General features: G+C 56.7%; 1 protein-coding gene across 1 annotated transcript; it reads right to left on the bottom strand.

Moving 5' to 3' along the window:
* Positions 1-624: 624 nt before the first annotated feature.
* ERICH6 (glutamate rich 6) lies at positions 625-35351 on the bottom strand (the record flags this gene model as incomplete). Its single annotated transcript, XM_079100454.1, has 16 exons — positions 625-1047; positions 2928-3156; positions 4905-5060; positions 8371-8456; positions 12323-12468; positions 13103-13176; positions 13669-13826; positions 16153-16266; positions 18506-18622; positions 18717-18772; positions 18979-19041; positions 22769-22860; positions 30814-30871; positions 31626-32280; positions 33074-33167; positions 35335-35351. The coding sequence occupies 16 exons, from the start codon at positions 35349-35351 to the stop codon at positions 784-786; spliced, it is 2379 nt and encodes a 792-aa protein (XP_078956580.1). The 3' UTR covers positions 625-783.
* Between the last annotated feature and the right edge of the window lie 19563 nt (positions 35352-54914).

Raw genomic sequence — 54914 nt, 5'->3', positions numbered from 1 at the left:
CCTGGGGAGCAAGCTAACCAAAGGCGTTGTCAGAGGAGAAGCTGTTTCCAACAGGGTAGGCTTAACCCCTCACGTTGCACATTAATGCCAAGTTAGGAATTGAGGATGTGCCCCAGAATGCATTGCTCCCTCCCTCGCAGGACAGAGCACTGAGCCGGGGAGTCCAGGCGCTGTGGGTCCAGGTGCCCCGCAGGCCGCTGGGGTCCCCCGCCGGCTGGGCTCTGCTTTCTGTGCTTCAGGACCCTGACGCAGCTGAGGGCACTGCCGACTGCCACCGCGGAGTCTGCAAGGCCCGCTCCCTCCCCAGAGCACAGGAAATGGCGAACACGGGATCCGCACGACCTGGCCCGGCGCCGTGACTGCCCGCCGGGGCCGCAGCCGGAGTTTGCAGCCGCCGCTGCGTGTCAGGCAGATGGCCGCTCCTGCCCTCCCTGGGCCGCTGGGCGTCCTGAGCCCCTCACGCAGGTGCTGCGGGCAGCCGCGATCCGAGGCGGCGGTCAGCTCTGGACTTGGTGGAGCGGGCAGGGCTGTCCCCTCCCCGCCCCTCCAGGGCAGCTCTGAGCGTCCGCCCGCCCCCTGCCCTCTGCTCCTGCAGCCCCGCCCGGGACTCGTACAGCGGCGTATTTCGTGGCGCGTCCGAGTCACGTGGCACACTTATTTTGAGATTTCCCAATCGCGCCCCCAAAAACCCTTAGCAAAACAATGGTACGGAAAACAGAAAAGAAATAAATGCAAAGTCAACATTTGAAAATAGCAAAAATCAAGCACAGCGCCACACTCCAGTTAAATGTGCTCCTTTATTCTGTCTCTGATTGCGGTCATTATGTCCTTCTTGGCACCCGAATTGTGACAGAGGGCAATTAGTTTTAGAGAGAGAGAAGAAAGGTAGGACGGAGGCTTTAGTTTTCCCCACACCTGGCTGGAGGGGAAGTTCGCGCCGCCCTCCAGCTTGTGGAACAGCCTGCGGATCTTTATCAAGCTGGCCAGCAGCAGAAGGTCCTCTGCGCTCACGTGCCACAGCGCCGGGATCTCCTCGGGGCGGGGCACCTTCGGGACACAAGAAAGACCCGGGTCAGCGAGGGGGTGGCGCTGCGGCCGCGAGTCAGGCTCGCGCGGGACCCGGGTGTTACTGGGGCGAACTGGGGCGGCCGGAAGGCCGGGGAGGCCCGAGACCCGCTGCACCTCGACCAGGCCGCGCGGGAGGCCGCCCAGGCGGCCGGTGCACTCCTTCCGGGAAGGTGCCCCTGGGGGCTGTGCCCGCGCTGGGCGGAGGGCCGAGGAGAAGGCGGAACTGGGCGCGCAGACCCGCTTCCTTCCCTCGGTGCGTCCCGCCTCTGGAGGCCGGGCCAATGCACCTCCCCAGGGGCCGAGGAGCCACATCCCTGCAGCACGCGCAGGTGCCCGGAGCATCTGCCCGCGCCTCCCGTGCCCCACAGGAAGGCAGGCAGGAGGGAGGAGAGCATGCGCGGACAGGGTGAGGGTCTTCAACCTCCCGTCCACCTTCGGACCGCCACCGAGGCCACTCAGATCACGACAAGGAGCGCTCTGGTTAAGATCTCCGCAGGGGTGATTGTAAGAAGTACTGGAAATGGAGAAGCAGCTGAGGCTCTGTCTGTGCGGACTCGTGGCCATGAACCCACTGATCCCAAACCCGCTCGCTCCAAGCTCGAGCCAGCAGGCATGAGAAGCGGGAGGGACCTTTCTCTGCCCTCGGCAGCAGGTGGAGGGACATGCAGGACAACGAGAATGAGCGACCTGCCTGTCAAGAAACCAGGGCTCCCGAGGAGGGTGGGTAGGAGAGGCAGCGGTCACCCGGCTATGCACCTGAGGGGGACGCCCGCAGGCAGCAGCTTCCCTCCGCTCAGGTACATACAGGTGCTACTTGTGTATCAAATGTGTATTTCCTGAGGGATTTGAGAGAATATTATTGTCAAGGAAAGAAACAATTAGGGGACTTAAAAGACCATAAAAATAGAATGTCTTAAAAGGCATCTGCAGGGTGAAGGAAAGGACAGAGTCCAGCCACACACTATTTGCAAGAGACACACGTGGCTCAAAACTGCGTACTAGGGTTGAGAATCAAAGGATGAAAAAGCAATCGAGGGAAAGCCACCGGGAGGGGAGCCGCTGGACACGGAGGCCTTGAGCACCTTCCAGGGGCGGCAAGTTGGGGGCACTGTCCAGTGACCGTATTGCTGCTTCACGGTCAGCAGAGACAGAACTGCCGATGCAGGCCTGGCCTGGGCACGCTGCGGAGCAAGGAAGCGGCTGGGGGGACAGTCCACACGGACTCCAGCCCCAGAGCCTCAAAGTGCAGGGCAACTCCCTCAGAAAAATGGGAGAATTCAGTCATTTGCAGAGACTTCCATTCATTTCTTAGAAATAAAGCAGTGATACAAGAAGGGGAGCATGGTGAGAGGAATCAGGAGGTCCATCCTTGGGGAGCTCACCCTCCAGGAGGAAAAGCAGCAGGGTCAAGTAAGCCAGCCTGGGTCGGCCAGGCTGGGACAGAGCAAGTCCACGGGAAGCCCGGAGAAGGAAGTGGTCAGTGTGTGCGAAGGCCAAGGAGCTCGGGGTGTCTCCAGGGAGGTGGGCTGATGTGGTCTTGATCACAACCAGAGCCCAGGTCTCTGGCCAAGCCCAGGGCTTCCACCACAGCAGGGAGAGAAACAGACACATCCTAACCCCGATCTCCAGCAGCACTACTTAGTCACAGACACGCTGCGAGTGTTACTCGGATCCAAGTCTGGGCCAGCGGGAGTTTCAGGAGAGAAGAAGCAATTAACAAGGCTGCTCCCGTTCCCAAGAGATGCCCACTGTGGGTTCACTGGACTCCACGGTCCTGTGGGGACGGTGGATCATGCACGAGTGTGATCTATCACTCTTGTAGGTCGGAACGCTGAGACCATCTTCAGAGACATGCCTACCTTCACTCTGGTTCCCATGCTGATTCTTGCCTGTTGTCCCATTGCTAGAAAAGTGATGGCAATCTTGTCTTGTTCTAAGATTCGAATTCCAATGTGATGATTCAAAGCCAGAAAGACAGGCTTGAATGAAACCAAGGGCGAGGCCGTGCGGGAACTTGACCAAGTCCAGACTCTTGTCCTGTTGCCAGCTTGATCTGAATACTGACCTCCCAAAAGGTTGATGAACACCCTGGGAGGAAACAAAAAACCATCGCTGGTCACACTAGAGTCAGGGCTGGAATTGGCCCTGCCCCTTGCCAACCATGCCGTGCACTCTGCTCGCGGGTGGTGCGGCGGTGGGAGCAGCCACACTGGAACGGATGCCTCCACGGATGACCAGTGCTAGTCTGATGAGGGTCCCAAGGGGCGAGGGGTGGATATGGAGCCGGGAGGATGGTCTAGGGAGCGGGTGCAGGAGAGGAGGCGCTTCCTGAAGGGCACAGCAAATGAAGACCAGAGGAAGGTCTGTTCAGTGTGAGAAAGCTGGTTTCTCACAGTGCCCACCAACTAAGAGCCAGGTGTCCCTCTGGGGATGTCTGGTCAGGCTCAGGGAATGCCCAGAGATCTCTGCAGTGCCAAAAAGCAGAGGTGGGCTTCACCTCTCCAGTCTCTGAGTGCTGGGCCTCTCTGCCCTCTGCCATCAGCAGTGCCCACGTCTGACCACATGATATGCAAATTCCACGTGCAGTCTCAGATCTGGTGGCACTTATTACCATGCCATTCTACTCAGTCACTTATTTTTTTTGAAACTCTTATGAATTGCCCATGAGGACTCCAAAGGAGCAAGGCAACTAACCTGTCATTCCCACAGCACTTACTGGGGTAATCTAGTGCCTAGCACATGTTAAAAATGGAGGCAATTCCCTTTTTTGATCTGGAAAGGGGGAGATTTAGTTTTATCTTGAAATGGGAGTGAAAATAATATCCAGCTGGTAATATCTGGATAAATCAGTCCTTTTATTTCTTAGCAAACATTCTTTGAGTCTGTACTCTGAATAGATATGTATAATGGCAAAGATTCAGGATGTGCCTTGGAGGAACTTCAGGCAGGCAGGCCAAGTGCACAGAGGACCAGGCCTCACACAAGGGAGCCAGTTCGCGGGCTGGGGCTCCGCGCACCCGCAGGGCCAGCTAACGTGGTGCGATTACTAGAGCGCTCCACCAAAGGTCACAGACTGTGGGTCGGAGCCTCGGGTGAGCAGACGTTTCCCAGCAGGCCTGGTGGGCATGGACGGGCTGCTTCTGCGCACCGGAGACACACGGCTCCTCCCGCTCAAACCTCCCCAAGAACCGGCAGCGTCTGTGCTTTGCCAGTGACAGGCAGAGCTTCCCAGAGGAGATTGTCATGCCTCTGAATGATTTAAGGGGAATATTTCTCTCTGAAAAGCTCAGGCTGTTTCAGTCGTATCTGAAGTTAGAACCCGGATTTCACCTTGTCAGCTAAACGAAGCGCCCTGGTGTCAGGAACTGTGCTCAGCAGGTCAGAGTGGGGTCAGGGTCCCGGCCCTTCAGGGAACCGCCCGCATGTCCCTCTGGGTGGCTGTGCTGTAAGAAGCACCCGGTGAGCAGCGGCAGTGCCTGCAGCGACTGTCCGCTGACCAGCCGCTTCCACAGATGAGCAGCACGCCACCCTCAAGCACGGCGCCTGAGATGGATGCCAGGTTCCCTCCCCAGTCCCTAGAGTGACCACACCGGGTAGTTCCTATGTTCATGTGTTGGTAGAAAGAACATGACGACCTTGGTTTCGGATAGTTGGTGGGATTTTCCTAAGAAGCATATGGAATGGCATAAACCAAAAAAAGGTCTGTGCTGAACACTGTCATTGAAAGACCACTAACTGAGATCACTAAAGCCATGCCTGTCACTGTAAAAAGTCACAGAATCAACCAAGCAACCGCACAGATCCAAAACGATGACAGAAGGAACCTAGAGGCCTACCAGACATTTCCATTGGGGTGGTAGCAGGAGCTTCTGCCCGAGGAATCCAGCAGGGCCAGGATGGCAGGGTTCGTGGGCACGTCTTCTTGGATGATACAAGTGGAACCATTGGTCTTGTTAGGTACTTGGATGATGGCTAGATTTCCAGATGGATAGCTGAGCTCAGATAAGGTCATGTGAGTTGTTCTGATGGTCTGTGGCCACTCTGGGAATAAGTTCAGTTTATGAGAGAGCTGTTTAAAATGATAACACATTCTGACATGGGAGTTACTGTTAGTACCAAAGGATTTTATGCCTTTTATGTGGATCAAGAGAGTTACGTGATGTAGAATTCCTCAACAAAACCCTAGCCAACAGAATATATATATGTAAATTTATGCACCATGGTGAAATGGCGCTTAATCCAGGAATGCAAGGTTGGTTTAACATCTGAATAGTCAATTAATGTAATATACATTAATAGAAAAAGAGCAAAACACACACAAGCGTCTCACTAGGCACAGGAAAATAGATTCGATGAACTTCAACACATTTTCGTGATAACAAGACTCAACCGTCTTCAAACAGAAGGGAACATCTTCCACCTGATAAAGGCATCTACAGAACACTCCAGCTGAAGTCGTGCTTAATCGTGAAGTGCTGCATGCTTTCCCTAAGACCAGAATCAACACGGACTCTGCTCTCGCTTCTCCACTCAGTGTTGCACCAGAAGGTCTGGTCATGGAAAGTTCGGAAGGGAAAAGAAACGAAAGGCATCCAGATTAGAAAGGGAAGTAAACTGCATTTGCAGATGACATACCCTCGTATACAGAAAACCCTAAAAGTATTAGCAGTAATAAAGGAGTTCAGAAGGATCATAGGCTGCCAGATCAATATCGGAAAATAGCTGCATTTCTGCACATGAGCAGTGAACATTCTGAAAGTGGAATAAACCATTCCATCTACAATGGCATCAAAGGATGAGACATGCTGAGGACAGTTCACTAAGTGTTAATGCTGGGTCCACTGCAGGCCAATCAGAAGTCCAGAGATGAAGAGAACACAAGATTGATGCTGAATCGTTCTGGAAATCAGCCTCAGTCCTCAAGAGAGTTGAGAAGAATTAAAATCAGGGCATTAAATAACAATAATAAGTATCGGGTAAGTTGTTTAAAATGTAATGGTATAATTAAATAAAACCTACTCTCATAGGACCTACGGGACTAAGACTTCATTATGATGGAATCATTTTTATGCTATGAAAGTAATTTTTCTGGTTTATCATTGGGATTTGGCTAAACATTTGGGAAACTATGACTAAAAATGATCATCTTTTATAAAGGAAGACTCCTTACTTCATGAAAAAGTCCTCATTAAAAAGAAAACTTTCCTAGAGATAACAAGCGGCTTTTATGTCAAAATAACCAGTGGCCGGGCCATCAGGCTGGCAGGCCAAGTGATCAATAGCTTGGTGTTTCATGGAACAGACACTGGATCTGGATGCTAAAAAATAACATGAGGGGCTGGGGAGATAGCTCAGTCGGTAGAGTGCTTGCCTTGCAAGCACAAGGCCCTGGGTTCGATCCCCAGCACCAAAAAAACAAAACAAAACAAAACATGAACTCACAGGTGTGTCACCAGCACACGTGTTCTGGGCAGCAGGACCGATCCAGGCTCTAAGTAAGAGGCTGAGATTTGGAGGGCATTTCATTTACCCCGAGGAGTAAATTCAAAGGAGTGAGTGGCAGGTGTGTGCCACAGTTGACCCCGTAGCGTTGGTGCACGACACCAAGGTGGTGACCCGCCTCTGCCAGGCAGCAGGAGGTGGGCACGCTGACACACAGTGGGCACGCACAGTGAAGTGCTGCCTGGTCCTGGAAAGGGCCTCAGGTCTCGACCTTTCTTGCATATTATATATTCATGACGTTATTTATGGCAGTTTCAATAGGTAAAGGTGCCAGTTATGAAATGCAATAATTGAATGACTTATTTTAAAGAACTACATACATGTATATAAGCAGAATAAAAGTATAGAAAGATGTCTCTAATGTCGCCAGTTTTTTCTGTGTTGTGGATATGGGGGGTAATGCTTTCTCTATACTTTTCAGTGTTTATCTTTCTTTTTTTGAAAATGAAATAGAAATCACTTGTTGATGCTCTAAGATTTCATCTCACTCTAATTAGAATGGCAGTTATCAAGAATACAAGCAATAATAAGTGTTAGTGAGTTTGTGGGGAAATTTTTCACTCATACATTGGCTGGTGGGACTGCAGATGGTGCAGCTACTCTGGAAAGCAGTGTGGAGATTCCTCAGAAAACTTGGAACAGAACCACCATTTGACCCAGCTATCCCATGCCTCAGTTTATACCCAAAGGACTTAAAATCAGCATACTACAGTGACATAGCCACGCCAATGTTTATAGAAGCTCGATTCACAATAGTGAAACTATGGAACCAATCTAGATACCCTTCAACAGATGAATGGATAAAGAAACTGTGGTACATACACACAATGGAATATTACTCAGCCTTAAAGAAGAATGAAATGATAGCATTTGCAGGTAAATGAATGGAACTGGAGAATACCATGCTAAGTGGTGTAAGCCAATCTCAAAAACCCAAAAGCTGAATGTGCTCTGATAAGCAGATGCTGATCCATAGTGGGGGGTGGGTGAAGCAGTTAAAATTTAAGTGCCCATAATTAAAGCACAGAATCTGTAGTCTAGCAAATGAACTTAGGAAAAGAAACAAAGAGGGACAGGCCTGAGGCCTGATCATACCTAAACAAGCCTAAAATAAGACTGCCAAAGCATCAAAATCTAACTGGCCATGGAGGATAAACAATCTCCACAAGGCCGTGGACCATCTGGTGTCACCCACTTTCCCCCTTCTTCCCTTTTCTTTAAGGTTAACTTGACCCCTGCTAACCAAAATAAACTGCCCTACCACATTGCTGGAATGTCAATTTGCACGTACTACTTGCTGATGTAATCAAAGTAGTCATGTGCCCCTTATGTTTGAATCAGCCAATTATGTGTACCCGTGCCAAACTCCCTAACTTTTCCTATATAAACCCCTGATTTCTGAGCCTCGGGGTCAACTTCTCTATCTCCTGCGTGAGATACGTGTTGGCCCGGAGCTCCGTTATTAAAGTGCCTCGTGCTTTTGCATCAAGCCGGTCTCTCGTGTTTCCTGGAGTGCGCCATCCTGAGACTCGAGTAAGGGTCTTCCTTTTTGGGGGTCCTACATTGGCAGGGAAGAATGAAGGAATTTTGGCTTGTACAGAGGGGAATGAAGGGACGGGTGAGGTGGGTGGGGAGGGGAAGGATGTTAGATTGTGAAACAGACATTATTACCTTATAAACATGTATGAAAAGAATTCAAAGAATTCTTTAAAAAAATCACTGTCAAAGTTAATGAAAATGAATGAATGAATGAATGAATGAATGAATGAAATAGCAATGGCTTGTGGAAGGAAAGGATACAATATCTGTGTGCTTCCGTCTGGAAACGAAGTCAGGAACTTGCCCCCATGTTTGTAGTGCTTCTCCAGGAGCTCGTCACTCACCACCTGCACCCCAGGAGAGAAGGGAGGCCCGTGGTCAGTGGCTCAGACAGAAACGGCCTCAGCTAGGGCAGGTGCGGAGGCGTCCCAGCCCTTATTATTATTATTATTCATTCATTTATTTTGAGACAGGGTCTCGCTAAATTACTCCCTAAGTTGCTGAGGCTGACTTTGAGCTTGTGATCCTCCTGCCTCAGCCTCCTGAGCGGTGGGACTGCAGGCGTGTGCCCCGTGCCCCGCGCTGTGCATGTGTTCTGGTGTCCGCACGGACTCCGCACCAGTCAGTCTTCCCCCTCCCTGGAGAGTGCCAGGGTGATCTCCCCGTTCCTCCCGAGGCTCAGAGGCTGGTACTGTCAGGCTTCACTTTTGCCAGTATGGTTTTATGTGCTGGCCCCTAACTGTGCTTTCAGTTTCCATTTCTTAGTCGAGAATGAGGCTGAGCACCTTTTCATATGCTAATTGGTGTTTTCTCCTTTCAGAAGGGTTCAAGGTTTTTTTTTGTTTGTTTGTTTAGCCCATTTTTCTGTAAGGTTGACCTTTTTCATGTTGATTTTGACGCTCAGGACATAAGACCTTTCGTTCTCATCTGCGATTCAAATGCCCCTCTGATCGGGGCTTGTCTTCAGTGCCAGAGTGTCGGATCCTTTGGAGCCTGCTTTTGGGTCACAGAGCTCTTCTCCAGTGTTTAAAAACTCCTTGTAGCTTGCACTTCAGTGTGGGTTTGGAATCCTCCTGAAATTGGCTTTTACACGTGGGTGAGGTCGAAGTTCTGATCCATGAGTAAAACCCAGGCATCCGACGTGGCCCCAGGAAAGACGATCCTTCCTGCACCTCACTGAGCACCAGTGCGCTGCGCGAGCTGCTCTCTGCTGGTGGGTCTTGGCATAGGGTAGAGAGCGTTCTCCTCCCGTGGTCCTGAAGAGGGTCCTGGCAGCTCCAGCCTTTTCACATTTCCACACAATCTTACAATCAAGTCACCAAGACTGCCCTCCCCAATGTACACAAATCCGCCACCGTATTAGAATTCGTTTGAGATTGCGTTGTGTCACTGAGGGAAGACCTGGACCAGGAGGGCAGACTTGTTAGACGGGTCATTCAAATATTCTGTAGTGTCACTTCTGAACCGAGGACTCAGGACACTGCCCAGCCAGTCTCTGCATCCTGGGAGTCACCCAAGTACAGAATCAAAGTATTTGGGGAAAAATGTGTGCGTACTGGACAGATGCCAACCTTGTCCCTTGTTGTTCCTGCTGACTGATGTAGTGAGAACCCGTCTGCGTAGCTTTTACATTGCATTAGGCATCAGAAGCAACCTAGAGAGTCAGCGTTCACAGGAGGATGTGTGTTCTAGGCAACTGTGACTGAGCACCTCCAATCTGAAATTTGAAATCTGAAATGCTCCAAAGTTTGAAGCTTTCTGAGCACCGACGTTATGTCACCAGAGGAAAATCCCATACCTGACTTCAGGTGGTGGGTTACAGTCAAAATGCAGGCTCACTGAGAATATCATAGAAAATCACCTTTAGGCTATTGTGGAGGAAGTCTATATAAAAACACATGAATTTCATGTTTAGATGTGGGCCCGACGCCCAAGGTATCTCATTATATATATGAAAATATTCCAAAATTAAAAAAAAAAAAAAAAAACAAATCTGAAACATTTCTGGCCCAAACATTTCCGATACGGGATGTGTAACCTGCGCTATGTGGCAAAGGACTTCAGCATCCACAGAGTTTGCTCTCTGCGGGGTCCTGGGACGTGCTCCCCATGAATATTGAGAATCGCCTGTGATGGCACTGACCTTCTCCAGGTCGCTCGGCGTCTGGCCTTTTGTTCTTCAGGCCTGTGGAAGGCCCGGCGCCACCAGAGCGGCCTCACCAGCAGGCGGCGCCTCCTTGTCTACACGTCCTTTCTCTGCCGTCTCAGACTTTCTAACGGCCACAGCACAGCCTTCAGAGGGCCTTGGTGAGGGGCTGCTGGGTCTGTTTTGCCAGAAAACGTCCTTCTGGTCTCTTTATTGAGAACTACCTTAGCTGGATATTAAATTCCAGGCTGGCCGCTGTTTTCTCGCACACGCTGGCCTCGCTCCACTGTCCTCTCACTGCCATTACTGCTCCTGGGAGGTCACCTGCCAGTCTCTTCTCCCTTAACTGTAAATGGAACTTAGTTTTTTCCTCTACAGATTTTAAGATTTTCTTTACTGTAATGTGTCTGGGTTTTTATTTGTTTTATTTATTTTTTTTTTATTTTTTATTTTTTTATGCTGCTTGGGATTCACTGGGCTTCTTAAATCTGTGGATTGGTCTCTTTTTGTATCAGTTCTGAAAAATTACCATCCATCATTTCTTTAAATATTACCTCTGCATAATTATCATTTTCCTACTCTCTAAGGCATTTTGATAAATATAATTTGAACCTTTCATTTTACTTTTTGCATCATACACTCTTTTTTGTCCTTATGGTGAATTTTTTTGATTTTTTTCTTTTTACCTCTATTTTATCCATTAGTTCTTTCTTTAGTTGGGTCTACCTGTTTTTTTAATTCGTAAGCCTCCATTTCGGTCATTTTTTTTTTTTTTTCACTGATTTCTTCTGTGTCACTGCACAGTTTTCTCCTCCCTCCGCGTCTTTCATCTGATCTTTCATTGTCATGAACACGGGAAGTTGCTTGATTTCTAGATCTTTGTGGTTCTCTTATTGAATGCTGTTCCTCTTGGATTTTGAGTTGTGCTGTGAAGTTTCTTTTGTTCTTGGTTACTTTTCACTGTATACTGGTAACTGAACTTGAAAAATATCCTGTGGGAGGAATGTGAAGGTTGAAGGAATCACCTGCCTCCAGGCAGGATTCGGATGTGCTTTCCTGAGCTTATTGACACCCCTCGAGTTCCACATCATTCAAGAGAAACAAACTTGCTCTCAGTAATTTAATCTCTGAGACTTTATTCTGAGGAACTCTACTGATATACAAATACACACAAAGCTATTCAAAGCGATGTTACTTATAATAGCAAATAAAAGGTAATAACATCTATGTCTAATAACGGGATGGTTAAATTGCTGTGTGAAAAATCACAGGGTCCCAGTGGCTCAGGAGGCCAAGGCAGGAGGACTGCAAGTTCAAAGCCAGCCTCAGCAACTCAGCAAGGTCCTAAGCAACTTAGCAAGAATAAATAAAACATAAAAACAAAATATAAAGAATAAAACATAGAAAACATCTCAAAATAAGACACAATGGCTGGGATGTGGCTCAGAGGTTAATGGCCACTGAGTTCAATCTCTGGTACCAAAAAAAAGAAGAATCACTTAGCTTTGCAAATGATGTTTGTGTCACCTACATAATGGAAAAACGTTCTTACAATTAAGGTTAAAGAGATAAAGATTGAATATATGATACAATTACAATCATGTTAACAAAAACCTATGAAAGGAAAGAAAAGTCTGGCTGGCATGAAGAGGACTTTTGGCAGGAGTAAGAAGCTCTGCCCTGCCCTGCAGTGGCCGGGTCAGCCTCAGGCCTGGGGCGAGGCTGCCCTTAATCGTACTTGCGGCTATCTGGTTGGTGCATGTGGTGCAGCACAAGTCTCTGAAATATTGAAATACTGATCACCGTTTGGAGGAGTGGTCTGCAGGCCTGACGATTTTCTCCCTCTCAATAATTTTCCAAGGGTTCTAATTTTCTTTAATGTACAACCCTCACATTTTAAGATAAAAAAGCTTTATCTAAAGCATTTGGAGACATTGTTTTAAAGTCTAGCGGAAGTCAAAACACCAAACCAACAGTTAAATGTGTCATGCAGCCAAGCTTCAAAAGTGCTTTTATAATTTAGGTAAAACTAATTTTTTAAATAGAAAAAAAATACAAGATAATTACCTTTCCACATGCTTTCCTAGAATCACAACAAAGAATGGATATATTGCTGTGTGTTAGATAAAAATCAAACAGTGTCTCTTCAGTCGGCTTTGGTTTTGGAACATCCACAGAAAGTTGATAAGAAATTGTTTTTAAGCGCTTTGAATCTAAGGGGAGAAGAATCACATGAAAGTAGTTACATATTTTAAAATTTCTAAAACCATTCTTCTAAAATAAAATTCCAATCCCATTACAAGTAACATTGATTTATTAGACTTTTTTTCTTTAAAGAAGGAAAATGAGGGCCTTCATTAATTAAGTCAGCGAGGGAGCATTTTAGTTAAAAAAAAAAAGAAAGAAAGAAAGAAAAGAGTATTTCTTTGTTAAAAAAAGAAAAACATGAAGTGGAATTTTCTGGTCCTTATTTCAGTAAGAAAGAGTTGGCGATCAAGAAACTTCATACAGAATTATTCAATTACAGAAGCATAAAGAAAAGGCTTCTTCCCTGGTGCCTGTCAATGGTTCTGAGTGACAGGGAGGCTGCCGATGCCCAGGGAGGTGAGGAAGCCACCCCAGCCGGGGCCTGGAGGGGTCAGGGGTCCGGGCCGAGACGGCCGAGGGCAGCGCCCACAGGGGTCACCGAGCTACCGGCCACTGACATCGAGACGCAGACCGGGTCCCCGAGGCCGGGGCCAGACCCAGGCTCTCTGCACCCCGGACCCTCGGAGTCAGCGTCCTCGCCGTCCTCCCGGACCCAGCCTCCCGCGGCGCCCAGCAGGCCCGGACGCGCCGCCGACTCACCTTCTTCGAAGATATTCGTCTGCTCGGTTCTGGCCATTATCGCCAAGTGCCTGGCCGCCATCCGCTCCTGCTTCCTAGGAGACCAGTGTGCGGACGTGGCCGCGGCTGAGCAGCCCGCCCGCCCGGCGTCCTCCCTCCCTCGCCCATCCTCCCAGCCGTCCTCCCTGCCGGCCGTCCTCCCTCCCGGCCGTCCTCCCTCCCGGCTGTCCTCCCTCCCTCGCCTGCCCTCCCGGCGTCCTCACTCCCTCGCCCACCCTCACGGTCGTCCTCCCCGGCTGTCCTCCCTGCCGGCCGTCCTCCCTCCCTCGCCCGCCCTCCCTCGCCCGCCGGGCCCGGCGGCGGCTTCTCCAGACAGCAGCTTGCACTGCCCTCTCAGCGGGCCTCCAGTCCGACGTCGCGTCAGCCAGCTCACTGGCCTCCCGCGACACCCGCCAGGAAGGACCCGGCAGGTCTCCTCTGGCTGAGTCGGATTTCGGCGCGGGAAGCGCACCTGGGAAGCCCTGGGAAGCCCGGCGCCTGGAGGCCAGGCCAGCGCGGCTCCACCTGAGCCCAGCACGCGGCCTTACCTGCGCTGCGCCTTCTCCTTGGCCTTGAGGCGCTCGGCCTCGGGGCCGTGGGCTGCGTGCGGCTCGATCCGGATCAGCTCGGACGCGGAGCCCTTGACTTCCTGACTCTCCTCGTAGATGTAGTCGATGAGGTTTTGGAAATGGAGACAACAGGGCGTCTGGAAGGCAGGGAGGGCGCGTTCCTCTCCCCAGCCCTGGATGGCGGAGCCGGGCACCCTCCTTTTCTGCCAAGGCCCCAGCACAGCATGGCCAGTAGGGGCTGCTCGCCCACTCGCCGCACAGCTCGCCTGCCTCGCGAGCCCCAGCGCCTGGCCAGTGCAGGACCTGAAACCCACGGGCAGCAGTCACCTGCCCTCCCCAACCCTGGAGGCCTCTCCTCTGCCGCCTTCCTGGTGGTCGCTGCTCGTGTGTGGGAGCGTTCAGCCCGTGGTGCCCCGCCATCGCCATGACGTTTCAGGGCCCCTTATTCCTTTTTCTGCCCAAATAACATTCCATTGGATGGATAAGCCACACTTTGTTTTCTTTCATCAGCTGACAGACAGTTGGGTTGCTTCTTGTTTTGGACTATTAAGAATCATGCCTTCGCTGAGAAGAAGCTTTTTAGTTTGAATCCATCCCACTTATTGATTCTTGCTTTGATTTCTTGCACTATGGGAGTCCTGTTAAGGAAGTCTGGTGCTAAGCCAATGTGATGGAGATTGGGCCTACTTTTTCTTCTATGCGGTGCAGGGTCTCTGGTCTAATTCCTAGATCCTTGATCCATTTTGAGTTGAGTTTTGTGCAGGATGAGAGGGGTTTAGTTTCATTTTACTGCATATAGTTTTCCAGTTTTCCCAGCACCATTTGTTGAAGAGGCTGTCTTTTCTCCATTGTATGTTTCTGGCACCTTTGTTTAGTATGATGATCAGCAAAGGGAACCATCAATAATGTGAAAAGAGAGCCTACAGAGTGGGAGAAAATCTTTTTCCACACACACTTCAGACAGAGCACTAATCTCCAAAATTTATAAAGAACTTAAAAACCTTTATGCCAAAAATGCAAAGAACCCAATCAATAAATGGGCTAAGGAACTGGGCAGACACTTCACAGAAGAAGATCTACAGGTGATCAACAAATACATGAAAAAGTGCTCATCATCTCTAGCAATTAAAGAAGTGCAAATCAAAACTACCCTAAGAGTTCACCTCACTCCAATTAGAATGGCGATTATCAAGAATACAAGCAATAATAAGTGTTGGCGAGAATGTGGGGAAAAAGGTGCACTCATACATTGCTGGTGGGGCTGCAAATTGGTGCAGCCACTCTGGAAAGCGATATGGAGATTCCTCAGAAAACTTGGAATGGAACCCCCTTTTGACCCAGCTCTCCTACTCCTCAGTTTATACCCAAGGACTTAAAATCAGCATACTTCAGTAAAGCAGCCACATCAATGTTTATAGCTGCTCAATTCACAATAGCTAGATTATGAAACCAACCTAGATGCCCTTCAATAGAGGAACAGATAAAGAACCTATGGTATATATACACAATGGAATATTACTCAGCCATAAAGAATAAAATAAAGGCATTTGCAGGTAAATGGGTGAAGTTGGGTAATATCATGCTAAGTGAAATAAGCCAAGACCAAAAAACAAAGGGCTAAATGTTTTCTGTGGTAAGTGGATGATGATACATAAGGGGTGGGGGGAGGGGGGTGGGGAGGACAGGCAGTAAGAATGGAGGAACTTTGGATTGTGTAGAGGGAAATGGGGTGGGAGAGGGTGGGGGAAGGAGAGATAGCAGACTGAGACAGACATCATTACCCTTTGTACATGTATGATTACATGAAGGGTGTGAATCTACATCATGTACAACCACAGAAATGAAAAGTTGTACCCCACTTGTGTACAATGAATCAAAATTCAGTCTGTAAAAATAAAAAAATTAAAAATGTATAAATGTGAAAAAATAAAATAAAATGCAACATCTCAAAAAAAAAAAAAAATCATGCCAACTAGGTGCAGTGTAATCGCAGGTACTCAGGAGACTGAGTCAGGAGAATCTCAAGTTCCAGCCCAGCCTCCGCAACTTAGCAGGACTTGTCTTAAAATAAAAAACGAGGAGGCTTGGATGTGGCTCGGTGCAGAGCATTTGCCTAGGACTGTGCTCTAATGCTGGTGCACAGGTTTCAGTGTGGACTCCAGCTGTCCATTTTCTTAGGTGTGAACCTAGGAGAGGATTTGCCGGGTCCTGTGGTGACTGTAGCTCAGGTCCTCAAGGAACGGCCACCTGGTTTCTAACGGGCTGCACCATTGGCCACCGCAGTGGATGGGGTCTAACTCCCAGGCCAGCCAACGATCTTCCTGGTGAAGGGCAAGGGCGAGCCGTCGTGCTGAGATCTGGCTCCCCAACAGCTAAGGTCCCTGCACAGGGACAACGCAGAGGACAGAGACGGAAGACTAGGCACGTGACACCATCTCCCGGCCTGGCCATCCTAGGACTCACCTGTCCTTCTAGGCCCGAGTAGATGTGGTCGGAGCAAATGTCCACGTGGGAAAAAAACGAGTGGAGGTCACTTCCACAAAATTCACACTTGGGCAAGAGATCCTCCTCTTCCTCCTGCAGAGAGAGGGACCCGGGCTCAGAGTGCAGGAGCGCCCTGGGCAGGCCCAGCGGGCAGCCGGGCGCAGGAGCACTGTGTGCTCTGCACTATCCCCAGAACGCCAGCCCACCCCAGGCTCCCAGAGAGACTTGCGGGGGCACTTCCCAGGGGCTGAACACAGCCAGCGAGAGTGTTCTAAGTGTGACGTGGCTCCTGCTTAGGGGCCCCAGGACCCGGAGCCGGGCGCATCTTGAGGGTCACTGTGCAGTTCACCCCAGCAGGGCTGGCACCTCAGGAGTCGCACAGGTCCTTGGGACGCCTCCCAGAGTAAGAGAAGATTTCCAGGAATGATCGTGACCCCGGAGTCCCTCGCGGGGCCGGGAGTGCGCAGGGTCACAGGGTGTGACTGCACGCGGGAGACGCGATGCCCGTGACCCCGGAGTCCCGCAGGGCCGGGAGTGCGCAGGTGTGCGTGCACCTGCAGAGCGGCCGCGGCGCTCGGCTCTGTGGGAATGGCGTCGGGTATTCCGACAACGTGGACTTCACTGCTGGGCAAGGGAGCCCTGACCTCGCTGTGGGGCCGCTGGTCTGAGCGAGGGAGTGGACAGCAGAGGCAGCACTCGGGAGGGACGGTGGGGCTCTGGTGGCTCCACGGGTGGCGGAGGCTCTCGGGCAGGCACCTGCGCGGCCCTGAAAGCCGCCCTCCGAGACTGGCGAGAATGCGCAGGCTGGCGCTGCAGGGACGGGGTCACCGGGGTCCCCGGTGAGGTGGGGCTCTCCACCGCCCCGGGAAGCCTCCGCGTCTCCAGCTGCAGAGCACCGCCCGCACCCCGCCTGCCGAAGGTAGCGTCGGGGGTCAGGCCTGCGAGAGAGGCTGGCGAAGATCTGGGGCAGTCCACCACCCCAGCAGGCGGAGGGAGCCAGGCCAGGCGCCCCACCGCCCGCCCACAGAAGGGCTTGGCGGTGGATGTCTCGGCCCACCATCCTTCCCCCTGCCCCGGTGAGAAGCAGGGTACTGTGCTTACGGGGACCAGGATGGTCACTGGGTGGCAGCTGGGGCAGCGGTGGCTGGAGAGGAGGCTGGCCCTCAGGTAAGCTCGGGTCAAGGTCTGCCCAAGGAGCAGGCAAGGAGCCGAGGGCCCAGCCTGTCCAGGTGCCCCTGGAGGAGAGGCCACGCCGTCCTCACGTTTGGGCCCCTGGAGGGGCACCAGAGGAAGAGCTTGATCCCAGCTCACGCGACTTCTCCGGATACAAGAAAGGCTCCAGGGAAAAAGGTGGGGGTTTCAGCCCCAGGACGGCATGGGGAGCAGGGGCCTCCTAGGCACCCGCACACCTGCACCTACATGACCCCGAGGACGTGCTCAGGGATTCAGACCGGGAGCCGCCGCTCCCGCCGGCCTGGAAGCCCCTCCTCCCACCTCCCTCCTGCACTGCTTCCGGGGAGGGACCACCGTCTTGGTGGGATCGCCGGTGTCACCCGGGGACTACGGTCCTGGTGTGACCTGGGGACCACGTCCTGGTGGGATCTGGGGACCACCGTCCTGGTGGGATCGCTGGTGTGACCTGGGCTCGCTGGTCAGGTTCAGGCACGAACCAGCCACTTCACACGATCAAACAGGCAGGTGTTCGCTGCTGTTTTTGGGCCTCGCGGCCACTGCTCTGGGTGAACTCTTGGCCTCCCAAATCCCTGAAGTCCCAACCCCTGGTACCGGTGCGTGTGAACTCACCTGTCCTCCCGGAGGTGATCAAGACGAGGTTGCTGGAGCGACTGGCACAGGCCCGCAGAGAGCCCAGAGAGAGCAGGCGGCGGCTGGGCCATGCTGGACACTACCCAGAGCAGGAGCTGGCCCAGTGCCCCTACCTCTGACCCGCCCTGCACGACCTCAGGCCGCGCTTCTCTCGCTTGAAGTCATGCCCTCTGCCAGGTGCAGTGGACACCCCTGGGGTCCCAGCAGCTCTGGAGGCTGAGGCAGGAGGGTCCCGAGCTCACAGCCAGCCTCCGCAGCCCAGCAGGCCCTAAGCAACTCAGTGAGACCCTGTCTCTGCATAAAACAGAACAAGGCCTGGGTGTGGCTCGGGCTGCACTCCGCGTTCAGGCCCTACCGCAGCCCTGGAGGGCCCGGCCACATGGTGCCACGCCCAGGAAAGGGGCCCTTGCGTTCTCATTCCCAGTGTGTCCCCTGCAGGTGTGCAGGTCACTCGGGGCCTTCATGCCCCTGTTTACAGTGACAGTCCTAAAGCGGGACCTGGGATTACCTTGAAGTCAATGGCCAAGCTGGACTGCTCTTGTTTGTAGGCCAAGATGGTTGGCGGCCCCACGCTGGGCAGCGTCCTCAGTGGAGGCTGGAAGAGCTTCGTGAAGTCGTCTCCGAACTGTGGAGACAGGCAGGAGGGAGGTTGTGCCGCTGCAGCAGGTCAGGGTCAGGGTCAGGGTCAGGGCACAGGTCGGCTGGGGCCAGCCGCTCACCTCCAGCTCGCACAGCACGCCCAGGTCGGCCTCTTCCGGGTTGATGACCCACGTATCTGCGGACAGCGTGTTCAGCCTCGGGAGCTGCCCCAGACCCCAACCTCCTCAGCCACGGGCACGTGGTACACACCACACGCCTGTGCCCAGACGCCTGCACACCCGCACACACACACACACACACACACACACACAGAGTCACACACACACAGTCGCAGTCACACACACGCAGTCACACACACACAGTCACACACTCAGCCATTACCTCTAACCCTGGACGCCAGCAGCCTCGCCTCTGCTTCCTGTGCGGCCAGGTCCGTCTTTGCCCCTTGAAGGGAAGCATGTGTCAGCAGCGCCCAACAGGCAGAAACGGGCCGGTCACAGGCCAAGGCGCGCTCCTTGGAAAGTCCAGCCCCTGGGACCCCCTGTCTGGTTTCATCTTGTGTTGTGTTTTGGTCTTTTTCCAAGTAGCACTGTGTCTACGATAAGGAACAGCAGACAGACTCCTGCCTCTGCTGGCCTCGGAACCACCTCCCGGCTCTCAGGCCTGGCAGCACTCGAGCTGGCTCTGCCTTGGTGTCAGCATGCTGGGCAGGACCTGGGCTCTCTGCTTGCTTGCAGTGCCCTCTGTCACCTGAGCCTGCTCTCCTGGGGGTCTTCCAGGTGAGAGGGAGTCGGGGTGCAGGTCAACACGGGAACTGACCACCAGGTCCCTTCCCTGCGGACTCCAGAGCAGCACAGAGCAGGGAAGGGGTCACCCTGCCAGCAACTCAGCAAAGGTCCAAGCGGTTTCAAGCAGCCAGGATCAGAATGCTGAAAACCCACCTGGAGAACCTACCCAGGCGCAGAGGCGGAGCGAGGGGCACCGAGGTGCAGAGACCCCTCCAGCAGGCAGCACGGGGGGCTGCTGAGAGAGGGGCTCAGAGGGTGCTCTGCCTGGGCTGGGAGCACGGCGAGGTGTCTGGACCAATGCTAAATATGTTCTGAGGCATTTTGTCCAATAGAAATGCCAGCACAGGGTCAGATATTAATGCACAAAGATTCCCATTAAAGCATAACTTGTTACAGAGAAAAACTAGAAACAAAAAAGCCTAACAAACACACAAAGAAAACAACAAAGACCAGCCTTACTATGTCCGGCAACCTGTTGGTGCAGGGGCGTGTGCCTGTGAGCCCAGCAGCCCTGGAGGTCGAGGCAGGAGAGTCGTGAGTTTGAGGCAGTTTAGCAAGAATTTGGTCTCAAAATAAAATGCAAAGGACTGGGGATACAGCCCAGTGGTAGAGGCCCCTGGGTTCAATCCCCAGGGCTGGAAAAGAAAAATTGCAAAACAAGTCTAGCCACCAGATGACCGCACGCGTGACTGATAGCTGCGGACAAGAGGGTGCTGTGCGGTCGGCTCAGAGAATGAGCTGGGTTGCTCCTGAAGCGAGAGAGGCCTGGCACACTGCGGCCTCAGCCCGACTGGGCGGCCAGAACAGAACACCGTGGGACAGCGAGGTGTATCACAGCTCCGTGCTGGAGGCTGGGAAGGCCAAGGCCCCGTGCCGAGGGATCCGGTCCTTGAGGGCCCACTTCCTGGTTCATAGATGGGCCTTCCAGCTGCCCCGTCCTCACGTGGTGGAAGGGGAGGGAAGCTCTCTGGGCGCCCCCGGGGCTGGGGTCGAGTCCAGGGTCTCACATGTGTTGAGAAGTGCTTCCATAAGAGCCCGATTCCCACTCGGGAGAGCCAAATGACTCCCAAGTCAAGTAGCACCACCTTGAGCACAGGAAGTGGGGCGTGAGCAGCGCCAGTGCTCACCCCTCACAGACAGACACGCACTCAGCCCAGCAGCCCCAGGCTCCACTCTTCCAGCATCGACCGCAAAGCCCACGTGCGGGGTCTCATCTAAACATCACCCACACCAGAGTCCCAAGCCATGAGCCGTGCAGAGGCCAGCTGGGAAATGGAGCACGCAGGTTCCAGACACCCGTGAGGCTGCACTGGAAAGATGTCCGCATCCCAGAAGGGACAAGTGGGAAGGAATAAAGGGTGAAGTCCCCAGGAAGGCGGGTGTCCACCAGGGCGTACAGGCCGCTCTTCTCGTTGTGGACAGGCAGCCGCTCTGCGCTTTCCACCCCTGCATTCCAGGGGCCTCCCTACCCCAGCGCTCAACTCGGCCTGAGGAGCCGGGGATGGGCACAGCCAGGACGCCCCTCCAGGCTCTCCAGACAACTGCAGGAAGGAGGAGCTGGCCAGTCCTGGACAGTCGATGGGCCCTGGTGTGTTCCTGGCACGATCTGGGTGCCACCTGTGTCCTCCTAGCGGCGGCAGCCACTCGCCCTTATCCGCAGGCAGAGCTGGGGCAGCGGCCCAGGTCTAACCCTAAGCCCCCTGGAGGCTGAAGTGCCGCACAGGACCCTCCACAGAGAGAACCCCAGGAGAGGGCCCACTGCCAAGGGAAGGCCCCGGAATCTCGCCCACCCCTGCGGGCAGCCCCGCCACAGCCAAGCCCGCTCTGCCCACCCAGGGTCCACGCTGTCCCCCTTCTGCCTCAGCAGCGAGTCTCAGAGTCCTGCCACCTGAGGGAGCACACGCCCGCCCTGTGGGTGGCCCTGCCAGGTGGAGCTCCCTCCAGACCCTCGGGGGGTGGGCCTGCCCTCCAGGAAGCTCCTGGCCGAGGTCAGGAAGCCAGGGTTCCTGCAGCTCTGGCCTCTGAGGTCCAGGTGGGGAAGCCAGCCCCTGCCTCTGCTCTCTGCAAGCTGATGTCCCTGAGGACACTGCTGAGGGACACTACCTGTGCCTTCCAGAGGGGCAGCCGCCTCCACCTGCACCACCCCGCCAGGGCCACGCCTGCGCCGCTCAGGGCAGCGGGCTGTGGATGGAGGGCAGGCCTGGCTGGCTCGAAAACACCCCAGGCACTCTTCCAGGCCCCCTGCGTTGTCCAAGCCTCCCTCGTGGGCGCGACGTCCTGGCCGAGCTACCTCCATCAGACTCGGCCACCTCGTCCATCCTGAGCAGGCGAGCTCCTTTTTCAGCGTGGAGAGACCGAGTTTTCCGGATGTCAAGTTCTGCTTCCCCGTTAACGAAGCTGAGTTGGTCCTCCCTCTCACGCTCTGCGGGCCCCCAAGGAAGCCCACCGCTCCTCCGCACCGCCCAATGTCCCTGCTCGAGCTCTGCGTTCCACAGCACGCGGGGACGTGCTTACAACAAGGCGGCTTTCCTTCATGGTCCAGTGACACACCGTGACCACTTGGATATCCTCTCAGAAGAGCGAGGCTTCCCTGTGGGCTGGCTCTCGGGGCCTCCCCAGAACCAGCTGACCCCGTCCCCCGGGGCCCTCTTGCCCTCTCCCTGCAGTCACTCTGGCCTCCTCCTCCAGAAAGGTGGCTTCCACTCTTCCCTCTGCGGGGAAGTCTTCCCTCAGAGAGGCCAGGGTGCCTCACCTGCAGGAGTCTGCACGGGCGCGCTGGCCTCCCCTCTCCGCCCAGTCCTCTTCTCCCGCCCTCCCGACCCTGGTGTGCTGTCTGCATGTGTCCGTTTCATCAGTGATTCACCTCACCACCGCCTCCATCTCCCACGCTTCAGCACAAGATGGTCGGGACGGGGTCTGAGCCTCCTGCCCTGTCGTTTCCTAGAACAGAGCTCGGCCCGTGGTGGGCTCGGAAGGGGCAACTGCTCAGAGGGCCTTGGAGGAGGAGGTGACAGGGTGGAGAACCGCCCATGAAGTTGAAGGAAGAGCTCTCCACGTGACTCCTTCTAAGGACAGTCACCACTTCAGTTTTACCCTGTTGCTTCGTGGTGTGACATCTAAAAACAGGTGCATGTCACTTCTATAACAAAAGGATGAAGGCAGACATCGAAAGCCGTAATGCGGACACACGCTGCCATCTGCTGAGCGCCAAGTGCCAAGGTGCTTCAACGTTCACGGCAGCAACCCTGTGACCGTATGACTGTCATGAGAGGAGGACACAGGCTCACGAGGTCAGTGACCTGCCAACACCGCAGTGTTGGGGTTCAAGGCCAGCCGGCCGTCTCCCTGCGTCGCCTCCCACACGCCCCCGCCTGGCTCCTCACCCACGTCCTTTGCACTGGACATGTCCTGCAGCCAGCTCTCTTCCGTCTGCACCGATATCGGAACACCCGAGTACAGATCTTGGTAGATGCTTCTGAAATGAGATAGGATGTCAGGGTCGAGTCTGGCTGCGGGTCCCAGGAGGTCCACCACGTACAGCACACCAAAAATCAAATGACAGATGCAGACAAGAGCCTGACTCACTTCACCTGGGACATTTTCCTCCACTCCTAAGCTCCCCCGGTCAGGCCAGGGCCATCAGGTCCATCCCGGGGAAGGTCTTCCTCTCTCCCCCTGTGGCTTCCCTAGCGCTGCGTCCGGCGGAGCGTGCACGGTGCTGTGAGCCTGTGGACATCTCCTCCAGGTGAGGTACGCACAAGGTGTCATCTGCAACAACTTAACATCATCCAGTTCTTTGAAGGGCTGGGGCTGCCCAGGTGCCCCAGTGGAGCAGACTGTTCTTCCCAAGTCGTGGGGTCCCTAGTTGGAGCCCCATGGACAGAAGGCCCGACTGGCAACGAGGAGCAAGGTGGCTTGTTGCAAGGTTGTGATCCTGCACCTCTTTGACTGTCAGTTTCACGGAGTAACTTGCTAGATCTTTTAAAGTAACCCGACAACTTTTTTTGGACAATGTGGTCAAGTTCACCTTCCTGCCTGTCCAGGCCTCAAGTTCACTTCCGGCCTCCTTTCTGATGGCTTGCTCCTCGGCCAGTGCACCAGGAAGTGCTGGGTTGTTTGCTTCTGAGCTGACTGTGCCCTGCTCCAGGCAAAGACCTCTGCGGAGGCCACCTGCGCAGGCCTCTGGGGCGCCCTGTTTACCTGCCTCCTGAGCGACAGGCTCTGGGGACCATGAGGAGAGCCATGGTGGACAGTCCCCAGGTGCAGCGAGCGTGGCGCTGGGTCTCCTTCCAGTCAACAGTGAGCAGAAGTCAGCCCAGCGCTCATTTAGAGCCCTTTCCCTTTAGCCAAGTCCCGACACTGCTGCTGGACGCTGTGAAGAGGGAGGACGGTGACAGAGGCAGCGTCCCTGAGAGCCCAGGCCCAGCTCAGAGGGCACTTGGGAGGCAAGGAAGCCGGGGCTCGAGGCCACGAGGGCACCTCTCACCCCAGAACCCGTGATTCCCTGCAGGCCTCTGCTCGTGAGCCTCGCCCATTTCCAACGGTGACAGGTCGTGTTTCTTTAGAAATAAAACGAAAACAGCAGAACCACAAAGCGCTAGGAGCCTCGTCCAGCCCGCCAGAGGTGCCCTGGGAACACATCCTACTTCTCAGACCAGAGCCCGGCAGCCCCTTCCCCCTGCCCGACCGCCCTCCTTCCGCTGGCCTGGCCTCTTCACTTGTGTCCGGTGGCTTCCCGACACTCACACGTGCAGGTGGGATTGCCTGTGCGCTCGCCCGCACAGGACGGTGGCCTCCCATCACTGGCCTCCCATCACTGGCCTCCCGTCGGGAAGGCCCCTCCCCTTGCTTTATTTTACTCTAGCTTCTGCATGTGAGCGGAAACTGTCCACCTTTGAGTTCTGGGTGGGCTTATTTCACTTGGATGATAGTCTTTATTTCCGTCCATTCACCAGCAGTTTTTTTAAACGGCTAAGTAGAATGAATGTACATGTATGTTGGTCACGATTTCTTCATCCATTCCTCAACTGAGGGACATCTGGGTGGATTCCATGGTTCTGCTGTTGTGAATCGAGCTGCCGTGAACGCTGAGGTGGCTGTGCTATTGTAGCTGATTTCAGGTCTTCTGGGGAAAAGATAAGTAGGAGTGGGAGAGCTGGCCAAGTGGTGGTCCCATGCCCAGTCTTGTGAGAGACCTCCATACTGCTTTCCAGGTAGGCCTCACTGGTCTGCAGCCCACCAGCATACCAGTGTACCTCTCCCCCACAGCCTCACCAGCCTCTGTTACCATCTGTATTCTCCATTTTTATTTTATTTATTTATATGCTGAGGGTCGAACCCAGGGCCTCACATGTGCCAGGCAAGTGCTCTACCACTGAGCCCCAGCCCCAGCCCGTCACCTGTATTCTTAATGATCGCCATACTGACTGGAGTGAGATGGGATCTTATTATTATTGTTATTTTTGTACTGGGGACTGAACTCAGGGGCACTCGACCACTGAGCCACATCCCCAGCCCTGTTTTGTATTTTATTTAGAGACAGGATCTCAACTACTTGCTTAGTGCCTCACTTTGGCTAAGGCTGGCTTGGAACTTGCCATTCTCCTGCCTCAGATTCCTGAGCTGCTGGGATGACAGGTGTGCACCACCTCACCTGGCTCTTAGTCTAGTTTTGATCTGCATTTCCCTGATTGCTAGAGATGTGCAACCTTTTCTTCATATATTTGTTGGCCGTTTGTGTTTCTTCTCAGAAGTTTCTGTTTAGCTCTTTGGCCACTTATTGACTGGGTTGTTTGTTCCTGGGTGTTGCTTTGTGAGTTCTGCATATATGCTGCATACTGTCCTGCCAGAGCAGTAGCTGGTGGAGACCCTCTCCCGCCTGTGGGCTCTCCCTGCTCTGACCCCTTCCTTGTTGTGCAGCAGTGTCTGGCTGGACGGCCTCCCACTTACAGGTTCTTGGTCTTATTCTTGCACTTCAGGAGTCTTGTTAAGGAGGCCACGTGGGAACATACAGTCCCTACATGATGGAGTGCTGACCCTATGTTTTCTCCTGGCAGTTGCAAAATTTCTGGTCAGATTCCTGTCTTGGATCCACTTTGAGTTTTGAGCAGGGTGGGAGATAGGGGTCCAGTCTCATTTTTCTACATCCGTCTCTTCGATTTTCCCAGTTTAAAAGGCTGACTTTTCTTCACAATCCATTCTTGTCACCTTCATCAAGTTTCAGAGGCCGCAGGTTTGAGGGTCTGTTTTCCGGTCTGTGCCGTTGGTCTTCATGTCCACTTCGGTGGCACACCATGCGTCTCAGTTATCCGCTGCCTATGATTTCAGATCAGGCGTTGTGCTGCCTCCGGCTGCACGTTCCTTGCTCAGTATTCCTTTGGCTATTCTGGGTCTCTTATTCTTCCAGTTGTTTTAAGAATCATTTTTTCCAGTTCTATGAAGTATGTCATGGGCGTTTTGATGGGGATTGAACCTCACATTGCTTTTGGAAGCATGGCCGTTTTGACCACGTCGGTTCTGCCTGTCCCAAGGCAGGGTGGCCTCCCATCTTCCGAGGTCTTCACTGGAGAGCACTTTTACCTCCTGGGTTACATTAATTCCCAAGGTGTGTGTTTTTTATTTGTTTGTTTGTTTGTTTTTTCTTTAGGTTATTGTGAATGGGATGGTTTTCCTGATTGCCTCCTCAACTGAATCACTGTTGGAGTACAAGAAAGCTGTTGATTTATGGGTATTGATCTTTTATTCTGCTACTTTGCTGAATGCATTTATAAGCTCTAGATGTTGTCTGGTGGGGTTTTGGGGGTCTTCTAGATATAGAATCATGTCATGAGCAAACGGTTTGATTTCTTCTGGAAAAAAAAATATATATTTTTAAAAGCATCTTTTTAGGAATATTTATGAGGAGAAATTAAAATTCTGACCCAGGAAAGAGAGATTCACATGGACTTGAAATGACGCATAGGAATCCCAGGTCAAGATGTCTGCTGAGTACAGAGTCCTGTTCCCCCTGCCAGGATCTTACTGAAACCACCCCTGGAAAGCAAGGCATGACGGTGGATAAGTAAAGCTGAAGAAGTGCTTAGGAGGAAGGCCACACATGCCTACAGAGCCCCGGAGACCAGAGCAGAGACTCCTGCAGCACCAGGCTAGTGGAGAAAGTCTTCCGAGAGGGAGCAAAAGCCTCTCGCCCAAGCTGCAGGGCAGGCCAGAGGGGCTGCGCATAGGGAGGCCGGGAGCGCTGGCCAGGCAGCCCCTTCTCCCTCCTCCAGCAGGGCCACTGGCAGCCCTTATTTCCACAGGAACTGCAGAGCAGCTTTCTCAGCTAGTGATCCTGGGGAGGCATCAGACCCGAAGAGGAGGGCATTCAGGACGCGCTGACTTCAGCCAGAAAGGAGGGCGTCCCTGTCCAACGCCAGAAAAGGCGGGGCTCCTCAGCCTGACCGCTTTCTGCCTAGACACTCCACCCTGGATGGGACTCCAGGAGCGCCCCCAGCTGCCCAGCAGCCTCGAGACCCCGTGCAACCCAGAGAGGCAACAGAACTAACCGGCGGCAGGCGGGCCTCTCAGCCACCGCCAGTCATCCACAGGAGACCGGGGAAGACCAAGGGCCACCAGTGACTGAGGGATGAGCAATGCGCTGCCCACAGCAGCTGACCCAGAGTGAGGGGCACAGCGTTAGGTGCCCTTGATACACACACGGCAGCAGTGCCCGCGAGGAGATTCGGAAAACGATTTTGAATATCAGCAGAGAACAGCCGGTTCTCAGAAAGGAGAGATATGAGTCACAAAATGAAAACACTCTGCACAAGGGCTACATAGGAACATCAGAAAGGGGGAAGATGATGGGGCGCTGGCCACCAACTCTCTGAAAGGTCTGAGAGTCAGTGACTCTGTACTGGGAGGGAAGGGAGCAACATCCTCAGAGCGCTGTGGGAAAGGAGTTTTGAACCTCTGCTTTTCTGCTAAGGTATATCATTAATAAAGAAGGTATGAGGGCAAAGTGGAGAAACTTCCAGGCAGGAGCTCAGAAATTTGGCTCCCCATGAGACCTATGTGAAAAAGTCACCTGAGGGATTTCTCCAGCAAAGGAAATGGAATAAAAGAAAGAAAGTGGGCTGGGGATTTAGCTCAGGTGGTAGAGTGCTTGTCTCACAAGCACAAGGCCCTGGGTTCAACCCCAGCACCGCCAAAAAAAAAAAAAAAAAAAAGATGGTAATCAAGAAAAGGTGACAATTGAGCCCAACGCATAAAAAATTGAGGTTATATGACTTCATTACTTGGAGGAGCAAGCCTGGAATCCCAGCCACTCAGGAGGCTGAGGCAGGAGGATCTCAAGTTCGAGGCCAGCCTCAGCAACTTAGCAAGACCCTATCTTAAATAAAAAGATAAAAAGGGTCTGGGAATATGGCTAAGCAGTTAAGTGCCCCAGGTTTAATCCCAAGTACCCAAAAGAAAACAAGCAACAAAACAAAGATAAATGGAAAACAACTGAGTTGAAAATTCCACTTTTTAAGTTGCTATGCAGAAAAGGAAACAATTAAAGATGGGAAGACAGCCTTACAGAAAAGCAGAGATCTTTGTTAGCTACTCTTCTGACAGAGGATCGTTATCTAGCATATGTAAAGAATTCAAAAAACTCAACATAAAAAGTAACCCAATTAATAAATGGATGTATGAATCAGACAGACACTTCTCAAAATAAAAAAATACAAATGGCCAAAAAATACAAGAAAAAATGTTCACCGTCATCATCAATTAGGGAGACGCAAGTCAGAACACACTGGGATTTCATGTCACTCCAGTCGGAATGGCCGCCATCAAGAACACTGACAATAATAGATGTTCATGGGCTGGGGAGAAAGCTCAGCCAGTGGAGTGCATGCCTAGCACCACACACACACACACACACACACACACACACACAATAGATGCTGCGGAAGGAACGGAGGAAAAGGAACACTTCCACGCTAGGGCAGGACTGTAAATCAGTACAACACTGTGGAAATCAGCATGGAAGTCAGGCATGGAACCCCCGCAGGACCCGCTACAGTGCTCCCTGGAAGTTATCCTAAAGAATGGGGCTGGGGAGATGGCTCAGTCGGGAGAGTGCTTGCCTTGCAAGCACAAGGCCCTGGGTTCGATCCCCAGCACCTCCCCACAAAAAAGGTCTGTGCTACAGCGATGCTCGCCCCCCAAAAAAAGTCTGTGCTACAGCGATGCGCGCGACCTGTGTGTACGGCAGCCCAATCTCAACAGCCAGACGCTGGGCCAGCCTCGGGGTCCACCAGGGATGAATGGATAAAGAGAACGGGGTGCGTCTACACAGTGGGGTTCTCCTCAGCCGCAGAGGTAGAAGAAACCATGTCCTTTGCAGGAAAATGGATGGAACACGAGACATGACAAGCGAAAGACACCAAACTCAGATGTCAAGGGTCGTGCATGTTCTCTCATGTGGAAGCTACAGAGGAGAAAGGAAGAGAAGGGGGGGGGGGTCCAGTGAAAATCAGAGGGAAGTCAGAGGACGAGAGGAAAGGACACCCCCAGCCTGCTTTCCGGGTCACAGGAATGGAGGTGGGGAGAGCAAGGAGCGGCAGTGGCCAGATCGTATTGTCACGTTGTAGCAGCAAATCCCACCCATGTGCAACTGCAATGCACCAACGCCCAAATGTGGGGAAGAAAAAAGAAACCCCCTTCTCAGGAGGCAGATCACATTGCTTTCCTAATAGGAAATTGAGTATCGTTCATTTCTTTTTTCTTTTCATTCGTTTATGTATTTGTTTTTTGGTCCTGGGGCTGGAACCCAGAGGCACTCTGACCGTGAGCTTCATGCCAAGCCCCTTATATTTTTTGAGACTGGGTTTCATGAAATTGCTGAGCTGGGCCTCAAACTTGTGATCCTCTCCTGAGCCCCACGTCGCCGGGATTCCAGGTGTGCACGCTATGCCTAGCTCTCTATTGGTTTCCAGTCTTTGAATCAAGGTGTTCCCCAAAGCTCGAAGGTTAATTGTAACAAAGAAAAATATCCTACAAACGTAATAAAGTAATATGATTTCATATGAATCTGTATTTTACTATAATCTGTTATACTATTTAATTTGTTGTTAATTAGAAGAAATGAGGTGAGAGATGGAAGCAGAAATTCATTAATGAGCTGATTTTTTATAATACATTCGATAGATACTAAAACTGAGACTTAAAAGTCTTAAATACTTAAAAGTTCTAAGCATAGAGAGACTAAACATAATATAACTGCCGAACATGAAGAGGTAGGAAGCCGATAGTCATATCAGAAATTGATAAATCAGCTGGGCCCCACGGTGCACACCTGTAATCCCAGCGGTTCAGAGTCTGAGGCAGGAGGATCGTGAGTTCAGAACCAGCCTCAGCAAAAGCGAGGCGCTTAGTAACTCAGGGAGACCCTGTCTCCAAATAAAATACAAAATAGAGCTGGGGAGGTGACTCAGTGGCTGAGCACAATCCTCAGTACCCCCCAACCCCCAAAAAAGAAATGGATAAGTCAAGGAATAAAAATTTATTTAAAATTGTAATGGAAACAAACTTAACAGTGTGCTAACTCTGAGGAGTGGCACTGGGGCAAAAGGGTGTGGAGAGGTTCACTTTTGTTTCTTTGTGTACTTTAATTCTATTTTTTTTTTTTTTTAATGGTACCAGGGATTGAACCCAGGGTGCTTAACCATTGAGCCATATCCCTGACTCTTTTTATGCTTTGTTTTGAGGCAGGGTCTCACTAAGTTGCTTAGGGCCTCCCAGAGCTGCTGAGACTGGCCTCGAACTTGTGATCCTCCTGCCTCAGCCTCCTGAGTCACTGGGATTACAGAAGCACACCACTGTACCCGGTTTATGCTTTAATTTCTTAGCCATGTATATATTATCTTTCATTTAAAAACGGAACTAAAAGGATAAATAAAAAAACATAGTGGGACAGCACAATTCTCCTTACACTTAAGAATTTCAAAGCTGCTTAATAAAAGCAAAGTTAGGTGAGCAGTAATTGAAGATTATGGACCAGCCTTGGTGCCATAAGGATGTTCTGAAGATGTTTGTACGTCCCTATTATAGTTAAACCACTTTAAGTCTAAAAGAGAAAGAGGACGAGAGAGTTGTAAATTCCACCAGGCGTCCTTTGTACTCTTTCCTTTAACCAAGAGGGACCCGTGTGCTAAGTTCCAGGGCACTTACTCTGTACACGTGTTTACTGCGTTTACAGAGGCAAGTGAGGAGGCAGCCCTATGGCTGGAGACAGGCAGGGACTGTCAAGCGCTTTCAAAGTGTCTAGATTAAAAAAAAAAAAAAAAAAAGTTTTGAATAAGTTGTAAGTGCTCTGGGTTCTTTTACTCTACCTACCATGTTTATCCAAAAGGTAAACATTATCGACTTAAAAATATGAAGGTTGAAAACATTTTCTTACCTATCTAAATTTATTTCAGACGTGTCTTTCTTAAATGTTTCGAATATTTTAGGAAAACCTGTTGAATGAAACATTTAAAAATTTAGCCACTTTCTAAATCAGGGGTTCCTGAAAGGGCGCTTTACCCACGGGGCACTTGGCACTGTCTGGAGACACTTCTTTGTGGGCCTGGCTCGACTAGCACGCATCCTGGAATGCGCGGGACTGGCCCAGCAGAGCGCCACCCTGGCCAAAATGTCGACTTTGGGCATTCGGGACCCCCTCCTCTGAGCAACTGCTCCGCCTCTTACAAAGGAAATGGCCGGAGCACCTCTGTTACTGGAATTTGAGCCACCGAGAGCCAGTGCGGTGCCCTCTGCAGGGCTCTGGGAGTGGACGAGCCCTGCACCCTGGCCGCACCCTGGCCAAGCGACTTGTCCACACCCTGAGTCCTCACAACAGGCCTGTGGACCTGAGCCAGCTGGTTGTGCGGGTGCCGTCAGCGTTTGAAAGCAGAGGGCGAGGCGGGGGCGACCGGTGGGGAGGGGCAGGGTCAGGGGCAAGGCCAGGGGCAGTGCAGGGGCAGGGCAGGGGCAAGGGCAGGGGCAAGGCCAGGGGCAAGGCCAGGGCCAGGGCAGGGCCAGAGACAGGGGCAAGGCCAGGGGCAGGGCCAGGGGCAGGACCAGGGGCAGGACCTGGTTCAGGAGCAGCCCAGGGGCAGGAGCCAGGGGCAGTGGCAGGGCCAGGGCCGGAGTCAGGGCCAGGGGCAAGGCCAGGGGCAGCCCAGGGGCAGGGGCAGGGGCAGGCCCAGGGCAGGACGGCCCGGGCGTTACTTTTCCGGGAGGAGGTGCTGGAGAGCGGGCTCTGGCTCGGCGTGCGGCTCTCGCTGGGCGGCGTCCATGAGCCAGACGCCTGGCTCTCCGAGGCGCTCGACTGCTGGGTGAGCGTGGACGTGGAGCCCAGACTGGGGCTGACCACGCTGGCTAAGCGGGGCTGCGAGGCCAGGAAGCCTTCTTTGCTGTCAACGAGATCCACGACCTTCCAGAGGTCGTCGTCGCTGAACTCGGCGGAGGGGCCCGGCACGGCCCGCTCCTCCTCCGGCTCCTCCTGCGGCTCCTCCTCCTCGGGCGCCGAGGCCCTCTTCGACCCCGGGCCCTCCTTCCTCTTTCGCAGTCTGCGACGCGAGCGCACGTCCGCCATGGCGCGCTGGGAGCCAGCTGGGTGGCCGCCGGGGGTGGCGCCGCTGCTGTGCGCGTCGCCGGGGCAACGGCCGCGCCGCCCGCGAGCCGGCTGAGCGCGCAGGACCGCCCCGCGCTCCCGGCAGCCCGGCCTTCTTTTCTGTTCTTTTTCTCCTTTTTCTCGGGCGGCGGTGCAGGAGGCGGCGTCGGGACGCACGTGCGCAGCCTGGGTTTGAGTGGACAGGTGCGCGCGGAGCTTCAGGGGAACCCCGTTTATGAAGACAGGTGGCGGCCCGCGGGCGTCGTGGGCCTATTTGGTATTTTAAGATGTCGCCTGAACTGTGATCTTTATCGTGGGCTCTCTCGGCGTCCCTTGCATTTTGCGCGAGTCCTGATCCGGCGCACGCGTGTGCCGTCCATCCTGGAGTGGAGAAGGCCGGAGGCGCTGGGCAGCCGGGCCCCTCCTCCCACCAGGGCTCACGACCTTTTCCATTTCCTTCCTCTTTTTTTCCTTTCTTTCTGGGATGGAACCCGGGGCCTTTCACCAGCTGGGAAAGCTCTACCCCAGGCGCATCCCCGCCCGTGAACTATCTCTGTCCCCGCAGGTGCACAGGACGAGAGTGGCCCGACCGTCGGCTGACCTTACATTAGGTGACCGGTGGTCCCTGGACCTCTCGCGGCCTCAGCGTCCCGGGGTCTGTGGATATGGAGGAGCGCGGCGTGGCTGCCTCTGACTGCCAGCGCCTCTCACCCGGGGGCCCTGGGAGCCGGCGCGGGGAGCGCTTGCCTGTTGCAGCCCCGCGTCTCAGTGGAGGGGCGAGAGAGATCCTCGGAGGAGTCAGGGTTCCTGGGGTGGCGGGGGAGTGGCTGGGCAGCAGGACTGCCGGAGCAGGTGCCTCGGGACAGGTGTCCAGTGGTGGTCGCGACCTCTCCGAGCTGTTACTGCCTGGGGAGTTTCTGTGCAGCAAGAGGGCGCTTCCCGCCACCGCTTCCCACCCAGGGGACAGGGCGCCGAGAGGGCTCTGAGGGACAGGGACGTCACACTGAAGACACCAGGCACGGCCTGACCCAGGCCTCCACGTGCTGGGCACGGATGGCCTCACTGAGGGCCGGCACCTGAGCATCCGGCAGGAGTCCAGCGAGCCATCAGGCAAAGGGCAGGACGGAGCAGTGAGGGGCAGCACGCTGCCCGCACTCCTGGGGCAGAGAGGGCATCACGGCCCTTGTGAAAGGAGGAGGCTTGCAGCTGGCGGGGCAGTTGGGACCTTTGGGCTGCTTGGGAAGAGGCTGGACACGGGACGGGAGAGCCGGCTCGGGGAGGGCACGTGGGCGCTGAGCAGCCCGTCCTGCTCTGGTCGGTAACAGCCGGGGGTGGGGTGGGCCCGCCGCCTCTGCGCCGCCTCCCCAGCACCCCGATGCCGGAAGCCCTTCCACGGGAGCCGCGCCGAGCCGGCGCCGGCTCAGGAGGAGGCACGTGCTCGCTGCCTGGCTCCTCAGCCGCCGCCCGCCAGGCCCAGGAGAGAGCAGGGCAGTGCCTGGCGCCCCGCCGCGCTCGGCCCGGCGCAGCTGCCCCGCGCTCCTGGTCTCTCGGGTGCCCCTGGTTGGGAGCTTTCGGCCCTGCAGTCGCGGGGCTCTCCTTCCCTGGGCCGCAGGTCCACAAAGGGCGGTCTCTTCCCCACGGCGAGGCTCTCCTGTTGGGCCACTCAGGGACGTGCCCGGCACCGCATCCCCTGCCCGCTCCCAGGGAGCCTCGACTCCAGTACCACTGAGGTTTTAGCCTCCGCTCCTTGATCTGCAAACTGGAATACCAGCCAGCACCTTTCCGTTTACTCCACAGGGATGTTTTGAGATCAAATTTATTACTTTAATTTTCTTTTTGAGAACTGATCTTGCTTTTTTTTTTTTTTTCAGGAGCACTTAATTCCGTTTAGAAAATACTGTCAGCTTCTGTAATCTGTAAAGTAATGTCTTGTGGGGGCGCCAGACACTTCCTGAGGGAAAGGAGAGAGCTGGATTTCTTAGAGACCGTCTTGCCCCAGCATAAAGCATCCTGTGGCGGTGCTCCGCTGTGGCGCCTGCTGTTTGCTCACCACCTTCCCCTTAGGCTCTGAGGACTCACCACGCTGACAAAGCAAGAGGGTGAATTTTCGTTCAGGACAAACTTCTTATTTCATGCAGAATGTTCTGGAGGCTTTCCAGCAGGTTCCTGCAGGATGCACGGTGTACTTTTGTAAAGCCCTGCTCTGAGGCAGGGTGGGAGGCCGACAGAAGGGGACAGCGGCCTCCATGATCACTGATTGAGGACCGGCCTGGAGGTCTTTCCGAACGGCAGGTCCTGCCCTCACCAGCTCCTCACAGAGGTGCTTTCTGAAGCCCCCTGTGCCTCTGAACCAGCAGCGACAGCCGCTTGGTCTCTGTCCTTAGCCCTTTATGTGGGACTGCCTGGGAGGAAAGGTGGTCTCCTCATCTCCCCTGGAGGCTGAGGGTCTCCCCTCCCTGCTCCAGCTCCCTGGCTTCACGGCCTCTCACTCGTCCCTTTGGCCTCGTCCCTTTCCATCTCTAAGCCCAGCCCAATTCGTCACCTCTGGAGGGTCCCTGCAGGCACACAGTAGATGCCATTCATCCTGGAGGGGAGCCGCGCTGCAGGCCCAGCCCTCCCTCTCCTCCTCTGCAGACTGCCATTAGTTCCCTTTAGTACGCGGGGTTCACCTAAAGACCCTGAGCCAGTGCTGTTGGCGGCTGGGGCCACTGTACCCTGGGTCCCCGCCTCTGGGTCAGAGGGCCACCGAGAGGGCGCGGGGCGTCGGTGGAGGGTCCCGTGGAGGGTCCCGCGGAGGGCCACGAGGAAGTGGGCCTTGGCCACGCGGAGCCAGGAGAGAGCCCTTGGCACAGGAGGAGCCCGAGCGCCACCAGGAAGCAGCCATGCGTGCAGGCGGGGCTCCTCCTGAGACAGGGCCGCCGGAAAGGCTGCGACCTTCCTGCTCTCTGCTGGCTTCGCTGGCAGGAGCCCAGGGCGAGCGGCTCCGCAGTGGGCAGGAGCCGAGGCCTAGCGGTGAGGAGACCTGGCGAGGGCTCTGTGCTGGGCATGGGCTGAAGTGCAGCCCCGGGCTGTTGGGAGTCCAGAGACAGGGGAGCAGGGTGGGGAGGAAGAGGGGACAGCGCTCCCGTGAGATGTCCTGGAGCAGAGAGGGCAGAATCAGAAGACACCAGGACTTGGCCAGTCCTGCCTCACCTGGTCGCGTATTTCCAGCCCAAAGCCCGGTCACTAAAGAGTAATGCACACCCATTCCAGAAAAGTTGGAAGTGCAGGAGATAAAAATGGAAAGGAAAAAAAGGCTTCATTGTCCACTGCCCTGAGGCAAACGGTTCACGTCTCGCCATGTTCCCGCTCCTGCTTTCTCTGCACACGTTTGCCTCTTGCTTTCCACTTCATGTGATGCTCCAAAAGTGCTCATGTATTTTGTCCACCTTCATAAGTTCACCAAGGCTTTTGTTATTTTTTCATTTGGTTACAAAACTGCTGGACAAATGTTTGCTTTCAGGGGTTCAGCTGGGGAGATGGCAGGGAGTCAGGCCCCCAAGACTCTCTTCTATAGTTGGAAGGAGCTTGACAAGGGGCGAAGGTGCTGTTGGAGCCGCCGAGTTCGGCCTTGGCGTTGTCGTGTGCTAACATGGTAAAGGTTAAAGCAGCAGCAAGAGCCAGCTTATCCCACCTCAGGGCTGTGGCTCTGGCCGTCGCTCAGGCGGAGCAGCGCTGGGTCCTCCTCCGGCAGAGCCACACTCAAACGCCATCTCTTCACTGGAAGCCGCCCCCAGTTCTCCACCACATCACCCTCCTTCAGTTTTCCCCCAAACTCCTTCAGAGCCCCCAGAGGAACCAGTGTTGCTGCCAAGCTGACCTCAGCCTCAGAAGACTCAGATTGCTGACGTGGGAAGGGGAACCACCGAGGGAGTGTATTAGTTTCTGCAGGCTGCTGTAACAGAATGCCACAGCTGTATGGCTTGAAGAAGGCTGACTGCCTCTCAGTTCTGGAGGCCAGAGGTCCATGGTCAAGGGCCAGCAAATGTGGTTTCAGGTCAGGGCCCTTGTGATCCCACCAAACCTCAGTCACTTCCGTAGAAATAACACGGCCACACCAGGCGAGGGCAGGAGCCAGAAGGGGCAGGAAGGATCAGTGGTGGCAGCGCAGAGCCGAGCCCCGTGGAGAAGGCAGAAGAGAGAGGAAGGTGGAAACTGCAGTCCCAGTGCTGGTCTCCCGGAGTCTGGCACGACGGTCAGGGGAGCTTGGAGCCCGTCTCTGCCGGGAGCACCTGGTCTGCAGGCCCAGCTGCCCAGTGTCTAGGGCAGCTGTTTTGTTACTGCAACCAGAAGACCTGACCAAATGTGGTCATCATTTCCCTGGCCTTGCAGACGCTGTCACTCCATCTGAACTCCTGCAGTCAGCACTGCTGGGGGGGCACCTGGCGCAGGTCCTGGCCCCAGGACGGGCTGCCCTGCCGCGTGGTCTGGCTGAGATCCCCGCGCTCTCTGTGCCTCGGTCTCCCCTCTGTGTGAGGGGTAGAGGTTTCCTCTTCATGAGGGGAGCATGGCGGTCTTCGCTCCTGTCTCCTGGGGGCGTCTGAGGTGATGTGCATGACCACTCAGGACAGCGCCTGGCGCATGCTAAACGTTGCATTGTCGTCACAGTTGGTTGATGTCGCATTGTCATTACAGTTGGTTGATGTCACATTGTCATCACAGTTGGTTGACGTGGCGTGACCATCACAGTTGGTTGTCTGCAGTTAGAGTGCAGGAGGAGAGCTCGCAGCCCGCCCACACGGGTGCCTCGGACGCTGCTCAGGAAAGGATGGAACGGCTACAGGCAACAGTGCTCCGCAGGCTTGCGAGGGCTCTTGCCCGCCCCGTCCCTGCGGTCTGCAGCAACTGGGCAGAGTCTGACGCGGCAGCCGCCCCCACGGATGTCACATGCAGGAAGACCGGGGCTGTCTGTGGGCCGAGTGCACGGCTTCCCTTCGACCTTACTTTCTGGCGTCTGATCACTCCAGCGATTTTCATTTTCATTCTTTGATCCAGGTGCTGCTGGTGCACCGGGATGTGCTGGCATAGCTGGCCGTGCTGTCCGGGTCTTGCTTTATTTCTGGGCGCAGGAGCAACGAGGAGGCTGCATCTGCAGCAGGCGATGTTTCGGGAGTGTGGCCGCTGTTCACACTGCACTCTGCCCGCCTCCGGTCTGTGTGTGTGAACCGGCCAGCAGGGCGGTGTCTCGGGCCTGCTGTGCTGCCTCTGAGTTCCAGTCCTGTGCACTCTCCTTGCGTTGCCGGGACGGGCAGCTCTGCCTCGCCTGGCCTGCAGTCCTCCTGTGCCTCGCCTGCCTACCGCCTGTCCTTCCGCAGCAGCAACTCCGTTGTCCCCGTGCCACGCCTTCGAGCACAGATCCCACAGTTTCTGCTCCTGTTTGTCTGTCGTACTGACCATGTTGGAAGTCCCCTGAGGACAGGGAATGTGTGTCTTGACTCCTTGTGTCTTGAGGGCCAGGTTGGTACCGCATGAGGTGAGATGGATCACGACACGGTCAGATGGCTTTGGGCAGACTTAACAGGACCCTGCGCGTCCTGGGTGGCATGGCTCAGGGGCATGGTGGCTTCTCTAGCCCATGAAACTGGCTAGTGTCGGCAGCCGTAGGGGAGATCCCGAGCCCCGGTACTGAGGTTGGGCCCCGGAGCAGTGATGGGGAGTGACAGGGAAAGAGGAGGAGCCCATGTCAGGTGCAAGGAGACCTGGGCACCGGGGCGGAAGCCAGTCCAGGGAGGTGGCGCCCCTGGGCTCCAGCTCCAGCGGGCGTCTCAGCCTCTGCGCTGGTCACAGGGTTGCCCTTGAGTGGCCAGGAACTGCAGGGGCAGCTGCACGAGGAGATTGGCCAACATCTTGCTGCCACGTTCAGAGCCTGGCCACTGGGTCACTCTGTGGAAGGTCCAGGCAAAGGATCCAGGTGGAAAAGTAAGTCCTGATGCCCGGGCCTGAGGCCGGATAGCACTGTGGCCCCCAGCAGCATTGTCCCTGGAGCCTGCAGGGAACCAGATCTCAGAAGAGAGGTAGCTGCTGCCCAGACTCCTCTCCTTTTCTGGGTGAGCATGTTGTAGACAGGCTGAGGGTGGCTTTCTAGCAGGTAGATGTCCTTTCAAGCAAGTGGGAACCTGCCTGGCCCAGCAAAGTGATTGGAGTCTTGGGGACACCCAGGCGGAGTCTGGGTATGTCTGCGTTATCCTTTATGCGCGTGGAGTCAGAACACAGGTACTTGGTGGGTACCTGGCTTCTGCCTCCCGTGGGCTGTGCTGCTTGGATCGGGCGTCCTTGCCTCCGCAGCAGGTGTCCTTCGGCTCCGGGAACAAAGCCCTTACACATGCTGCATCGTGAGGAGCTTGAAACATCGTGCAAAGCAGAGGCAGCCGGTCCTGAAGGGCCGCGTGGTATGAATCGTCCATCAATAACGCTGTTGTTAAAACGAGGGCCAGCAGAAGCCCACACGCAGCCATTCCCCACGTCGAGCAGCACCGACCTCCTCTGCAGGCTGCTTCCTTCCAGCAACCTCTGCAGATCGCTCGCGCCTCGTCGGCTTCCTTCTGATGCCGCCTGTCTTCCCTTCCGCACTCCCCTGAGTGGCCAGGCACTGCACGGCTCTCCCCTCTCAGGGCCAGGGCTGGGGTTGTACGCATGCCATGCACTTAGCACTGTGGTAAGTGAGGGTCGGCAGTTGTCCTGACCAAACAGCAACACTTCTTTGTTGTCTCGGAAGGAAACAGAGCTGCGGACTATTTTGCCATGTCAGTCGCTGCTCCTTTGACAGTCCGGCCGCCCGTCCCACCCCTTCCTTGCCTCTGCCCCGACCCCACACAGCGGGTGTACTCATGTAGGTCAGCACTAGGGGGCGGCACGTGGTCGCGTAAAGAAACCCCGCAGGTGGACACCCAGGCCCGCGGCCCGAGAGTGGACGGGCCGCCCTGCCCAGGCCGGCTGGAGCCTCTCCGCGGAAGCAGCCGCGAGGGTTTGCTCTGCGAACGCAGCGGGCCGTCCCGGCCGTTCCTGCCCGCGGCGCCCGGCCGCTGCGCGCCCCGCAGCGCGGCTCCAGCGGCTGCTCCCGCGACGGCCCGGCGGGACCGTGCGAGCCTCCTCCGTGGCCGCGGCTGCGCCGGCACCTGCCCCGCGGCCTCGGCTCCCGGGGGCCCCGAGCTGCTGCCGAGCCTGCGCGCCGCTCCGCGCAAGGGCGGGGCGCTGGGGAGGGTGGCCGGTGGCCGAGGCCGAGAGGGCGAGGCCACGAGGCTGCGCACCCGCCGGGGCTTTGCAGCCAGCGCGCCCCGGTGGGCCGTCTTCATTTTCCCCACATTATCCAAGTAGGAAAAAAGAAAAAAGAATTCTTAGAACACTTACAGCCCCACCTGCCCAGTGCTGACCGGGGAACACCAGGCCTGTCGGCGTGCGCACCTCACGGCGTCCTGCGCCTGTTCCCTTGTATGGTGGCACCGTCTTCACTCAACTCGTCCCCTTGGGGAGTCTAGTCCATTTCTGATTTGTTTGCTCTTTTAAAACACAGTCTGGTGAAGATCCTTGAGCTGGGTCTTAGCGCGTTGCGGAACTTCTGGGCGATGGGTGATTCATGTCGTCTGGGGCAGAGACGGTGCCCCGACCAGATGGGAAGCTTTGATTGGACGTCACACCAGAACGCGTGGTTTCGTCTCTGTACTGTCATCCCTGTTCAAAACATTCGGTCAACTCCGTGCTTGGTGATCCAGGCTGTGACTCACCAAGAAAACAAACCTCACTCTCACAGCTTGCCTTTGGTCTTTGCTCAGGAAAATCTGATTTACCCCCAAAGGGTGAAGAAAGCAACGTGGAGAATATTCTTGAGCATGCGGGAGTCCGGAGGGAGGAGGGAGGCGCTGCTTTGGGGCGGGGGCACAGCAGAGCAGCCGTGGTCCGGGTCAGCTGCACCGTGTGGGTCCTGAGAGACGTCTGCAAAGCACCACCCAGCCCCCGGACTCTCCAGGCCTTGCTCTTGGTTCTTTTGCTTTGGAGGGTTTTCTTTTTTCCTTCCACCTGTGATTGTTAAGGCCTTTTGGAAATCGGAGTTGACCTTGCCCATCCCCTGCGGACCTGCTGGAGGGCCTCGACAGGCTTCTTGAAGGTTTCCAAGCGTCTCTTTCTTTTCCTTTACTTTTTCAAAAATAGAGCAGAAGTGTGGGGAGGGGACCCTGGGGAGCCTGCTGCCCAGAGGAGCTGCTTCTCCGGCGGTCACAGGGCAGGCGGGCCAGTGCTTGCTTAAACACCTGGTGGCAGGGAGCCCAAGGCCTCCTGGTGGGGGCCAGAGGAGGCCTGGCTCAGAGCCCCTCATTCCTTAGTCCCGTCCAGGCCACGCCCTGGGAGGCCCCAGGTCTCACCGCAGAGCTGCCCATCCTGCTTTCCCAGGGACACAGGCAGCTTTGCACGTGGGTCACTAGGTTTCAGAGCTTTGCAGGTTTTAGAGCTGTCTCACCCCAAGTGGTGTCCCCGTCTTGCAGCCACCCCCGGACCTCATGCCTCCTCAGTTACCTCCTGACTTACTACTTAGTTGATATTCTTCTTGAAGTTGCCTTTTTGTATTCTGAACAATTTTGCTTCAAAAGGAAGCTCTTACCACCATACGTGAGCCTTAGACTCACCTAATACAAGAGATCCTGTTCATATAAATAAAAGGGAATTCCTGGTCTGCAGCCCGGCTGACTCCAGTTCTAGAGCAGAAGGACACTGGGTAACTCCAGCCCTGAACCACTTGCCAGAAAGGCCTCTGTCCCCCGTCATCTGGGCCTAAGGAACTGGATTCGAAATGGGATGTAGCCAGAGGCGTGCTAATGAACCCGCAGCTACTGCTCTTCAGCACGTAAATCGGTGTATTCTGCCTCTCTCCACACACACGCGCACACACACACCCCCGCACGCACACAGGCACACATGCGCACACACACACCCCCGCACGCACACAGGCACACATGCGCACACACCCCCCCCCACACGCACACACACCCCCCCGCACGCACACAGGCACACACGCGCGCACGCACACACCCCCCCCCCACACACAGAATTTCCAGAAAAATGATATGGCTATAAAGGAACATGGCACACAATTTACAAATAAGAAGATAAATGCTTTATTTGTTGTAAAGTCCACGTAGCCACTTGGTTCCGTGGCTTTTTGCTGAACCCTGTCTCTCTAGCCAGTCTGTGGCTGGAGTGACAAATGACAGCTGCTAGGACATGGGCGTTGACTTATCCAGGAAGATCAAAGTGAGGCGACCTCCCCTGGAGATGTCTGTCAGATTCCACTACTTCAATGATGTCATCGATGACATCGCGGCTTCCTTTTCCTGAACTGGGTGATGGTTTTTGACTTTCTCAGTTTTCTCCCCTCCATTTGCAACATAATGATTCCAAGTCTGACCCACCTTTAAGTTGAAGCTCTATGATCAACATTCTCTCCTTGATCCTGAAAGTCTAGAGGCCACCCAAGAACAGCCCAGTTGGAGGCTGCCATTTCTGGGGCGTGAATACACCCCATGGCTTGTTTCCAGCTGCCAGCGGCCGTCCCCGAACAGAGCTGGTGAGAGGTGAGCAGAAGCGGTCCCAGTCTGCGCAGCCCACGGACACAGTGACATCCATGACTTCGGGGCCTGGGGGGAAGGTGAGTGTGCTAATCGGGAAGAGGCGGCTGGTTACCGCCTTTGTTTTAGGTGCTCGTTAAGCTGTGAACCTACACGGTTCCTTTCCAGTGCTAGCCAATGCCAGCTGTTTACAGCTGCTATCAGGGTCCTGTAAGTGCGGCTTTTGTACTGGGGGGTCGCCAGCTCCAGGACACCACCGATTACAGCCCTTATCTTGAGGCCAGGCCAGCTGCATGTGCCTGCCACTCCCAGATGTGCACGCTCTGCTCGGCTGGGCTTCAGGAAACAGCGGAGCCTGTCTGCCTTAGGCCTAGGCCCTCCTCTCCTCCCCCTTTCCTTCTGACTCTGCTCCCTACAGACTCACTGAACGCACTACGCACGTCGGTCACCTCAGGGCCTTTGCACATGTGAATTCTCTATGTGGTTGATTCCTCGCCTTTTTCAGGTCTTTGCTCAGATGGCAGCTCTTCAGTGAGGCCCCCCTGTGCACCCTACCCGTAGCTGCAGCTCTCCTCTCCTCTGTTCCCACTGACCAGCCTCTTCCCTGTTGCTCACCTTCTCTGTGTTACACCGTGTGAGGTATTTGCGTTGACTTTTTTATTGCCCGTCTCCCTTCGTGAGACTGCAGGCAGCACAGAGCCTATGTTTTGCTGGATCCCGTCCCTCTTTTGAGCGTTCAGATACTAGGAGGTTTTAAAGTGACTCAGACTCAGCAACGTCGGAAGCAGCCGGTGGCTGGGGCGCCTGCCTCTCCAGCCTGGGTGGAGGAGAAGGGACAAGTCATGAGGGGTAGGACTGGGAAGGGCCCCGGGCCACTGCCCCCAGGCAGGCGCCCGTGCTGCTGGGCCCCAGGAGGGGACTGGCGGCCGAGGGCAGGGGCTGCTCCCACATCCCGCCCCTTGGCACCGCCAGGCGTCCAGGGCTCTGGGCAGGCGCGGTCGCCCTCGGCCGTCTGGGACTCTCCAGGAGGACCTTCGCTGCCCTCGACCAGCAAGCGGCCAGTCTGGGGTGGGCTCCCCCAGCCGTGTGTGGCCCCTGGGGACCTGTGGGAGGTGGACTGGGGCGTCTGCAAGGGACCAGCATGTTCTCTAGAAGGATCTGGCGGGTGGTGGCAGGTTGGTCGAGGCTGCTGCACCCGGGAGGGTGGCGCAGGAGGGGCGGGCGCGGCTGCACGGGGTCCACCTTGTGCAGGAGCAGGGGAAGCGGGGCTGAAGAGGCCTGGGGGCCACGCAGGTGATAGGGCGGGTGGGTGGGCGCTGAGCTCCCGGCTCAGGGCTCACCTCCTTCCTCCCAGCCTTCCTTTCCAGCCCCCTGACCTCCAGAGCTGTGGGTCCTCCCCTTATCTCAGCTTGCTGGGTGACCACAGAAGTGTGACTCCCTTACTTGGTGTTACTGCCAGCTGCCTCTTTGACGCATGCGTTTGGGATTTCTGCTAGGCTACAGAGTCCTTGTCCTCACCACAATGACAGGGAGGACTGTGGGAAGGGCCACAGCCTTGGGTTTACACACCATTTCCACTGCTTTCAAGCTGTGTGATTTGAGGAAGTCACTCAGCCTCTCTGAGCCTCATTTTCTTCATGTGTTATTGGGAATGGAAATCAACCTCAAAGTGTTTTGTGAAGGACAAAAAGTAAAGGCACAACCAAGCAAGAAGCACTTGATCAGTGTGTCAACTGGACAAACAAGTGGGTAAGACAGGGAAAGAAAAGAGCCCACCCAGGGCCATGCCTCCTGGACCCCTGGGCGGGGACAGGGCAGACTGACCAGGGAGGGGCGTGCGGGGCAGCTCATCTGCAGCAGACCTGTCCACCATGGTCTGCCTAAGGGCAGCCCTCGGAGAGTCCCGCCTGGGCAGCTCTCTGGAGCATACTAGGCCCCCAGCGTTCCAGGCAGCACTGAGTCCAGGGCCTTCCTCCTCGCATGGCCGGGGAGGCAGCCTCCACCACCAGGCCCGAGCCCTGGCCTCTCTCCACTTAGCTGGGGAGGCAGCCTCCACCACCAGGCCCGAGCCCTGGCCTCTCTCTACCTAACTTGGGAGGCCGACTCCACCACCAGGCCTGACCCTATGGTGCTTGTAGGCTTGGTACTTCCCTAACTTAATTTTAACGTGGTCTTCCCGACCACCTTAACTAAGTAAATAAATGGTGTGCTGGATGCCTCACCTGCAGGACTCTGCTCTGGTTGTGGCCTCTCTCTCCCCCACGCCATCCACACCTCCTCTCTCTGGAGCCTCCAGCTTTTTTTTTTTTTTAAACTCAGGGCACTTAACCACTGAGCCACCTGCCCACCCCAATTTTGTATTTTATTTAGACAGGGTCTTGCCGAGTTGCTTAGCACCTCGCTTTTGTGGAGGCTGGCTCTGAACTCCAGATCCTCCTGCCGCAGCCTCCCGAGCCGCTGGGTTGCAGGCGTGGCTACGGCCCCGGGCTGGCTCCGCTGTAACCTTCCTGGGGCAGTCTGCTCTCCTTTCCTGCTCTGCTCAGCCTAACTTCTGGAAGGCGTCTGCAGCTCCTGCTCCCCGTCCTCGGGCCACCCGCTTGGCTCCCTGGCCTGCTCCTCTCTAGCTTTCTGTCCGTCCCCATCCACGTCCTGCTGGTCAGCAGCACTCCATGGTGGCTCCTGTTCAGCTGGACCAGCCTTTCCCTGGGAGCCTGCGACACATTCCCTGGGACTCCCTGGGATCCACGCCTCCACCGACAGCCACTCCCACCAGCCTCTGGTTCAGAGTGACTCTAAAAGTCTGAGGCCGGGACGGAGCCTGAGCCTCCCCTCCCCTCACACCTGGCCTGAGCCTCCCCTCTCCTCACACCTGGCCTGAGCCTCCCCTCTCCTCACACCTGGCCTGAGCCTCCCCTCTCCTCACACCTGGCCTGAGCCTCCCCTCTCCTCACACCTGGCCGGAGTCCTCCCCTCTCCTCACATCTGGCCTGAGCCTCCCCTCTCCTCACACCTGGCCTGAGTCCTCCCCTCTCCTCACACATGGCCTGAGCCTCCCCTCTCCTCACACCTGGCCTGAGTCCTCCCCTCTCCTCACACCTGGCCTGAGCCTCTCCTCAGCCCACATGGTCCCCTGTGGTCTTCTTCCACCTCACAGCTCATGCCACGGAGTGCACGGTGGCCATGTTGGCATCTGTGTCCTGGTCTCCCTGGACCTCCAGGCTCTTCGGGATGGACGTCAGGAGGAGGCCTTGGTCCCTGTCTCCTGGGGGTCTTGGCATAACTGGCTCCTCCTCCTCCCCTTCATCTCAGCCAATGACCCCATCGGCCACTCCAGGTGGAACCGGCGTCGTTGTCCTTGGTCCCTCTCATCCCACCGTTCACTCCCTTGGCCTCTCCTGCGTCTACCCGCTAAGACCCCAGGGCTGCCACTGCTGCTCGTTGGCCCCGTGACTCCTCTGGAGCCTGGTCATCCCCGGCCTGATGGAGGAGCGGCCCTTGCCTTGATTTTCCTCCTTGAGCAGCAGTTCCAGAGACCTAACGGGATCAGTGCCTCGCCTTCCCTGGGGGACTCGATCCTGGCTTCGCCTCAGACCTCGCCTGCCTCCCGGGCCAGGCCTCCCTCCTGCTGGTCCTCCCTGCAGTCGCACCTGGCCTGGCCAGGACCCACTGCCCACGTTCCCCACCCTCCGGCAGCTTCTCGTTGGCTCTTCTCTCGCCTGCCCCTTGCCGGCTGCTCGGGTTCAATCTTGAGAACAGGTACCTGGTTTGCTCTGTCCCAAGACTGGTCATGGGGCGGAGCACACAGTAGGTGCTCTCGGGTCTGGGACTGGGTCTCCCAGCCTTCCCAGTAGGAGGGAGCCTCTGACTGCTGCACAGACGCTTGGAGTCTGAGAGTCCAGGTCAGCCCTGGGGACATGGCTGTCACTCAGCCGGCGCGTGCGCATCAGCGCCGCAGCCTCGGGTTTCCCTGTCCCCGCGTCTCCTGGGAAGATGTGATCTGGGCAGTGACAGCCTCAGGCGGCTCTGCTGGTGACAGGAAGCAGTACCCTGGGGACCCAGGGGAGGCACTCAGCCCTCCAGCTGCTTCCTCGCCAGTGGGCTGGCAGAGGGCGTCCGGCCTGCGCCCTCGACACACCGGGATGCCCTGCAGGAAGGTGAGCGCGCTCTGGAAGGCGCCTCTCAAGGCCACGCCGTCTCACGTTGAGGGAGGAACCGAGGGGGCCTGGAGGAGGCCAGGTGCCGGGGCTGGACTGGAGGGTTCGCTGCGGCCAGCGCCCCCGTAGGCCTGCTTCATTCGCTCTCTGCGCAGCCTGCTGGCCACTCACACCGGCCCTGCTGCAGAGGCCGAGCCACGTGGCGCTGGCAGCTCTCCTGCCAGGCCGGGCTGATCCACCGCCTGTGTGCTGGACACACTGGACATGCTGCCCCCAGCATCAGGGCAGCTTCTCCTCGGGGTTAAGTGGCCCATCGCTTTGGTGCCTGCGCAGGTGAGCGTAGACAAGCAAGCACTCACCTTGCGGGCCAGGAAGTGGGAGAGAGAGGAGGACCTCTGAGTGGGCCCTGCCTCTGGAGGTCCTCAGTACCTCCTATGGGCTCTGGGCCACTCCACACTCAAGAACGGCCAGCTCTCAGAGGACGAAGGCTACCTCGAAGCCAGGGAATCTGACCAATCAGGAAGATGGCAACCGTCAGGCAGTTGGCCACCAGTGATATTCTACCTGGAATGTTCTTAGGCTCTAAGTGAACCACATGGGGAATCAGGCTTTGTTGAGCAAGTTGTTTGGCAGATGCAGGGTCAGGGCCCATGGCCTGAGGAGCCGGCCGGACAGCAGAGGGTAGGTGGTGCTGCTCCTGGCAAGCCGGAGGCTCTGCCTCCCCACTGGATGCACCAGCAGCCCAGCCTCGCCTTGGACCTCCTCGGCTGTGAAGGACCCACCCTGCCTCCTGCCCCTCCTTTCCCAGCGTCCCAGGGTGGACACTGCTCCTTCCGGTCAACCCGCTGTGTCCGAATTCTACTTCCAATCCTGTTCTATTCTTTGTACTGAGCACTGAAGGTGCTGAGGTCGTGCAGCCCAGATTGTGCTGGACTGGTCTCTCGGTCGCGTCCAGCTGAGAGCAAGGGAGAAATGGCAGCTGCGGAGAGGCTTCTGACCTTGGTTCCTCACACACAGCAGGCCACAGAGTCCTTCAGAAGACGAGCTGCCCCACACTGGATGCAAGAGTCCTGCCCCTGGGGTGGGAGCTGGTGCTGCAGGGGACCTGGACAAATGAACTCAGAGTGGCCCTTCCTTCCACTAGTGTTATGCCCCAGGGACGCCCCTAGAGTCCGCCTGGCCTAGGTCCCCGTGTGCTGCGATCTCTCCACTAATCCATCACTCTGTCTAGGAACAGAAAAGCTTCTGTGCTGGCTATTTCTTCAGATCTCTACTCCCTCATGAGGGGGCCCATTGTCTTCTTCCATTTTCTGTTGCTGTTAAGAAAATACCTGATGCTGAAGAATACAGGAAGAAAAGAGGTTTAGCCAGGTGTATGGCACATGCCTGTCATCCCAGCAGCTTGGGAGGCTGAGGCAGGAGGATTGCAAACTCAAGGCCAGTCTCAGCAACTGAGTGAGACCCTGTCCCAAGAAACAGGAAGGACTGGGGGTGTAGCTCAGTGGAAGAGCAGCTGCAGGTTCAACTGGAGAAAAGAGGAAGGACAAGGGGCGTATGAGTCTCCCTGTTTTGAGGGTCAAGAGCAGGATGCCAGCATCCCCGGGCTCTGGCGAGGACCCTGGGCTGCGTCACAGTGAGGAGGAGGGCATCATGGGAGCGACTGTGAGAGAGGACAGACGCCCCGGGGAAGGAGCGAGAGGGTCCTGGCCAGCTGGCCCTCACACTAGCCGAAGCTCTGGGGAACAGCAGGTCCCTGAACTGCGCTGACCCCTCTGAAGGCAGCACCCGGGGAGCACCCGCTGCCCTCCAGGCCCCGCCTCTGACGGGTCCTGCACCCACGCTGGACCCTGGGACACACAGACCACAGGGCCCAGGGCAGCAGCCAGTGCACCCCCCAGGCTTGCCTGCTCTGGTCCTGAGAACCCGGCTGGGCTAATCCGGTTCCCAGGCCCAGCTGAAGACCCCACCCGAGCCCTGAGGGCAGGGTCAGGAGTGGGCTCCCCGCCTCCCCGAAGGCTGCAGGCAGTTGTGGTGGACAGCCGGCAGCCTCGCGCGTGGAGGGTCAGCACTGTGCCCTGGCTGCCTGCCACACCACGCTCCCCTGTCTCCTGGGACACTACGAGCGCGCGTGGGCAGCGCCAGCCTGAAAGCTCAGGGTGGGTCGGCGGCCAGGCCTGGGGAGTCGGCCTTTCAACAGCAGCTCGCCTGTGGCTCCACCAGAGCACCGTTTCCTTGGACAGGGAGACGCACCTGGCCTTTGGGATCCCGCAGACGGAGATGTGGCTTCTCTGGGACGTGACGCTGGCGCTGCTCCCTGACCGCAGCGTCCTCCTCTTCAAGCAGGTGGGACACCGCCTCCTTCGCAGGCTACTGCGTCCCCGACACAGGCCACCACGGGCTCCTTCTGGTGAGAAGAGACCACGTGGCCTGGACCCTCTCAGCTCACCCCCAGGATTCAGGGAACACCAGGACCCCAGTGGGAGGCTAGTGCAGTGCAGTGACCAGGAAGGCCAGGGGACAGAGCCTGGCGGGAGCCGGCGATGATCCAGACCACCCGCCAGATGCCATGTGCAGGGCAATGCGCCCTCTACCACACACGCACACACACACACACACACACACACACACCACAAAAACCCACATGACGTGTGTGCCCTCTGCCACACACACACGTCACGAAAACCCACAACATGACATGCGTGTCCTGAACCATGCACACACGCACACACACACACACCACAAAAACCCACATGACATGTGTGCCCTCTACCACAAACACACACACACATCACAAAAACCCACATGACGTGTGTGCCCTCTATCACACACACACACACACCACAAAAACCCACGTCACCTGTGTGCCCTCTACCACACACACACACACGCACAACACACACAACACAAAAACCCATGACATGTGTGCCCCTCTCAGCCCTGTCTCAGCCCCTCCCAGCCCTGTCTCAGCCCCTCCCAGCCCTGTTCAGCCCCTCCCAGCCCCTCTCAGTCCCTCTCAGCCCCTCCCAGCCCTGTCTCAGCCCCTCCCAGCCCTGTCTCAGCCCCTCTCAGCCCCTCCCAGCCCTGTTCAGCCCCTCCCAGCCCTGTCTCAGCCCCTCTCAGCCCCTCCCAGCCCTGTTCAGCCCCTCCCAGCCCTGTCTCAGCCCCTCTCAGCCCCTCCCAGCCCTGTTCAGCCCCTCCCAGCCCTGTCTCAGCCCCTCTCAGCCCCTCCCAGCCCTGTCTCAGCCCCTCCCAGCCCTGTCTCAGCCCCTCTCAGCCCCTCCCAGCCCTGTTCAGCCCCTCCCAGCCCTGTCTCAGCCCCTCTCAGCCCCTCCCAGCCCTGTTCAGCCCCTCCCAGCCCTGTCTCAGCCCCTCTCAGCCCCTCCCAGCCCTGTTCAGCCCCTCCCAGCCCTGTCTCAGCCCCTCTCAGCCCCTCCCAGCCCTGTTCAGCCCCCCCCAGCCCTGTCTCAGCCCCTCTCAGCCCCTCCCAGCCCTGTCTCAGCCCCTCTCAGCCCCTCCCAGCCCTGTTCAGCCCCTCCCAGCCCTGTCTCAGCCCCTCTCAGCCCTGTTCAGCCCCTCCCAGCCCTGTCTCAGCAACTCTCAGCCCCTCTCAGCCCTGTCTCAGCCCCTCTCAGCCCCTCCCAGCCCTGTTCAGCCCCTCCCAGCCCTGTTCAGCCCCTCTCAGCCCCTCCCAGCCCTGTCTCAGCCCCTCCCAGCCCTGTTCAGCCCCTCTCAGCCCCTCCCAGCCCTGTCTCAGCCCCTCTCAGCCCCTCCCAGCCCTGTCTCAGCCCCTCCCAGCCCTGTTCAGCCCCTCTCAGCCCCTCCCAGCCCTGTCTCAGCCCCTCTCAGCCCCTCCCAGCCCTGTTCAGCCCTGTCTCAGCCCCTCCCAGCCCTGTCTCAGCCCCTCTCAGCCCTGTCTCAGCCCCTCCCAGCCCTGTCTCAGCCCCTCTCAGCCCTGTCTCAGCCCTGTCTCAGCCCCTCTCAGCCCTGTCTCAGCCCCTCCCAGCCCTGTCTCAGCCCCTCTCAGCCCCGTCTCAGCCCTGTCTCAGCCCCTCCCAGCCCTGTCTCAGCCCCTCCCAGCCCTGTCTCAGCCCCTCTCAGCCCCTCCCAGCCCTGTCTAAGCCCCTCCCAGCCCTGTCTCAGCAACACTCAGCCCCTCCCAGCCCTGTCTCAGCCCCTCCCAGCCCTGTCTCAGCCCCTCCCAGCCCTGTCTCAGCCCCTCTCAGCCCCTCCCAGCCCTGTCTCAGCCCCTCCCAGCCCTGTCTCAGCCCCTCTCAGCCCTGTCTCAGCCTCTCCCAGCCCTGTCTCAGCCCCTCTCAGCCCTTCTGAGCCCTGTCTCAGCCCCTCTCAGCCCTGTCTCAGCCCCTCCCAGCCCTGTCTCAGCCCCTCTCAGCCCTGTCTCAGCCCTGTCTCAGCCCCTCCCAGCCCTGTCTCAGCCCCTCCCAGCCCTGTCTCAGCCCCTCTCAGCCCTGTCTCAGCAACTCTCAGCCCCTCCCAGCCCATCCCAGCCCTGTCTCACCCCTCTCAGCCCCTCTCAGTCCCTCTCAGCCCCTCTCAGCCCTGTCTCAGCAACTCTCAGACCCTCTCAGCCCTGTCTCAGCCCCTCCCAGCCCTGTCTCAGCCCCTCTCAGCCCCTCCCAGCCCTGTTCAGCCCCTCCCAGCCCTGTCTCAGCAACTCTCAGCCCCTCTCAGCCCTGTCTCAGCCCCTCTCAGCCCCTCCCAGCCCTGTTCAGCCCCTCCCAGCCCTGTTCAGCCCCTCTCAGCCCCTCCCAGCCCTGTCTCAGCCCCTCCCAGCCCTGTTCAGCCCCTCTCAGCCCCTCCCAGCCCTGTCTCAGCCCCTCTCAGCCCCTCCCAGCCCTGTTCAGCCCTGTCTCAGCCCCTCCCAGCCCTGTCTCAGCCCCTCTCAGCCCTGTCTCAGCCCCTCCCAGCCCTGTCTCAGCCCCTCTCAGCCCTGTCTCAGCCCTGTCTCAGCCCCTCTCAGCCCTGTCTCAGCCCCTCCCAGCCCTGTCTCAGCCCCTCTCAGCCCCGTCTCAGCCCTGTCTCAGCCCCTCCCAGCCCTGTCTCAGCCCCTCCCAGCCCTGTTCAGCCCTGTCTCAGCCCCTCCCAGCCCTGTCTAAGCCCCTCCCAGCCCTGTCTCAGCAACACTCAGCCCCTCCCAGCCCTGTCTCAGCCCCTCCCAGCCCTGTCTCAGCCCCTCCCAGCCCTGTCTCAGCCCCTCTCAGCCCCTCCCAGCCCTGTCTCAGCCCCTCCCAGCCCTGTCTCAGCCCCTCTCAGCCCTGTCTCAGCCTCTCCCAGCCCTGTCTCAGCCCCTCTCAGCCCTTCTGAGCCCTGTCTCAGCCCCTCTCAGCCCTGTCTCAGCCCCTCCCAGCCCTGTCTCAGCCCCTCTCAGCCCTGTCTCAGCCCTGTCTCAGCCCCTCCCAGCCCTGTCTCAGCCCCTCCCAGCCCTGTCTCAGCCCCTCTCAGCCCTGTCTCAGCAACTCTCAGCCCCTCCCAGCCCATCCCAGCCCTGTCTCACCCCTCTCAGCCCCTCTCAGTCCCTCTCAGCCCCTCTCAGCCCTGTCTCAGCAACTCTCAGACCCTCTCAGCCCTGTCTCAGCCCCTCCCAGCCCTGTCTCAGCCCCTCCCAGCCCATCCCAGCCCTGTCTCAGCCCCTCTCAGCCCTGTCTCAGCCCCTCTCAGCTCTGTCTCAGCAACTCTCAGCCCCTCCCAGCCCTGTTCAGCCCCTCTCAGCCCCTCCCAGCCCTGTCTCAGCCCCTCCCAGCCCTGTTCAGCCCCTCTCAGCCCCTCCCAGCCCTGTCTCAGCCCCTCTCAGCCCCTCCCAGCCCTGTCTCTGCCCCTCTCAGCCCTGTCTCAGCAACTCTCAGCCCCTCTCAGCCCTGTCTCAGCACCTCTCAGCCCTGTCTCAGCCCCTCTCAGCCCTGTCTCAGCAACTCTCAGCCCCTCTCAGCCCTGTCTCAGCACCTCTCAGCCCTGTCTCAGCCCCTCCCAGCCCTGTCTCAGCCCCTCTCAGCCCCTCCCAGCCCTGTCCCAGCCCTGTCTCAGCCCATCCCAGCCCTGTCTCAGCCCCTCTAAGTCCCTCTCAGCCCCTCCCAGCCCTGTCTCAGCCCCTCTCAGCCCCTCTCAGCCCCTCTGAGCCCTGTCTCAGCCCCTCTCAGCCCCTCTCAGCCCCTCTGAGCCCTGTCTCAGCACCTCCCAGCCCTGTCTCCGCCCCTCCCAGCCCTGTCTCAGCCCCTCTCAGCCCCTCCCAGCCCTGTCTCAGCCCCTCTCAGCCCCTCTCAGCCCCTCTGAGCCCTGTCTCAGCACCTCCCAGCCCTGTCTCAGCCCCTCTCAGCCCCTCCCAGCCCTGTCTCAGCCCATCCCAGCCCATCCCAGCCCTGTCTCAGCCCCTCTCAGCCCCTCCCAGCCCTGTCTCAGCCACTCTCAGCCCCTCCCAGCCCTGTCTCAGCCCCTCCCAGCCCATCCCAGCCCTGTCTCAGCCCCTCTCATCCCCTCCCAGCCCTGTCTCAGCCCCTCCCAGCCCTGTCTCAGCCCCTCTCAGCCCCTCTCAGCCCATCCCAGCCCTGTCTCAGCCCCTCTCAGCCCCTCCCAGCCCTGTCTCAGCCCATCCCAGCCCTGTCTCAGCCCCTCTCAGCCCATCCTAGCCCTGTCTCAGCCCCTCTCAGCCCCTCCCAGCCCTGTCTCAGCCCCTCTCAGCCCTTTCTCAGCCCCTCTAAGCCCTGTCTCAGCCCCTCCCAGCCCTCTCTCAGCCTCTCCCAGCCCTGTCTCAGCCCCTCCCAGCCCTGTTTCAGCCCCTTTCAGCTCTGTCCCAGCTCTGTCGTGGCCCCATGAGGCTGGTGACTTGCCTACCGCCTATGCAGATAATGGCAAATGGCGGGAGACCTGGGATCCAGATTTCGATATTTACCTCTGAAGTCCACCCTTCGAGGTTCATGGGAGGTCACTGCACCTGCTTCAGCTGTAGGATAACACCAGGCGAAATCTAGAGGAAGTCGGGTCAGGAGAGTCAGTGGTCCTCAGCGGGACCCTACTTGGCCTCTTCTGGGAAGCTCTGAGAGGCCCACGGAGCTCAGCCTTGCAGCAGCCCCCGAAGTCCCGGGCTGCGGAAGCCTCCCTGGTGAAGCTGAAGGATAGGTGGGCCGAGAGCCCCCAGTCTAGACCAGCACTATGCAGCTGAACACGTGTCCAAATCAGCTGCGCCTTGGGTCAAAGCGCAGATTCCTAGCCAGTAGGTGTGAGGCGCCTGCGCTGGGTTCCTGACTGACTCCAGGTTGTTGATGGCCCAAGCGACCGCATGTAGTGAGGGCGTCCGGCCCCTTCGCGCATGCCCTGGTGGTGCAGAGGGCAGTTCTAAGCACAGGCGTCTGCAGCCACCAGGCACCCTGCATGGAGACCCTGCTCACTGCCTCCCTGATGCACAAGCAGCATTTCCCTTGGTGAAAATGTGTCAAAGTCAAACTGGAATGACCTTGGGTCGCATGATCTGGTGCAGGGATGTGGACTTGGCGAGGAGTTCGTGTCCAGCTCTGCCACAGGGGACGGGCTCCTTCCGCGGGCAGCCTTGGTTTTCTCCACTCCATAATGGGGATCCTGAGCACTGCTTCCCTCTCCGGGAGGACTGAACAGGCTTATCCAGACTAAGTGCTGTGCACACATGGGACGTGTCTTGGTGGCCTTTGCAAGCTGATCTCATCCTAGGCTCCAGCTCCCTCTAGGTTGGAGGGCTGTGCACTCCACAAGGATCATCAGACATACAGCAGAGTCTGGTTTTGATTCTGACATCAGGTGATGTGACGACAAGAAATGTCACGGCCGGGAGCCTTCAGACCGGTGCTTCTGTCCTTGCTGAGAGAAGACGGGGGCAGCGGAACCCTCCATACCTCCCTTCTCTGCACCTCTGGATGATCTCTTCCCTACCTACCTGTGGCAGTTTCCCCAGTGGTTTTCTGCACCAAAACAAAGACTGTTAACTGGTTTAATGCTGCCTTCAGATGAGCCCTAGTGGTAATTTATTCAGTCAGGTATTAGTTTAGTGCTTAGGGGCCAGGGGTCCTGGGATGGACAAAAACCTCACCATCTGTTGCCCCGGCCCAACAGGGCAGATGTGGAACAGAAAAACTGTGGTTGCCATTGTCCAGGCGCTGATGGAGAGCAGGTGTCTGCTCGAACGGCGGCCTAGAGAGCTGCCACGCCCAGACTTCCACTCAAGAGGAGCTTTCCGATGCCTGCGTCCAGTGCGCTGAAGGAGGAAGGACAAGCGCCTCGGGGCTCTGGTGTGGTGCAGGCGCAGGCCCCGGCATGGAGTGGGGATGTTGGAGGAGCCCCGAGGGAGCCCTCCGTTTCCTGAAGCCTTGTGAAGGGGCCTGGCCTGTCTCGATCTTGTTTGTTTCCCCCTTTTTGCTCAATACAGAAGACACCGGGGATCAACCTAGAAAATCCCAGCTGGTGGCTCAGCAGCGACTTCCCCTCCCTAGCGCTCCTGAAGGTCCCTGAAATGGTCGTGCTCGCCGGTGTTGGTGTCTGCAGCGTCCAGAGCTGTTTCCTGCCTTTGCCCTCTGGGAACTCGAGGCAGCAGATTAACAAGAAGGAGATTCAAAGCTTCAATGTAGCAGCAGGTGCAGAGGGTTCCATGGCAGGAAACTAGATTTTCCGTCCTTGGGCCTTCTGGCCCCTACCATGGGGTGGTGGAATCAGAACCACACCTTTAGAGTGACAGAGGCCGTCGGCTCAGGAGAGGTCCAGCCGCAGGCCCTTGGGTCACAACCACCAAGCAGATCTTGTCTGTGCACTGGCATCCCCCTCTAACCAGGGGACGCTGGGGGTTGCTGGGGTGTGGCTCACTGGCCAGCGCTGGTACCCCACTCCAGGGAAGGCTGATGGATCCACAGCTCAACTTTCAATAGCTCGAGGTCTCAAAAATCAACGTTTAGCGTGTGTGAACGTTTAGAAAACCAACCTGAAGCTGCAAGAGGCCAGCTGACCTGCTTAGTCGGGTCTCTGGCCGCCAGGCAAGACCCGAGGCCTGAAGGAAGTTTGTGTGGGTCAGACGGTGTTCTCAGGAAGGACCTTGGGGCAGTGCTGGGATGCCCTGGGTGACCCCAGGTGCTTCTCGAGGCAGCCCTGGGGGCTGAGGCCTCAGTGGCTCTTGTCTGGTTTCCTAGAA

This window comes from Sciurus vulgaris, assembly GCF_902686455.1.
Source record: "Sciurus vulgaris genome assembly, chromosome: 10".
Classification (NCBI taxonomy): domain Eukaryota; kingdom Metazoa; phylum Chordata; class Mammalia; order Rodentia; family Sciuridae; genus Sciurus; species Sciurus vulgaris.
The sequence above is the reverse complement of the archived record's forward strand: the minus strand, read 5'-3'. Positions and strand labels throughout refer to the sequence as shown.